This window comes from Papaver somniferum, chromosome 9 (assembly GCF_003573695.1).
Source record: "Papaver somniferum cultivar HN1 chromosome 9, ASM357369v1, whole genome shotgun sequence".
Taxonomy (NCBI): Eukaryota; Viridiplantae; Streptophyta; class Magnoliopsida; order Ranunculales; family Papaveraceae; genus Papaver; species Papaver somniferum.
This window is the reverse complement of record NC_039366.1, coordinates 133,831,882-133,903,970: the sequence shown is the minus strand read 5'-3', so window position 1 is coordinate 133,903,970 and position 72,089 is coordinate 133,831,882. Positions and strand designations below refer to the sequence as shown.

General features: G+C 36.8%; 2 protein-coding genes across 4 annotated transcripts; one reads left to right on the top strand and one right to left on the bottom strand.

Annotated features, from left to right (window-relative positions):
- Nucleotides 1-38,110: 38,110 nt before the first annotated feature.
- LOC113313157 (7-methylguanosine phosphate-specific 5'-nucleotidase A-like) lies at nucleotides 38,111-41,869 on the top strand. The gene is made up of 10 exons (XM_026561888.1): nucleotides 38,111-38,392; nucleotides 38,596-38,743; nucleotides 38,856-38,916; nucleotides 39,004-39,136; nucleotides 39,332-39,458; nucleotides 39,892-39,948; nucleotides 40,062-40,158; nucleotides 40,906-41,113; nucleotides 41,200-41,260; nucleotides 41,542-41,869. The coding sequence occupies exons 1-10, from the start codon at nucleotides 38,142-38,144 to the stop codon at nucleotides 41,605-41,607; spliced, it is 1,209 nt and encodes a 402-aa protein (XP_026417673.1). The 5' UTR covers nucleotides 38,111-38,141; the 3' UTR covers nucleotides 41,608-41,869.
- Nucleotides 41,870-41,941: 72 nt separating this feature from the next.
- On the bottom strand, nucleotides 41,942-44,869 carry LOC113313158 (uncharacterized protein At2g39795, mitochondrial-like). Of its 3 annotated transcripts, none has more exons than XM_026561890.1 (4): nucleotides 44,584-44,869; nucleotides 44,328-44,490; nucleotides 44,150-44,243; nucleotides 41,942-42,515 (listed from the first exon to the last, which is right to left on the bottom strand). In XM_026561890.1, the coding sequence occupies exons 1-4, from the start codon at nucleotides 44,755-44,757 to the stop codon at nucleotides 42,329-42,331; spliced, it is 618 nt and encodes a 205-aa protein (XP_026417675.1). In that variant the 5' UTR covers nucleotides 44,758-44,869; the 3' UTR covers nucleotides 41,942-42,328. The 3 variants fall into 3 exon arrangements, with proteins under 3 accessions (XP_026417675.1, XP_026417676.1, XP_026417674.1); XM_026561891.1 differs by having other exon boundaries at nucleotides 44,412-44,490; XM_026561889.1 differs by having other exon boundaries at nucleotides 44,150-44,490.
- Between the last annotated feature and the right edge of the window lie 27,220 nt (nucleotides 44,870-72,089).

Genomic DNA, 72,089 nt, shown 5'->3' with positions numbered 1-72,089 from the left:
GTTACTAACTGCGATTATTTGTTTTTGCAGCGTTACTTGGTCCTATCAACACTGATGCCACCACAAGTGCTGCTGACATGGATTAGAAGATCAAGATTTAAGACTAATGCAGCACTAGATGCACTGCTAGTTGTTCTTTTTTCATATTTTCTCATTTTCAAGACTTAGTATGTGTGTCTGTGGCTACTGCCTACTGCTACTTGTTCTTTTTTCGGATTTTCAAGACTTTAGTATGTGTGTTTGTCAGTTTGTGTGTTACTGCCTACTGCTACTTCTTTTTTCAGATTTTCAAGACTTTGTTTGTGTGATTTGCTAGTAATATTGCTACTTATTAGTTGGTGCTTTGTTTTTTGATTGAGATATTACTTAATATATTGAAAAACAGGTAAAAAACAGATACTTATGTTGTGAGAGAAAAAGACATATTTATGTCTGGAAAAGTACCGACTGGTACCGGAACCGTACCTGGTACCGGACGTGTACCGAATGGTATCGGAACCGAGGTACAAGGTACAGGTACCGGTCCAAAATTTTGGAACCGAGGCTAGGGAGGTACAGATACTCGGTCTCTTCAACAACCGAGCCGAACCGTACCGTGTGCACCCTTAATCGTACTCAGCCGACCAAGGACTTCTATTAGAAATCTATTTCCTAAACTAAGAGCATTTCCTAAAACAAAACTCTTCCCTAACTAGGAATTATTTCTAAACAAGGGTTCCTGTCTAGAATAGGATTCTTCCCTCAACTTAGCTTGAGGTTAACTAAGTTCCCTAAAGAAGTACAGATACACATGTATCATGGGTCCCCCTTTTAAGAACCTGAACTCCTGTGAGAGTTATAAATGAAGGTTAGGGAACTCGAGAGTCCCTTTTTCCTTGTTAAACCACTTGGCCTTGCTAGGAACTTGACCTTTACATCCAATTAGAAAAGCTTCTTTCTCTCCTTGTCGTGTTTTAGTCACTCTTCACTCCAATATGCAGTCTTCCTTGAGTGGTTCTCTATCAAACATAAGTCTTCTACTCGTGGTAAGATCATAGTGTTGTCGCCGTCATCATCAAGTAATGGTGGTTCAAACAACTTCAAGTATTCAGAATTTATAACCGAGTACATTCCTAGATAAGGTGGCAGATCCATAAGAAAGGCATTGTCACCAATCTGATCGAGAATACGAAATGGTCCATACCTCAATGGCTTAAACTTCTTACCTTCCCCCTTCAATTGTTCCTTACCTAACTTTAACCATACTAAGTCACTAACACCGAAATTACAAGGCACAAGATGCTTGTCATGCTTTGCTTTGTATTTGGCTTGTGAATTATTTAATTGTGATTCAACAGTTGCATGAATCTGAGATATCTTCTCCAAGAACTTTTGTTCCTTTTGCCGTTCACTTCCTTCCTTTCCCCCCATTGAGGTGTCACTAGAAAATACTAGATCGAAAGGACTAGGTGGTAAGTAACCATAGCACGTCTCGAAAAGGAGATTTTACCGAAGAACTATGAACTGCTCTATTGAAAGCAAACTGTAGATATGGAAAACTCTCATCCCAAGTTTTAGGGTGCTTGGAATTTTATCCCCTTAACATGTGAACCATAGTCCTGTTGACCACCTCTGTTTGTCCTTCTGTTTGTGAATGAAAAGTTGTACTCTTCTTCAACCTAGTGTCCATCATCTTCCACAAAGAATCCCAAAAGTGACTGAGGAACCGACTATCCCTATCAGAAATAATCGAAGTAGGTAACCCAAAATGCTTCTGCACATGCTCAAAGAAGAGCTTTGTTACACCGGCTCCCGTTACCGTCTTTGTACATGGAATTAATGCGATCATCTTGCTGAATCGGTCGATCACAAGGTCTTTGGTAACCCACCAATAAAATCCATAGAGATACTCTCCCAAGGTCTTGATGGTACTGGTAATGGTAGATATAATATGCGTTTTCTATTAGAAGGCTTAGAAGTGTTACACAACTTACACCCTCGAACTAACTTAGCCACATCATCTTGCATATTTGGACAAAAGACATAACGCCGGAGGTTAAGTAGAGTTTTATTCATTCCAAAGTGTTCAGCAACTCGGGAAGTGTGTGCCTCTCTCAACTACTATAAACGATCTCCATCTTTTGGTATGCAAAGTAACTGACCTTTGTATAACAATCCATCTCGGAGTTCATACTCGCTTTTCAAACCACTCTTTACACCTTCTAACACCTTCTTGAAGTCTTTGCTGGATGTGTATGACTTTGCATACTCTTGAGGAACAATTGGATGAATTCTCATGGCCACCATTAATGTTCGAACTGGAGGTCGAGATAACATATCTGCCAACTTTTTTTGTCACTCCCTTCTTGTACCTAATGAGGATATTAAAAGTCACCAAGTGAGACATGCACTTCATGTGTCGGGCTTGTTTTAGTTTCGTTTGTACATGTAGATACTCCAAAGGTTTGTGATCTGAATGTACCACTACTTCTTTACCTAAGAGATACACTCTCCAATGCTTGATATATTGATATAAAGCATAAAATTCTTTGTCATAAGGTACGTAGTTCTTAACAGCACCTGAGAAAAATTCTGAATGGTACTCCACTGGTTTACCATCCTGTAACAACACTCCTCCCAATGCATAGTTAGAAGCGTCGGTCTCAATTTCAAAAGTTCGTTGTAAGTTAGGCAATGCTAACACCGGTGCTTCTGAAATCTTCCTTTTTAGTAACTGAAAAGCGTCTTCATGGGTTTGCTGTCATTCAAACTTTGCCTTAGCTCCCGTCAAACCATGTAATGGTCCTGCAATAGTCGAAAAATGCCGGATAAACTTACGCAAGTATGTGCAAGCCCTTAAGAAACTCCTGATTTCAGTTACAGTACTAGGTTTAGGCCACTTAGTGATCACTTCAACCTTCCTTGGATCAATCTTCCGTTGTCCACCACCAACAATGAATCCAAGGTACCCCAACTCTTCTTTTCCAAACTCACACTTCTTTATGTTCAACTTCAGTTGGCCTTCATGTAACAGTTTAAACACCTTCTCAACGTGAACGAGATGCTCTTCCCAAGTTTTGTTGTATATTAGGATATCATCCAAGTAAACAATCACAAAATCTTCTATAAAAGGTCGTAAGAAATCACTTATCAAACACATAAACGTCGCTGGAGCATTACACAAACCAAAAGGCATCACCAACCATTCAAACATGCCTTGTTTGGTTTTGAAAGCAGTCTTCCATGTATCATCTTCTCGGACTTTTACTTTGTGGTATTCAAATGTGAAATCTAACTTTGTAAAGACTCGAGCTTTTTCCAACTGATTCATCATGTCGTCTATCCTAGGTAGAGGGTAACGATTCTTGATTGTGATCTTGTTCAATGCTCTATAATCAATACACAAGTGCCAGCCTCCATCTCTGTTTGGAACCAACAACACCGCTGATCCACAAGGTGAAGTACTTGACACTATCATTCCTAATTCTAGAAGTTCCTTGACTTGTTTCTTGATCTCATTGGATTCCTCTACGGTCGTGCGATAAATACCTACATTAGGAAGAGAATTCTCTCCGGTCAACATAATTTCATGCTCCACACTCCTCTTTGGCAGTAACCCCGTGACATCAGAAAATAAATCCTTGTACTTCAACTTCAACCTTTCTAGGTGATCTTCTTGTTGTTCAGTCAAGGCTTCCAAACAAACTCTACTCGGCTTCTCCTCAAGAGAACGAATCACAAGGAGAATGAACTTCGTGCTAGCATTCACCAACCGCTTATCCTGAGTGGTTGTGATTAAGCTTGCTCCCTCAAGAGGTGAATATATAGCTCGAATCACAAAAATTTCCCCATATTTGGTGAACGACATCGTCTTGGTTAAGGCCGGAGTATAAATTGATCTCTCTAACTCAAAGCACTCCCGTGCAGCGCATCTGTTTGCAAAAGTTTAAGACAATTTGCTCGGTCGAGGAGTCACTTTCCTCAAAAACCAGCAAATCGTTTTCTCCCATTAACACCCGTTCTCATACCAGGTGCGCAAACAAGAGTTCCGGACCTGAATCATCATAATACAGTTCACATACTAGGTATGCATATCGTATTGTATCCAGACATGGGTAATCGTTTTAAACTCTCATTTCAATCATTGAATCATCCTTGGAAGACGATAATGGTTGTCTCACACAAACCACTAGCTTCAAGTAATTTTCAAGTGATCAAATGATCAATACAAAACTTGCCAAGTTAACATCAAATGACAGTTTCACACAAATCATATAAGATGTTCAAGTTAATTTTCACATGATCATCTTTTGATATTATATTTAGTTTCCAACAAATAGATTGTTTCCAACTAAACTCGTCAAGGATATGATGAACATAGCTAAAGCGAAAATCTTCCAACATATATTTCGAGAAATGGATAAGCGAGTTAAACTCACCTCAAAATATCAGATATGTATAACGTAAAAGTATATATAGTTATACGACTTAGTCTCATTATAAGATAAAATAAAATAGACTTCTGAGTAGATAAGTTTTATTCTCCATATACCTTTTGTTGATGAAGTTCCTCCAAGCTCCTCGGTAGATCTTCTTCTTCAATTGGTGAACGCCGTGCTAAAGCTCAAGTATACATTTTATCCTAATACGAGACATAACGATAAGTAGACTAGAAATCAAGTATATAGTTTTGATCAACTAAACTTGACAAACAAACTTGAAATAGTGTTGATGGTGGTTTTTAGTTCAGGGCTAAAATTGTAAAACCCTGTATTTAATGTGTCGTTGTTCTGCAAATAAATAAAGCCGTTTAAAAGTGATGAGTGCCTATGCCTCTTTACTTACATATGTATTGAGCAATTCATTATACTTATGTATGAAATTTATTCAGAATAGTGGTGGTTTCAAAAATTTCAGATATTCTGTAAATCTTATTCGAACTCCCACCTGCATTATTTGAAAATGCGGGGGTCTAACTACCTCACCCAATATTTTGATTATCAATCTGTATGGACTAACTCCAATATACTTTCTAGAGAATCAACTAGACAGTCAAACTCAATCTAGAGAAAAGTATATCAAGGAGTTAATATCTCTCTCACTTGATTTGATCTTTACTCAAGCAAATAGGAATTTGCGAGTCTTTATCAAATACAAGTATGATAAACTTGGACGGTACCAAAGACCAATGTCCAAGGATCAATCAATTTCCAATCGACAACCAAAGGTTGGATTTCACTATTGATCGATACAACGCATAATTTGTGATATTTCAATTTCAATTATATAACAAAATATAATGCGGAATAGAAATAGCACAGACACCAGAAGTTTTGTTAACGAGGAAACCGCAAATGCAGAAAAACCCCGGGACCTAGTCCAGATTGAACACCACACTGTATTAAGCCGCTACAGACACTAGCCTACTACAAACTAACTTCGGTCTGGACTGTAGTTGAACCCTAATCAATCTCACACTGATTCAAGGTACAGTTGTGCTCCTTACGTCTCTGATCCCAGCAGGATACTACGCACTTGATTCCCTTAGCTGCAACCAAGAGTTGCTACGACCCAAAGTCGAAGACTTTAGTAAACAAATCTGTATCACACAAAAAATTCTCAAGGATAGATAAATCTGTCTCCCACAGATAAACCTAAAAGTTTTGTTCTGTCTTTTGATAAAAATCAAGGTGAACAAGAACCAATTGATAAACCGGACTTATATTCCCGAAGAACACCATAGTATTATCAATCACCTCACAATAATATAAATCGTATGATAGCAAAACTAGATATTGCGTAATCACAAACGATGAGACGAAGATGTTTGTGATTTCTTTTTATCTTGCCCTATCGGAGATATAATCTCAAGTCAATTATTCCAATTGAACTCGTACGATAGAAAAATGCAAGATCAGATCGCTCAACTACAAGAGAAGTAGTTTCGTCTGGCTTTACAATCCCAATGAAGTCTTTCAGTCGTTAATCGACAGGGTCTCGAGAAGAAATCTACGATTAAAGGAGAATCGACTCTAGCAAACCAACTAGTATTGATGAGCGTCCTTTACTCAACAAAATAATAAGGTGTTTTCCATTAATTAACAAGTAATAAAGCGGTAGTAAGGATCGTTTCCACGAGGAGTAATGCAATTGATATGTTATCTAAATCAGCGAAATATAAAAGAAGGATAAAAAAGATAATAAGATAAAGAGGATGAAGAAGTCCTTCATCGTTATTAATCGTTAACTCAACATGTACCCGTTTATCTCTTGTTAGAATCAATTGTCACCAACCGTAGAATAGCAGGTACGCTTAGCTATCCCCAAAACTCCTTGTATCACCGGATACGGAAGCGCCTGACTACCGGATTCTATTCAAAAGAACCACCTTGAGGTTCGTTTACAAGATGTAATTCCCCGAACGCATTAAGATTTATGAATTTAGGTTTGATCCCAGCAGTTAAACTCGGTACGCTCGGTCCACTTACTGGTGTTGTCTTTACTCGCAATTACTCCAGAGAATCCCTCCGCAAGATCTTGCGATTTCTACTTGGGTAGGAGATAAGCGACAATTACGGATCGACTCAACTCTCTACTAGCATTAGAATGATTAATAGACTAATCTAGTTGGCCACCCAAACCAATCTAAGAATCAATCATAAACCTTCGATATGGTAAAAACAATCGACAATGATTAACTTTAAAACTTGAAATAAACTTGTAAATAATTGAGCTTCACAAATTAGAACTTTGAATTCATCCTTAACAATAAAAAGAATATAGAAAAGAGATAGTTCTCCCCCTAAAAGGGAGAAAAATGGTGAGTAGAAGATATCTCAGTTGTATCTAGGCTTCTCTATATATAGAATTTTGTAACCTCTTCTTGAAGAAACTAGAAAACCTAGCAAAGATAGGAAAGTGCACCTCCTTAAAAATTGTATCCCGTGCATCACACCCTGTGCGGTAAATTTTATTCCTCTTCTTATCATTCCACGGCCAGTTTCTCTCCCTGGATTCTTGCTTCTCCGGTTAACTCCTCTCAACTCCCATACAAACCCGAGCACACGATTCTTCACTGCCAAGCTCTTTACGTGACCAGAGCTTGTCCTTATCAATCACCATCAGATTCCGTCCAAATCGAGCTCTTGCATTCTCCTCCTTCGTATTCCCGGCTCGGCTTGTTCTTTTTAGCAAATGGCAGCAGCGACACTGTTCACAACTCGAGTCTCAACTGCCATAATCACGTCCATCCCAATCACTAGCCACGGTGCAACCTTGACTCCACCACTGCCAAGCTCTGTCTCATTATCTGTTCACTTTCTCGAGCTACATCCCTGCCACGTTCCAACTCTCAGTCCGTATCACCATTGCCAATCTGCATACACCACGAGCATTCCCTGAACTTCCTGGCCACTGTTAATGGCAGCAGCCCATCATCATCCACCAGACTCAACCCCGATACTCTAGCTTCTCTAGTTCAACTCCTCCTCGTCACTGCCATTCTCTCCATCGCAATCAGTGCGTCCATCTTCATTAGCAGCATCATCACTGAACCATGACCATCGTAATCATCATCAACTCACTGGTAGCAGCATCGTTTCTCATCTTCCCCTCTCGTCATCAACTCGAACTCTACTGCGTTAAACTATGACAAACTGGTAACAGCTCCAACTCCATTCTTCTTCGACAGTCACCAAACATGATCAATATCTTAGCTCCATCGTTCCTCAGACAACAGCATCACTACCATCTTCATCATAAATTCTGTTTCCAACCCATCTCAAAGACTTGTGTCGTTCAGGCCTTTTTACGAACACTTACAGCACCAACTTCAGCTTCCTCTGCTGATTCTTTCTTCACTGAATTCTCGATTGAGATTTCAAATTCAGCAAAACCCATTCATCCTAACCTTTCACAGAAGCATATAAGCTTACTAATCTCCTTCATTCATCTTCAACAATTGACGGCAAAAACTCAAGTCTTCTCCCTGTTTCTTCGATTTGAAAACACCCAGAACTTTACCAATCTTCATTACAAGCTCCGTGTACATCTAGCCATTGTGAACATCGACCCATCGGACCTGAGTTGGTTCGTCTGTAAGAACTTGTGCAGCTCCTGCACTGAGGAAAACTTAAGGTCTGAAGTGAACTCTTCGACCTAGTTTTGTTCTTGCTAGGTATAAAGGATAGACATGTGGCCCTTAGTAAATTGAGCGAGTGCCTATAGCAAACCCGTTTAGAATCAAATGGCTGCCTTCTTTGGCTACCTCCAGTAATTGATAATGGATTTCAGTTAGCTACTTCTTAATACCATAGTGGTTTCTCAGGCAATGATAATTCCGCCTCTCTATTGGAAATTGGAAGATTTCTTGTTCTTTTCGGGAATAAGCTCCAAATTTCTCATAAAATATAATAAAAAGTTAATAATACAATTTCGCAAGAAAACTAGCTAAGAAAGCATAACCAATCGATACTTAGAGAGGTGTTTTTAAACACCTATCAAGTATCACACAGGAGGTGTGGGGATTAGTTTTGCACAGTTGCTAGACGTCTCCTTATATAGTTTTCAAACCAGGGTTTGCAATTCAAGTTACCTTGGTGACAAAGCATTCAATATTCACCGTTAGATGAAAAACCTGATTTATCCAAGCTAATATCTTTCAACTGTTAGATCGAAACTTAGCTTGTCAGACACAAATGAAATGTATTCATTTAGGTTTGAATAACCGTACCTAAATGTGTATATTGGTTGGTTCACAAATGGTTGACCAATGGTTAGCCATATGAGTGCTTTCATATCAACCGTATTCATCTTTCTCATAACTAGTTCAAATGACTCATAAGAACTAGTTCAAGAGTTGTTCAATTGCTTAGGTCTTTATACATAGACACAATTGAAACAAAATCGGTTTGATTCATTTGAATCAATTCATGAACAATATACCCACGGTTTGCAAAGATTGCATCCTTATAATTTATTGTTTTAAGTCCATGAACTACCGATTTGAGAGATAACCATCTTGGGTACGCGTACGGGTATGCGTACCTTAGCTACCGAATTTTGAGTTAGTTTTAGTTTCCAAACTCAGCAGATTTTTTCGGGTGAAAAAGTTCCGCCAGTACGCGTACGGGTACACGTACCTAAGGTGACTGGTTTTTGAGTTCGTAAACTTCAAACCCAGCAGAATTTCACGGACGTGAACTTCCGCCAGTATGTGTACGGGTACGCATACCCAACCTGTCTCTTTAACCAATACCGCATGCACACATATGCACGCACTTGGTTTCCGGCACATGGATTTATACACAAATGTGCGAACACACTCAATGCTTACATCCATAGGTGGTTGCATATTCTCAACTCTATATTTCAATCATTGAAACATTCTTTTATAATGTTATAACAGTCGTTAGACATATAGAATCGACTATCGTCATCAAAGCTATTTTCAAGATTGAAACATCATCATGACTTTCGTCACGGGTGAACATGAAGATGGTTAAAGAAAAAGCTTACCAACATGTATTTCGAGAAAAAGATAGGCGAGTAAACTCGGCTCGAAATAGCAAGTGTGTATGTATGAAAATTATCATACTTATACGACTGTTGTCTCAAGAGTAGGAAATAGAATAAATAGACTTTTAAGTGACAAGATGAGTTCAAGTCTCCTTATACCTTTTAGTCGGATGAAGTTCCACTGGTTCCTTGAGTAGTTCTTCGTCTTTGCAAGATAATCGTCATGGAGTCTGGAGCTCAACTATTCCTAACTATCTTAGACCGATACTTAGTCATTAATATACTAGAAATCAAGACATATAGTTTTGACCACTAATATTGACAAACATGCTTGATATAGCAACGCATGCGAGTTCGACCGAGCAATGCTCTAACAATCTCTCCCTTTGTCAATTTTAGTGACAAAACTATCAATACATATGGATTACAAAATAAATAAAACTTTGTAGCTTCTCGTCCACATGCTTGATCTCCTTGGCGCTTCAACGTTACTCGAAAACTTCGTCTTTTCTAAGTACTCCCATGATTCCAAAGGTTGTAAGTTCAGCATCATAGTTGTTGAAGTTCCGTAGCCATAACAATAAGAAAACAAAGGCTCTCGATCATTGTTATACAGTGTCATAGTATTATTACACAGCATCAAAGTTCTCATATCTCAACTTCGACAACAATACTATGGTGATATGTATCACTCCCCCTTAGTCAATACTTCGTCTCAACATGAAAACCACTCCCCCTTACATAAGGACCCGTAAAGCACGTAAATCATATGTATTTGTAGTGTGAACTACACATTAATTCTCCCCCTTTTTGTAAATAAAAATGGCGAAGGTACGAAAACGGGATCTTAATGAAAATTTTCATGGAGACACTTCAAGACCAAATAAAAGTACATACCAAATTTTTTAGATGCAATCATAAAGCCAAAGCTAAATGCATTCATTACGGAGTTTATAAAGATACAAGATAACTCCTCAAATATTCCACGGCAGCACTCCCCACAAAGATATGGAAATTAAGCGCAAGTTCAAAAGAACTCTCCCCCATTTGATGTCATTCCCAAGAGAACAACAAGAGCAACCTTACTTTTATAAGAAAATAAGGATTTTATTGGACACCAAAAACCCATAAAGAAATGATTTTCTATATCCAAAATTCTCAATTAAACTAACCACAAGAGAACCCCTGATTAATTTAATTGGAATACACAACCAAAATAATCACAGACGAATCTATGATTAATGTAGTTGGAAATGCTCGACATAAGAGAAATTACGGAGCTACAACTAAGTTCACCATAAAAGAATGATTAACTCAATCGTCTTATGCTCAACACAAGAAAAACTTATGGAGCATTGCAGTATACATATAAAATATGGATCAGGGAATGATCAATACTGCGACATATACAAGGATTCATTCTATTTTCCATCACTACTTTCACAATGACATACAATAGACATAATCCTTGCAAACAAAAGATTTTAACCTATCTTCCATCAATAATTGACATAATAGGCTTAACTTTTGTTTGTCAAAAGTTCATTCCTTCTTTTATCAACACATACATATCGACATATAAAGGAGATAATTGTCGACATTATATGGGACAATAATAGTTCACGGACGTAAACACACATATCCCATAACATATTGCAATATATAAAACCATAAGGATTAATACTGCAAAAAATCATTTTCCAAACCAATTTTTAGAATTTTTAGAATTTAACCAATGGACATAGCTATGTGTACTCACAATAATGGCTATTCCAAACTCTAGTTATTCTTCCTAAGACATAAGAAATAAATTCTCATAAGAAGACTTTCTAGATAATATAACTCAGTTTTCTTTGATTATTTTATACCTTTGAAAAGGTCCATCAAAATAGGAGTCACTGATATCCTTGATCTTCTTGACCGTAGAGACGCCATGTTCATGAGTTAGAATATCAGTTTTTCGGTCAACGATGCGAGCAAGATGCCTGGATTTGACGCAATCAAGGATGACCTTCTTCTGGTTTCTGATCAAGATGTTTTGATTTTCAAGGATTTTTTCTTGTCCATCAATGAGTTGGTTCATCTGCAATTGGAGGTTAGCAAGCTCGTTCTTAACCTCAGTCTGGGCGAAGATTAAATCCTTGATAGATTCTCCTATCCAAGAGTTATACTTCTTTCAAGCATCTTTTTTAGAATCAGATCTTGAGCTGAATCACATCCTTTGAAATATTTTTCCATCTCAATGTTACTTCTTTTTGAGGTTCAACAAAGGTTCCTATAGACAACTTTTTATGGGAACATGGTAAACACATACAAGGTATATATATATATGTTGTCAATCAAGGGAGACACTCTTGATAGAAACCCTAGATTTCCTTAGAGAAGACTTGGACGTTCGTGGACCTGGAGAATATATTAGAAACAAGAAGGACCCAAAAGGAAATACAAGTTGTTTCTCAAAATCTCTCTTTTAAACAAGGCTCAATATCTAGAAGGTTAGATAGAGAAAAAGAGATACATTGGAAACATAGAAAGTAGTAGGAAAAAAATTCAATTTGTAAAACAAACATCAACAGAATGGATGATAATCGTCCTTAAGACTTGAGCATCTCATAAACAGACATCCTTGTGACTCTCAAGTTAGACACAAGGATGTGAATACCTATAGTTAGGTAACATGATGAGACATAATCTCACCATGAGTGTTTAGAGATATAGGGATATCACCAGTCAGTCTGTTTTTTGTATTCTTTTTCTCTCTTTGACTATTTTTAACTCCATATGAGTTTCTTGCAGTCCTTTGAGAGAATCCATTAAATGGAACCTTTTGATGACTAAGTCTAGGACCTCTAGAAATTGGTTCTAGGGGATTTACTAAGGTAGGTATCCACCTTCTAGACTTATATATACCAGTCTTATTCTCATAGATACTGGAAAGTGGTGTTTTCGTAGTGTAATTTGCACTATGAGTAAAAACACGATTCCTATAAAGATTTTGAAATGAGAGGTCATTAATAAACCTTTCATGAGAATTCTGGTTTTCTTTGGGGGTAGAATCCATTGTCGATGTCGCCAGATGATTAACATGATTGACGGTAAATCGAAGAAGATTTTGAAGATCGGAGATCTGTTTCTTCCGTGTAAAACAATGTTTAGCACTGTGATTTATTTTCCCACAGAAGGAACAAGTTCGTGGAGGAGAATTGTTGAAAGGCATCTGTTTCAAACCCATGTCCCATTTGGAAGTTTGCTGAATAAATTTTATAGGAACTTCCTTTAGTGAGTTTTTCTTTATGTCAGGTAACTTATGAGACTCAGCACGTGACACAGAAGAATTTCTCATTACAGTGTTTTCCTTAGTCAAGGAGGAAGACTGTTTTTGGGATAGGTGAATAGATGCAGCAATATTCTCTGTTTCAACACGAAGGTTGTTCAAATCAGAGAAGTGTGTCTCAGTTAAACGTTTTTCTCTAATTGTTCCCTCTGTAACAATATTCTCAAGAATACTAATCTTTTCTTGTTGTAGTACATTTTCTTGAGTGAGTCTTTTGATATTGTTTGAGAAGGATTTAATGATCTTATAGAGTTCAAGTTATCGACTAAGAGACTTCTCAAATTCATCCAAGAGTTGAGAATGATTGTGAAGGTCAATCGTCTCAGTTGGATTTTTTTTTGTTCTGGTGGTATTCCTTTCTACCTCTAACATCCTGTCAATTTTCTCATTTCTTTCTACGGATTCGGAAGAATCATCTAAGGAATTATCCTTTGTGGAAAAAGTAAGACACTAGACATAGTCAAAAGTATGGGAAGCCATAGACTATGCGTAGATAAGACATATGACTTTGTCCACAGAATCAGATTGCTGCAAACACAGACTTGTAAGGTATTTTAAACGTGTTTGCCTGCTCTGATACCAATTGAAAATGCGGGGGTCTAACAACCTCACCCAATATTTCGATTAGCAATCTGTATGGACTAACTCCAATATACTTTCTAGAGAATCAACTAGACAGTCAGACTCAATCTAGAGAAAAGTATATCTAGGAGTTAATATCTCTCTCACTTGATTTGATCTTTACTCAAGCAAATAGGAATTTGCGAGTCTTTATCAAATACAAGGATGATAAACTTGGACGGTACCAAAGACCAATGTCCAAGGATCAATCAATTTCCAATCGACAACCAAAGGTTGAATTTCACTATTGATCGATACAACGCACAATTTGTGATATTTCAATTTCAATTATATAACAAAATATAATGCGGGATATAAATAACAAAGACATCAAAAGTTTTGTTAACGAGGAAACCGCAAATGCAGAAAAACCCCGGGACCTAGTCCAGATTGAACACCACATTGTATTAAGCCGCTACAGACACTAGCCTACGACAAACTAACTTCGGTCTGGACTGTAGTTGAACCCTAATCAATCTCACACTGATTTAAGGAGCAGTTGCGCTCCTTACGTCTATGATCCCAGCAGGATACTACGCACTTGATTCTCTTAGCTGATCTCACCCACAACCAAGAGTTGCTACGACCCAAAGTCGAAGACTTTAGTAAACAAATCTATATCTCACAGAAAAGTCTACAAGGATAGATAAATCTGTCTCCCACAGATAAACCTAAAAGTTTTGTTCTGTCTTTTGATAAAAATCAAGGTGAACAAGAACCAATTGATAAACCGGACTTATATTCCCAAAGAACAACCTAGTATTATCAATCACCTCACAATAATCTAAATCGTATGGTAGCGAAACTAGATATTACGGAATCACAAACGATGAGACGAAGATGTTTGTGATTTCTTTTTATCTTGCCCTATCAGAGATATAATCTCAAGTCAACTATTCCAATTGAACTCGTACGATAGAAAACGGCAAGATCAGATCGCTCAACTACAAGAGAAGTAGTTTCGTCTGGCTTCACAATCCCAATGAAGTCTTTCAGTCGTTAATCGACAGGGTCTCGAGAAGACTCTATCAAACCAATTAGTATCACACATGAGGTGTGGGGATTAGTTTTGTATAGTTGCTAGACGCCTCCTTATATAGTTTTCAAATCAGGTTTTGCAATCCAAGTTACCTTGGTAACAACGCATTCAATATTCACCGTTAGATGAAAAACTTGATTTATCCAAGCTAATATCTTTCAACCGTTAGATCGAAACTTTGCTTGTCACACACAAATGAAATGTATTCATTTAGGTTTGAGTAACTATACCTAAACGTGTACATTGGTTGGTTCAGAAATGGTTGACCAATGGTTAGCCATATGAGTGCTTTCATATCAACTGTATTCATCTTTCTCATAACTAGTTCAAATGACTCATAAGAACTAGTTCAAGAGTTGTTCAATTGCTTAGGTCTTTATGCATAGACACAATTGAAACAAAATCGGTTTGATTCATTTGAATCAGTTCATGAACAATATACTCACGGTTTGCAAAGATTGCATTCCTTATAATTTATTGTTTTAAGTCCATGAACTACCTATTTGAGAGATAACCAACTTGGGTATGCGTACGGGTATGCATACCTTAGCTAACGGATTTTGAGTTGGTTTTAGTTTCCAAACTCATCAGACTTTTTCGGGTGCAAAAGTTCCGCCAGTACGCGTACGGGTACACGTACCTAAGGTGAGTGGTTTTTGAGTTCGTAAATTTCAAACCCAGCAGAATTTAATGGGCGTGAACTTCCGCCAGTATGCGTACGGGTACGCATACCCAACCTGTCTCCTTAACCAATACCGCATGCACACATATGCACGCACTTGGTTTTCGGCACATGGATTTATACACAAATGTGCGGACACACTCAATGCTTACATCCATAGGTAGTTACATATTCTAAACTCTACATTTCAATCATTGAAACATTCTTCTATAATGTTATAACAGTCGTTAGACATAAAGAATCGACTATCGTCATCAAAGCTATTTTCAAGATTGAAACATCATCATGACTTTCGTCATGGGTGAAGATGAATATGGTTAAAGCAAAAGATGACCAACACGTGTTTCGAGAAAAAGATAGGCGAGTAAACTCGACTCGAAATAGCAAGTGTGTATGTATGAAAACTATCATACTTATACAACTGTTGTCTCAAGAGTAGGAGATAGAGTAGATACACTTTTGAGTGACAAGATGAGTTCAAGTCTCCACATACCTTTTAGTCGGATGAAGTTCCACTGGTTCCTTAAGTAGTTCTTCGTCTTTGCAAGATAATCTCCATGGAGTCTGGATCTCAACTATTCCTAACTATCCTAGACCGAGACTTAGTCATAAGTATACTAGAAATCAAGACATACAGTTTTGATCACTAATATTGACAAACATGCTTGATATAGCAACGCATGCGAGTTCGACCGAGCAATGCTCTAACATTATTCACTAATGCATGGCTTGATGAGTATTTATTATATGCTATGTTCCCCAACTGAACTCTTGATATTGACATGACATGACATGACAATTAATGTTCGCTCGCAGCTGAGTAGCATGAATTTCCCGAAGTGTCAGGATTAACATGCACATGGAAGTACTCAATCGGAGGCACGCAACTTACGCTGCCCTCTGAAATAAAATTAGGGATTTTTTGTGTCCACACACAGAATTCACCAAATTTTATTAATTTTACGCCAGCTCGCAAAATTCAATTTTTTTAACATAATTTTACCAATTTACAAAAATTAGGTTTTTGCATCCTACGCAATATCTCGATCCCTATTGGTCGAGACTAAACCTAGGCAAACTAGGAAATTTATCCACCATGGACTAGTAGGAGCAAAATCCTACCAAAAGTTGAAAAACAAGAAATAAAAAGGAATTGCGGCAATTAAAGGCAGCAACAAAAGGGGCGTGGCCGCGCCACTTTGCCGACCGGACCGCCCTAGCTTGCGCCGACGTACCATCATCCGGCCACGCCCATATTGCTTCCTGCCAGCTCCTCTTTCCTACCACCAATCAAATCGCTCTAAATGCGCAACCTACACTTTTAATTAAAGGTGGAAGTTGGATGGTCGACACATTTAATTCCTTAAGAAATCGAATCTATACTGTCCATGTCAGTCTTAAAACGATCACGATCGCACGATTTGTCATGCGATTTAACGAGCTTGACCTTCTCCCAGCGCGACCAAACAAGCTCCATAGCATTCACCGGTGGGCTCATTTTTATTCCAACCAATTGGAACTCATAGCATGCCATCAAAAACCATAGCCGCTAGCCAAAATAGGCCAGCCATGCGGATGAAAAAGGTTTCAATCGGATTAAGACCGCACACGGCAGTCTTAAATCAATCGTGGCCATCCAATTTCGCCAGCCGAATTGACCGACCTATATTTGATTTCAAGCGACCGCCAAGGTATGGATATGCTCACCGGAGGCTCAGCTATACCCTCGACCAATCACACTGCTTCAAACCTGCCAGCAATGCTGCAAACCAATCGTCCAAAGAGTGCCGCCCACACGTCTTTAAAAGCCTCAAGTTCGACCAACGACATCGCATAACTGCCGCAAAGCGATCTCGGCCATCCAACTTCGCCAGCCGAATCGACCGACCTATATATGATTCCGGAACCAATGAGATGTCGTCGTGATCGCCGACAGCCCCTCTTCCATGAGAAACGATCGACCAATCCTCAGCCTACATATATGGCTCCGGGCGGCAGCCCAAAATTAGTTGGCCACGCTACTCATAAGAGTCTTAAATAAATTAGCGGCAAGCAGTAACTGCCGCAAATCATCTCAGCCGTCCAACTTGGCTAGCCAATTTAAGGTTTAGATTTAATTTGGGCCAACCAATAGGATGTCAAAATGGCTACCAGCCATCATTCTCCTATAGGGACCGACCACCTCATCTTTAATGTACATGGATAGCTCCTGGCATCTTCCTGAAGATGGCCGGTCATGCTCCTTTTAAGACATTAAGTTCCGCGACTAACCAAAACTGGCTCTATACAATGATGCTTCATATGCACCGATTATTTTGAGTTGCTTGATTAAAAGCGATGCTTCATATGCATCGATTACAAACGATATTTTATAAATATCTATTTCACAAATAACTTAATTATTTAATCTAAGAGCATTACATGTTATTTCTTGCGGAAAGTCTCACAACTTGACTTGTAACATATGACCGCCCGCCGCCTAGATTGCGTGTGATTGGTCAAAATAATTAGGTCTTGCAAGAAATACCCACTCAACAACTTGCTACATATTCTCTATAAAATACCCGAGGCATCAAACATGTCACAAACTGGGGGATGTTCATCATGATATTGGTCTGGCGGTTTACAGCGTGCGGCGTGCAACACGCCCATTATGAGAAAGTGTCAGGAAAGGTGGACAGTTAGTGGCGGTAAAGAAGTAGTGGGAATAAAACCAACCAGTTTTCCCCTCATGGTAGGGATGTGGTTTTTACCATTCTACACGATCTCCACTTCTCCATCACTCAACTACTTACACTTCCTATGACATCAGTCTGTGTTCGACTATGACTTGTATAAATAGATTTTTCAATCTATTTCAACCAACAGTTTTGGTTATCAACACAAGTATCATGAAAACACCAAGAACTTATAACTTACATTCTGCAAGCAAGTTCCACATTCTGATACAAGTCATAAAACAACCACACCTTCATAATGCATCATCCTGATCTCAACACCTTCTTCGCTTCCCTCCCTAAGATTAACCTCCTCTCCTTCATTTTGTGGCCGAAGAAAGACTGGAACGGCCATTTCTTGGTTTGGCCCAGAATTGTAAAGATTGACCTCTCGAATCTAAAGTACTCATGTGCAATACATTTGTTTAGGGTTTAGATTCGTTTCTCAACGGCACACCCAATTTACCATTTTCAACGGAATCAGTTTTTACCCTACTACAGATAGAAACGCTTGCGAGTTCCACCGAGCAGTGCTCTAACATTAACTGTCGGTGAAGGTATTTCACTTTTGGCGAGAGTGGAAACACCCTGGTTTGGGAAGAATCACTAGCTTTGAAAATTTTTACCTCTTTGATAGTACTTGGATCATCTATTCCCTTATATACAAGTCCTCGTGTATCACGATGAGTTTTACTTGCTCCTAGCACTGTGCTTATTTTATTTGAACTAATATTGAACTTTTTCAAGTCCTCTTCCAACATATTGATTTTGTCAAGAGCATTAGTTAAATATTTCTCAAGGCATTTTTCTCTAGCGAGATAAATACATTCTCTCTCTTCGAAACTACTTTGTTGAGAGTTAATCCTTGCTTCAGATTTTGCAAGTTTCTCTTTCAACAAAAAGAAATTTTGACAAAGATTATCACACACAAGTGACTTTCAAAATATGTCTTCCTCAGAATCTTTGAGGATCGATTCGTTAGAGCGATTCGAAACATAAATACCTCTGTATATTCTTTTCAATTTCTTGATTTCTCAACAGAGAGGAGTTAGAAAAGAAGTGAGGCAAGAAGTCGTCACCTTTTTCTTATCAATATGTTTCAGCATCTCGGCATACTTTGAGATATTCTTATCAACATCTCTATCAATATCCGAGTCACCTTCATCAAAAATTTCATCCAACTATTTTGCTATAAGTGTTTCTTAGATATTCACAGTTTCTACATCACTCGAGGTGTTTTCATGCAGGTTTTCAAATCAGATGTGACACTTCCCTCAGGGGGTGTATCCAATCTTTAAACAAAAATATCTAGTTGATTCTGAACTTGTGATACGTCATTATAGATAACACTTTTATCCATAATAATCAGATTGCTTCAAACTCAGACTTATTAGGCCTTAGCGTGTTTGATACCAACTGAAAAACCGGGGGTATAACACCATACCCAACTTTTTCGTTCGGAAACTTGTATGGACTAAACCCTAATAATATTCCGAGAATGAAAACTCGATCAAATAAGAATAATATTAACTAAAGAGTTTTATCTCTTTCTCTACACGGTCAGTAGTTAACGTAAACAAGACTGTGAACCTAATTATGAAGTGAGAGTACTCAGACGATTCCAAAGATCAATATCAAAGATCAATCAAGTCTTATCCAACAAACAAGGATGAATTTATCAACTATGATTGATATATTGCACTACCTGTGATATTTCAATTGTATAAACAAAATATAATGCAGAAAATAAATGAACACAGACACCAGAAATTTTGTTAACAAGGAAACCGAAATTGCAGAAAACCCCGGGACCTAGTCCATACTTGAACACTAAATTGTATTAATCTTCTATACACACTAGCCTACTACGAATGACTTCAAACTGGAATTTAGTTGAGCCCGAACCAACTCTCACATCAATTCAGGTACCGTCACTCTCCTTACACCTCTTGAATATCGCAAGACACTGTACAATCGATTCCCCTGGCTGACGTCCTTTACATCCTAGAAGGTTCTTCAACCTAAAGCAAAGAATTATAAACCAATCTGTCTCCCGTAGATAAGTCTATTATGATTTCCGTTCTGATCAAATATCAAGGTGAAATAGGAAATCGTTTGCAATAAACATAAAGTTCATCAAACCTAAAAATCGGTACTTATACTCCCGAAGAGAAGCCTAGATTATTATCCACCTCATTAGAAATATCAACAACTGGATATCAATGAAGAATTTCCAAGTCGTAAATTTCTTGTGGAATCACAAAGTCTGATACGAAGAACTTTGTGGTTTCTATTATCTTACATATCCGTGATAAACTCAAAAACGATAGTAGTAAGATTAGGATATGCGAACTATCAAAGATAAAATATCCGGACCTGGCTTCACGAATACCAAGCGAAAGATTTAAGTCATTAAACCTAATTATGTTTCTCAGAAGAACTGGAAACCTAGGTTAAAAGAGAATCGGATCTAGTTTGAAACTAGGACACGCATAATTGTTAGGAATGGGTTTCCCATATGCAAGAGTAACTCCTTATATATACTTTCAAGATCAAAGGTTGCTTACGATTTAAGTTGAGATAGCTTTGTAATCAAGCAAACAACATTCACCGTCAGATGAAATTCTGACTTGAGATTCAAGCTAAGATATCTTAGATTATTAGAAATCATATCCACCATTAGATGGTTTAGCTTGATATATGCACAGATAAAATACACAATCTTAGATATGGATGAACCGTAACTAAACCATCTATAATTAGTAGGCTAACAGTTAACCGAAGTTAGTCATATGAATATAATAAGTTTTTCATCATTTTTGTAAAACACTTTAGACTTATCATGATAATTAACCATAACTTAATCGTGATCAAATACGTCTAATATGTATTTTACATAGTTATTCAAATACCAAATATCTCATAGAAATACTTTTAAATGCATCTAAATATGTTCGAATGGGTAAGTACGTGTACTACTTCCAGTTCGTGAGACGTATTGCCAAGGTATGCATACCGAGTATGTGCACCCTTATGGAAATTAAAATTCAGGGGGGGTTCTAGTACGCATACTTCCCTTACATTCATGAGCACAAACATTTTGGTATGCATACTAAGTATGTGTACCAAGCTGTCATTACCAAACTTAGAACCTGACTACTACGTGTACAGAGTATGCATACTAAAGTTTCGAAACAAACCTAGTCTCGCTATTACGTATATTGAGTACGATTACTATAGCTCCGGATCCATCACAATTACGCCAGTACGTGTACTAGGTACGCATACTGAAGTTCCGGACCCAAACTAGTTTCGCCAGTACGTGTACTTGTTAGAGCACTGCTCGGTCGAACTCGCATGCGTTGCTATCTCAAGCATGTTTGTCAATGTTAGTGATCAAAACTATAAGTCTTTATTTCTAGTCTACTATAGCTAAGTCTCGGGCTAGGATAGAGAGTGTAGTTGAGATCAAGAACTCCATGGCGATCATCATACAAGACGAAGAAATACTCAAGGAACTGGTGGAACTTCATCGACTAAAAGGTATGTGGAGACTTGAACTTATCTATCACTCAAAAGTCTATCTACTCTATCTCCTATCTTGAGACAAAAGTTGTTTCGATATATAGACTTTGATTATACACATTTGCTATTTTGAGCAGAGTTTATCTCGCTTATCTATTTCTCGAAATATGTGTTGGTAAGCTTTCGCTTTGGCCAAGTTCATCTTTACCTAGTGAAAAAAGGTATGTTATGTTTCAATCACTTGAAAATGGCTTTAACAAAAAAATTTTAGTGAATAACAACTATATAACGTCCTCTAAGAATGTTTCAATGATTGAAATGAGAGTTTACATTATATAACCATAGTTGGATATAAGCATTGTGTGGAAACACATACATGTATAAGTCCTTATTCCTTGAACCAAAGTATGCATACTTTGCTGCTCAGGAAAATCGGAACAGAGTCCGCGTACTGTCAGAGGTTCTATTCCCGAGAAAATCTACTGGAGTTTGTGAACTATTTACAAACTTATTCCGGGTACTTCAGTCCGCGTACTTAGGTTGGTTATTTTCTAAAAACGATTATTCTTGAACTTATACTTATATTAACTAAGGAATGCAAGTTTTCAAATCGTGTCTATAAAGATCATGAATCGATTCAAGTGAATCAAATCGTTTTTGCTTCGATTGTGTCTTGTATACTTCTATAAGATCTAAGCAATTGAACAACTCTCTAACTAGTTCATTTGAGTCATTTGAACTAGTTATGGTAAAGAAGAATATGGTTGATATGAAAGTGCTCATATGGATAACCATTTAGTTAACTATTGTTGAACCAACAAATGTACATGTTTGGGTACGGTTACAGAAACCTAAAACGCGCATTTCATTTGTGTGTAACAAGCTTAGTTTTCGATCTAACGGTTGAAAGATATTAGCTTGAATATAATCAGGTTTTCATCTAACGGTGAATATTGAATGCTTTGTTACTAAGCTAACATTGATTCCAAACCCTGATTTGAAAGACTATATAAATGAGAACTCTAGCATCTGGGAAACCTAATCCCCACACCTCCCGTGTGATACTAGATGTATAAGCTAGAATCTATTCTCTTTTAACCTTAGGTTTCTATAGAGACCCTGTAGGTTAACGACTTGAAGACTTCATTGGGATTGTGAAGCCAGACTGTTACTACTTTCTTGTAGTTGTGTGATCTGACCTTGTTGTTTCTATCGGATTGAGTACAATCGTAACGATTGGCTTGAGATTGATATCTCCGATAGGAAAGATATAAAAGTAATCACAAACATCTTCGTCTCATCGTTTGTGATTCCGCAATATCTTCTTTCGCCGCGCCGATTAAGATTATTGTGAGGTGATTGATAATTCTAGGCTGTTCTTCGGGAATATAAGTCCGGGTTATCAATTGGTTCCTGTTCACCTTGATTTATCAAAAGACGGAACAAAAACTCTTAGGTATTTCTGTGGGAGACAGATTTATCTATTACCGTAGACTTTTATGCGTGATACAGATTTGTTTATTAAAATCTTCGACTTTGGGTCGTAGCAACTCTTAGTTGTGGGTGAGATCAACTAAGGGAATCAAGTGCGTAGTATCCTGCTGGGATCAAAGACGTAGGAGCATAACTGTACCTTGGGTCAGTGTGAGATTGATTGAGGTTCAACTACAGTCCAGACCGAAGTTAGTTTGTAGTAGGCTAGTGTCTGTAGCGGCTTAATACAGTGTGTGTTCAATCTGGACTAGGTCCTGGGATTTTTCTGCATTTGCGTTTTCCTCGTTAACAAAACTTCTGGTGTCTGTGTTATTTCTTTTCCGCTTATATTGTTTATCTTTATAATTGAAATATCACAGGGTGTGCGTTTGAAACAATCAATTGGGAAATCCGACCTTTGGTTGTTGATTGAAATTGATTGATACTTGAACATTGGTCTTTGGTACCGTTCAAGTGATTTCTCTTGTATTCAATTAGACTCGCATATTTCTATTTGCTTGAGTAAGAATTGAATCGAGAAAGAGAGATATAACTCTTTGATATACTTTGTTAAGATTGAGTCTAGTTGATTCTCTTGAAAGTATATTGGAGTTAGTCCATACAGATTGTTAATCGAAATATTGGGTGTGGTTGTTGTACCCCCGCTTTTTCAGTACTGAGTACGCGTAATGTCATGTATCCAGAATTCAGTAGTTCTAAATAACTCTCGATAATCGATTTGAAACATCCTCGGGAAACGACAATGATAATATTACACATGCCACTTGTTCCAAGTAATTCTCAAATGATTACTTAATCAATACGAAACATCTTAAGTTAACATTAAATGATAATCTTACACATACCATGTAAAATATTTCAAGGTTCTTTTCACATGATTGAATTGAATCAAATTGAAACATTCCTTAGTAATGATAATCTTACCCACATCATTGTTCCAAGTTATTTTCAATTGATTGTCTTGAACAATAAATTGTTTGAATGACATTAAGCTTAGCTCATATTTCGAGAAATAACACGAGATGAACTCGGCTCGAAATTTCTATTGTGTAACAATTTAAAGTCTACATAGCCATACGACTTAGTCTCATTTAGTAGATAAAAGTTTTATCCAACAAACGAGGTCGGATTTTTCAACTGATTGAACTACGTACAACCTGTGATATTTCAATCATATAAAAATATAATGCGAAAAAGAAATAACACAGACACTAGAAATTTTATTAACGAGGAAACCGAAAATGCAGAAAACCTCGGGACCTAGTCCAGATTGAACACCACATTGTATTAAACCGCTACAGATTCTGGCCTACTGTAAGTTAACTTCGGACTGGAATGTAGTTGAGCCCTAACCAAGTCTCACACCTATTAAGGTACAATCACGTTCCTTACGCCTCTAGAAACCACGGCTGATTCTATGCACTTGATTCCCTTAGTTGATCTCACCCACAACTAAGAGTTGCTACGACCCAAGTCGAAGACTTATAAACAAATTTGTCTCCCACAATATGTCTATTATTTATTCTGTTTTTGTTCCGTCTTTTGATAAAATCAAGGTGAACAGGAACCAACTAATAATCCGGTCTTATACTCCCGCAGATCAGCCTATAAAATATTAATCACTTCACAATAACCCAACTGATTAACATGAAAAGTTATTGCGGAATCACAAGAATCTGAGACGAAAAACTTCTGTGATTACTTTTTATATCTTACCTATCGGAGATAAATCTCGAGTAAATCTTAGTGAAGATAAAACTCAATACGATAGAACAAGTAAGATCAGAACACGCAAATACGAAGAAAATAGTTGGATCTGGCTTCACGAATCCCAATGAAGTCTTCAAGTCGTTAACCTAATAATGGTTTTGGAAAAAACTAGGTTAAAGGAGAATCGACTCTAGTTTGCAACTAGTAACACACATAAGTGTGGGGATTAGGTTTTCCAGTTGCTAACGTTCTCCCTTATATAGTCTTTCAAATCACGGTTGCTTACAATCAAAGCTAATATAACTTAGTAACAACGCATTCAATATCCACCGCTAGATGAACTCCTGATTTAAGATTCAAGCTAACTCTGCTTAGAAATAAAGCAATCAATCTCCAACATTAGATGGTCTTAGCTTGTTACACACAAATGAAATATACTTATATTTAGATATGGGTTACCGTACCTAAATGTGTATATTGAGTTGGTTGAATAACAGTTAACCGAAGTTAGCCATATGAACACTTTAGTCTTAACCATATTCATCTAACACTTCAATCAATCATGAAAGATAGTCAAATGAATTTAATTGTGTTTCAAATAGAGTTGTTCAATTGTTCACTATCTCATAGAAAAATATATGAACAATTTGAATCGAAATCGGTTTGATTCGTAATCATACATAGTACTTATACAATAATCAATTCATGAACATTAACCCATGGTTTGCAAAGATTGCATTCCTTAAATGTTTTAGTTCATGAGTATGAGAATCGTAGATGACCAATTCTCATCACTGTGTTCGCAAACTTGGTACGTGAACAACTCCGGACCTTGGCCTTGAGCAGTCATTCGCAAACCCGGTTCGCGAACAACCATTCCGAACCCAACTCAGGTAAACCTGTTCGCATACTAGGTACACAAACAAGAGTTCCAGACCTTCTCGGGTAAATCCATTCGCATATTAGGTACGCAAACAAGAGTTACTGACCTGAATCATCACAATACAGTTCGCATACTAGGTATGCATACCGTGTTGTATCCAGACATAAATAATTGTTCTAAACTCTCATTCCAATCATTGAAACATCCTTAGAAGATGACAATGGTAGTCTCACACGTACCATTAGCTTCGAGTAATTTTCAAGTGATCGGATAATTAATATGAAACTTCTTGAGCTAACATCAAATGACTGTCTCACACAAATCATATAAGATGTTCAAGGTAATTTTCACATGATCATCTTTTGACTTAACATTTAGTTTCCAACAAATAAGTTGTTTCCAACTAAACTCGTCAAGAATATGATGAACATAGCTAAAGCAAAAAGCTTCCAACACATACTTCGAAAAATAGATAAGCGAGATAAACTCAGCTCGAAATATCAAATGTGTATGATGTAAAAGTCTGTAAATCCATACGACTTAGTCTCATTAGAAGATAGAATAAAATAGACCTCTGAGTGATAGATAAGTTTTATTCTACACATACCTTTTGTCGATGAAGTTCCTCCAAGCTCCTCAGTAGATCTTCGTCTTTAATTAGTGAACGCCGTGAAGTCTAAAGCTCAACTATACATTCGATCCTAATCCGAGACATGGCTATAAGTAGACTAGAAATCAAGTATATAGTTTTGATCAACTAAACTTGACAAACAAGCTTGAGATAACAACGCTTGCGAGTTCGACCGAGCAGTGCTCTAACAACTAATTAACTAACCTAGTATTTTTTTTGTCTAAAGGGAAATGTCTAAGTTATTGCCTGAATAATTAGAGTTAGATGGGAGAAATAAAGTTAATTCTGATCTTTATTTTGGTTTTACCGAAATAAGCGATCGTGCATATGCAACCGGTCTAACAAGGGAATTAAGTCTCTCAGTCGATTTCTTAGACTATTAGGGAAAATTGCTTTGGGCAATTGTTTCCTTGATAACATATTAAAACTAAATTACTTGTAGTTTCGGTTTAATATTGGTTATCTAAAGTGGTATGTGAAACCTTCGTGCTTAAATCTTGTAGGTTGTTCACAAGTCTTTTGGATTTGTAAGATCCTTTCGGTTTGTCCTTTATTTGCTCGAACCTTTTTCATTTTGTGACAAAAGGGGGAGAAATATATGGAGTAAAGAAGTGATTTTTAATCACTAAGGAAAGGACAATTGTGCTTAAACGTTATACCTAACGAAAGAGTAAAGCATTGACTAAGGGGGAGAAACATATCATATTGTTGTGTAGTAATACTTACTACAAAAGGGGAATATCAAAGATGTTCGGATTGAATATTTACATTGCTTACCTTTAGGGGGAGTAACAGCTTTTGTTATTCATATGTCAACAACGACATTTATTGACTGAATATATGCAGGTTATTGTGCTGTTGAAACTTGGAATCAAGCGTACGAATAATGAGTTATTTTGTAATTCGTTTAGCTCCATATATAATAAGAGTTTTGCCACTAAAATTGAAAAAGGGGGAGATTGCTAGAGCATAGCTTGGTTGAACTCACCAAGCGTTGGTATGTCAAGTTTGGTTGTCATATTTTTGTATCAAAACTTATATAGAGTCGCTTAAATACTAGAGTCAACTTCGTTTAAGTTAAAATAGAAAGTCTAGGAATGTTGAGACATAAAAGTATTACGCCGAAGACCTGAAGAATGCGAAGAAGTAACCAACTACAACGACGATATTATCATTCCACTTGAGTTTAGTAATACTGACTTGAACTTGTTTCATTGCTAACGCATCTTTCAAGTCGTGCATATTGAAAACATAACTGTGAAGTTGTATATACTGTACATATTGTATAATACTCTAGTGATGTGACATGATCATAATAGTATGATTATAGTATTAGAGAATTAGACTATGAAGTATAACGCTTATTTTTGAACGTAGATATGACATCGACATAATCTTGTATATTGTTATGATTATGTGAATGAGTTATGGTGAAGATTTTATCCTAGGAAACAATGTTTTACATTTTTTTAAAGGAAGTACATTCATGAACTTGTTTCGTGAATCAAAAGGGAAATCATTAGGCTTATTGGTCTGGCTATTCATTACAAACCTTTGGACGACCAATATGTGTGAGATGGTAGAACCAATCTTAACTTAGGTTATGTATCTTGGTATAACTAATCACAATGCCGAACTTATGATTTGGTAACCATGTGATGGTATGATCGATCCTTGTAATTGGTGTGACTGATCCCAGTAATTGGTGTGACCGATCATGAGTGTGTGCGTATAATCGATCCTTGTATTTAGTGTAACCGGTCCTGGTAATTGGTGTGACCGATCACAAGTAATACCATGTGTAGATGGAACCGATCCTAGTGACTGGTGTGACCGATCACAAGTGTTTCCATATTTAGGTATAACCGATCCTAGTGATTGGTAGAACCGATTGAACCTATATATGTGATTTTGTATTTGATCAATCACATAGTAGTATTGGAAAACAGGCGAACCAATTCTAAACTTGTTTGGAAGTGTGGTATAACTGATTCCAAGAATGCAAATCCATATAAATATGAAATAAGGATTTGCAGTGAAAATATGTCAACATACTTTAAACACGAGCAGTAACTCTTATTATTTATTGTTCAAAGATATTCCTTAGTACTCAAGGTGATCATATGCCGAAATAATTAAGAATCTTTTACTTAAAGTTTTTGATTTTATATACATCAATTACCAACAATTAATGTATAGCTCTAGAAAATAAAAATTAGTAATGTGCATTTACTAGTTGGAGATTTTTCATTGAGAGATTTCGGAAATATTGGACAAGCATTTATTGGAATTATGAAAGACGAATTTTTCCATTAATTGCATATCTTGAAAATATTTTTGGTTTTGGAAATTCATTGGTGTCCGAACATCCTTGGTCTATAAATACCTAAGTTTGCATTTCTAGCAAACTATCCTAAGAGCCAGGCAAACTTCATTTCTTGTTGTTTCTGGTGGAGCCGTCTATTCGGCGAGGAAAGTATCCTAATTAGGTTAAATCTCTTACGACCGCTCGTTTAAAGAATTTTGTGGGATCAAGAAGCTCTACGAGTACCGTTGGTGGGAAGCTAGATAATTGCAGTGTTATTAATTTTCGATTGATTTGATTGACTAATGGTTGTTGAAACTTTGATTTCACCTAGTTTGTTTATGCTTGAGAATCTTCTCTTCCGATATAAGATTCACTCAAACTATATCAGAGTATCGACGAGATCTTTGGAACTGATTGTAGATCTAAAGACATCTTGTGATAATCAATTGTTAGCAGACTCCGAATTGCGTGATTGATCACAAGAGATTCAAGTGGTGTTGTGCAGGTTATTGAAGATAAAAGAAGATTTGAAGACGAAGAAGATTTCTTATTAGTTTTCATATCTTGTGAATTGTATACACAAACCTTGGTCGGCTGGGATCTAACTAGAATCGAATTTATTCGATTGATTAGTTGTGTGAGATCGCATTCTCTATATATTTATTTTGATATTTATTTTGACTGAGTGCGAATCTAAACTTGACTACTTTGGTAGTTATTGGATAGAGTGATATAATCAGACAAAGGAGTTTATTAGATTAAACGGAAGAGCTTTGTCAACAACTCATCTAAATCTTGTAGCAAGATTGATTAGAGTGGTTACCAAACAGATTCTTTCTTTGATATTTGGAATACTATCCAAAGGACTTGCTATTCACGTGCGTAACTCTAGAAGTCGAAGGCGCAGAGATACTGAGGGAACTAAGTGGCTCCGGGAGTCTACTTGGTCTCAACTATACAAAGTTGGTATTAGATTTTGTATAAAGGCTTAATTCTGAGAGTATTCAAAACTAAATTAGGTCTCGGGGTTCTTCTGCATTTTCGGTTTCCTCGTGAACAAAATCCTTCTGTGTTTTTTACTTTGATTTTCGAATTATAATTGTTTATTATAATAAAGTAAAATGCATATATACGTTAACTCCGCATTACTTGATAGTGATCCTACAGAGTTTGGTTATCACCGAACCTATTATCAAGTAACACACTTTGTTGTAGTATTATCTCGATCTTGTATCCATAGTCAATCACACAAGTTATCTTGTTGTTATATTGTCTCGATCTCGTATCCATAGACAATAACACGAAGTGTGAACCGAATCGTCGTATTGTCTCGACTATGTCCATAGACGATCACATTCGGTAGAGGACTTATAGGTTGAAACAAAAAGATTGGGATGTATTTGGGTACCCTTGTCTTTTCAATTTTGATCTTGTACATTCGGGTACATACTAGGTTGATATTGGTCTATACATAATGATTCCGCAATAAAAAGAGAAACTTTATATTTAATCATACACTAGGGTCTTTATTGTTGGTTTACTTGTTAATTTTATTAGGTTTTGTCCATATATGATCAATCCTCTGATAATAAAAAATAAAGATTGTTTTTCACGAAAAATGTCGTTGTGTAGGTCATTTAGATCCATCTCATCAATACTACACTAAATCAATTATGATAAGCGGTAAATAAACAAATATATGGTTGAGAATCAAAAGTATTTGCATATATATAATATAATTGTTGGAATTTTTGAATAGAAATACGAATAGGTGTGTCAACTCACTTGAGTCTTTTCAACATTAGTGTCTTATCCCAAGGGATGTGACCTCCACTAAGGGTTGTGACTCTTCATGAAAGGACTTCTCCAAGAGTCACCTCTAAACCTATATAAACCCCACTCTTTTTCCATTGTAAGTAGGTGTTTTTAGAGTTATAAAACTAGTCCTAGAATTTAAGAGTTTGCATGAGTCTTCAAGAGTTAAAGAAGAGTTTGCGCTACATCCATTCGCGTTCGCTGTTCGGTGTTATCGAAGTGCTGCGAAAAACATTGAGGTATTGTTGAATGTTGGAGACATGTGCCTCTAAAACTGTAACAACATTATATACAGGGCATCAATTGTCTTAAGCAAAGAGATTACTCGCCTCAATACACCCAAGTAAGTTTGTTTAAGTTTTGTGATTGATCATCTCTTTTCTATCATTATTTTCTTGTTTTGTTGTTGGTATTACGAGATGTAATACATAAATGAAAACCGTGTTACAAATAGTTGTAACGGATCGGTGAATAATACACGAGTCATATTATTGGAAAATCGGTAACGAAGATCATTATCCAACAATCTTAAGACAATTGATTCTCGGTGATTAATCGTCGTTATTGATTTGGTTATGTTGGGAAATGAATTTCCTGTTGGAAATATAATCTTTCCGCTATAAATAAATTATTCACCCAATAGCGGTTTGTCCAACAATTAACAACGGTTGACTGTATTTGGATACAAGACATCAGATTTGTATCAAATTATGCGTGTGAACAAGAGGCGACTCTGAGCCCTCTTGCGTAACTTGATTGAGGAATGTGGTGAAGGGATCAAATCCTTTTAATATGGAACCCATTAATTAACTACATCTGACATAAGACTTTGATTGCAATGGCAAAGTCTTCATAGAATCATGAGTTAAGATATCGCTGTTGATTATGGTTTCATAAAAAGAAAATCAAGTTTTGATGGCATGAATAAGAGTTAGAAAACCAAGTCTGTGAACAGTCACAATATATTAAGAACCTATAGTAAATGTCGATCATGTATACCGGAAGTCGGACAGGTGCGCCTTTTCGTGAAAAGACTCGTGGTTGTGGGATGTTAAGGCATACAGTACGTGTGTTAAGTAACACACGTTTATTTGTTAAACAAGTCTTTTGTATTTTAGGAAATTGGTTTACGTTAGGAAAGTGCCTATGCTTAGAGTTTGATCTTAGTTAGGAAAGTGTCTTGAGTGGTAGTCAAGTTTGTGAACAATATAAATAGGTTGTTGAGCCATGAATGTTATCACATCGAATTATTATCAATGTAGTCTTTTATGCTTCCGCGTTCGTGCTCTCCTCTCTCTTGTTCGTTCTTTAACTTGGTATCAGAGCAAGTTTCGATCCTCACCTTCTCTCTCTTTCTCTACTTTCTTTTCATACACAGAAAACTTAAACTTCCCATTCATCTTCTTTTTAGCATCTTCTTCTTCAATTCTTTATTATCAAATTCTTTATTCACGTCCGTGTTTAATAATTCTTCTCAATCTTATCAGCATTAATCTCTCATTGTCACTGCCATTAGCTTAGCTCCAACATCAGCTCCATCTTCGCTACCAAGCTCGAGCCAACTTCCAAGTCCGAGCATCACTTCTTCTCTGTTCGTCAATCGCCAATGATGCTCAAACTCCATCGCTACTGCCAACCATTCATGTCTTCACCATCAACCACAACACAAAACCCTTGTTACTGCCTTTATATCCCTTTCATCCCGTACAACACAACTAAACTCGATTATCACCGTGTCTTCCATCAACAACTTCCAGCATCAATGTCATCACAACAATTGAGTTCTTCTCCTCTACTCGTCTTCCATCAATAACCACTGCTATGGATGTCATCATTTCCTGTTTTCATCTCTTCACTGCACCATCGTGATTATCACGAGCTTCTCCATCATCACCATTACTGGCAGCAAGGTCTCTTGTTCTTCCCAGCTCTTCTCAATAGCCATATCCTCGCTGTCCATCTTCACTGATACATCAATGGCATCAATCCAATTTCTCCATCGAAAGCATCTAAGTCCACCAACTTCATCATACACTGCAGCCAAGCCGACGACAACAACAGTTCGAGCTTCCCACTTCTCTTTATCTTCTGTCGATCACCATGACATATTCTAACTCCTTCGTCACTACTGCCAACAACTACCAGCTCTATTCTATGTTTATATCTCCACCATAAACACATTATCTACTTCAGCTTCCACGATCACCAAACTCCAAAGTTCAGAGTCCATATACTCCTTTCCGTCATCGTCCGTGACTCTGTTTACTCGAGCCTTCATCGGCAGCAAGCTAACGTCGAGTCCTCCGTCATCTTCTTTGTATTCTCTTCCATGTACGACTTCGCAGCACGCTACCAAACTTGTAACTTCTTATCACTACCACCTGTTTCCCATTCTTATTCTTTCTATACAACAGTACATCTCGTCCATACCTCTTTCTTATTCTGTCACGACTTCTACCACTTATTCCTTAATCTTGATCACTACCATGTTAATCTTTCATTATCGTATTAATCTTGATCTCCCATCTGTTTGGTATACGTACCTCCACTTAATCTGTTCCCTCTCCACTAGCCCCAACTACCTTATTTACTCGATCCTCTTTTCTTCTCAACTTTGTGTTCTACTACACAGCCTCCCTTATTCTTTAACCTTCTTTACTTAATTAATCACGTTCTCTATCTTTTAATCATCTACTATTCTTTCTTTAATATCATCTATTGTTTCTTCTTCTCAATCTTCTATTATGTCATCTTTTCAATTTTTCTTCAACCTCACTCAATCACATCCGGTTCTATGGTTGCTTTGAAATTTCTTGATGTCAGGTTCAAGCTCACGGTTCAAGATCACCCGTTACGCTTGCGGGAGGGTGTTAAGGCATACAGTACGTGTGTTAAGTAACACACGTTTATTTGTTAAACAAGTCTTTTGTATTTTAGGAAATTGCGTTAGGAAAGTGCCTATGCTTAGAGTTTGATCTTAGTTAGGAAAGTGTCTTGAGTGGTAGTCAAGTTTGTGAACAATATAAATAGGTTGTTGAGCCATGAATGTTATCACATCGAATTATTATCAATGTAGACTTTTATGCTTCCGCGTTTGTGCTCTCCTCTCTCTTGTTCGTTCTTTAACTTGGGACTGTGAAATTTTATCTTTACGGTATTTTGTATCTGTGGAAAAACCTTTTCCATAGACGGTACAATGACTGGATAAAAAGAGAGTTCATCAACGCTTTGGTATCGTTTCTAGAGGAATCACTCTTTTGACAGTCATGAACGTTCTGATTGTTGCTGGCACCAGTATATAATGGTCAATGGATTGAATCCATATATAGTAGTTGGTTCTTATGAAAGGTAGATTCTGCACAAATTCAGTTTGGGCGGAGCCGAGGAGAATCGTTCTTTCACAAAGTGTTTCCTGGCTTGAGGTTTTGACAAGAAAGCCAATTGTGTACATACTTTGGGAATACATTACCGCAACTGTAGTTAAAAGATATGTCTTTTCAATGAGAGACAAGTGATTGGGGAATACCTGTCTCTAAGTAGCCGGTAACAAGCGAAGTTTGATGACTGGTTGATTCAAATTGGGATACTAGTTGTATCCACATTGTGATAGATACATAAATTCCAGTGGTGAATTTATGTCATGGCAATGGAATTTTGGATTAAGTTGAATTTATGTGGTTGATCACAGTGGTGACGGTTAGCATTACCAATGGCTACAACGTAAATAAAGTTGAGTTTTTGTTGTTGATCACAGTGATGACGATTAGCATTACCAAGGGCTGAGACTTCGTGTTAAGATTTCTATCACTTTGTGATCACAATTAAAAATCAATTAGTGAATAGTGATTCACGGATGATCAGAGGGGTATGGTATTGAATTACAGATCCATGACGATGTATATTCTTGATGGACTTTAAACCGATAGATCATTTCTGAAAAGGAAAAAAAAAAATTGATTGAGAACCTCATGACAAGGCATGACAGCATCTCTGGTTTAATTCATGGAATTTGAAAGGTCACTGATCAAATGAAGGCATCTTTTGAAAACAGTGAAACTACAACGACAATCGACCACCGATAAAAGAAGTAAATTTTTTCTGGTGAGTGCATTCTTTTGGTATGCTTTGACATACTTGATTTTCAGTTATAATAATGGTAAGTGTCTTTCCATTAAAACTGTTGCAATATGGGGAGACAGATCAGATCAGATCACTTAACAGAGAGATCTTTGAGCAACCTCTTTGTTTGTCGTGATAATTATAACTGTTAAGTTAACAATTTCATTTTTATTATGATATTGATATGCTCAAGTATGCCCGTCTGGTCATTGGTCAGAACGTTTTGTATATGGTTTACAAATCGGTTTTCTGAGTTTGTCGAACTGTAGGGGCGGCCATTTTCTGCCATTTTCTGTGGACATGAAACTTGGATAGGAGAATGGAAATCCATATTCATTACAGTCTTAGTGGAGACATGGGAATGAATGGTAGTTTTCTAGTCAAAATTTTTGGTTTTCCAAATTAAAAAAGGATACTCAGTAATTGGATGCATTGATTACGAATCCTAAGAGATGAATGGTATAATTGTTCTTTGTACGAATGACTTCTTATGGGATGACGATAATGTAATCTTGGTGCATTTTGTTGTGGCAAATTCCATGTGTAAGAAAACGCTGGTTGATATTCTAATATGGAAGCGTTGGGTTTCGTTTCACTCCTTGTCTGTTGATCTGTAAGGAATGTTAGGATATCCTAATTTTGGTCCATTGGTTATTTGGACGCTTACACAGTAGAAATTTGACTACTCCCCGATTCAATTGGAGATAGTGGTGATTCTATAACATTTGGTATAATGATCAAATGTGGGGGTGTTTCGAACAGATAGCTAGTACAACGGTAGACTTATCTATTCGGGTCGAGCGGATTTTACAGATATGATTACCTGTGGTAAATGATGATTCAAAATCATCAGGGAAATTATGTGTTTGTTGTAATGGAAATGCGGTGTGGGTGGAAATAAATGTTGACGGTGAGATCAACTATGTACCTGGGAGCTTTGGACGCAAAGTCGCAGGGGTACTAAAATTTCTTAAATCTTGAAAAATACTATTGTGGCCATAATACACGCATAATATTAATATACTGTTCTGATCAAATATATATTTGAGATAAGCACATAATTTGTGATATTATGTTATGTCTTGAGGAATATAATGACGACATATATAGTATCGGCAATTGCTCTCAAAGTGCGCACTCTAAAAGAAATAGTGTATCTGAATTGTATCAAGTCGGCAAGTGATACAAATTCTAGAAAGCGTATAATTGCGTCATCGAGGGAAATGGGATAGCATGTATAGAGTAGTATTTATAGCGGACACCCAACCTAGTGATTGGAGATCCCATGGTTATCTAGGTTCAAAAGGGACAACCAAGTTATAAATTTATACTCACCGGAAACACTGTGAGAGTTTACTCTCTTTCCCATTTCTATGATGAAACAGTGTTGCCTGTCAAGTGAGAGGTTGAGAATTTCTCTCAATGATTCATATGGCTTAGTTTTCACTAAGAAAGTATGGCAGGATATTTTTCAAATAGGAGATCACCTATATGAGTGTGAAGTGTGGTCGCTTCTATGATAACTATAAGGCTAAGTTAATCTAGAGCACTCATGACAACCAACATCGTTCAGGGCCGAAATGAACACAACCGAGAACCGGATATGTAAGGAAATAAACTGTGTGATATCTATTGCATCGGTTTACATCATAAAGTTGGGCGGTTCAAGACATCGCGTTCACCGAACAACTAGTAAACCCGGTAGGTATTCACTACGGAAGATTCAAAGCCAAAAGTTATCTCTCCCGATGCAGTGATGTTCCGTGCGTTAACTCTTTCTAGTATCTGCATTAAACATGCATGGATTTCTATTCAATGTGGGGGATTGTTGGAATTTTTGAATAGAAATATGAATAGGTGTGTCAACTCACTTGAGTCTTTTCAACATTAGTGTCTTATCCCAAGGGATGTGACTCTCCACTAAGGGTTGTGACTCTTCATGAAAGGACTTCTCCAAGAGTCACCGCTAAACCTATATAAACCCTACTCTTTCTCCATTGCAAGTAGGTGTTTTTAGAGTTATAAAACTAGTACTAGAATTTAAGAGTTTGCATGAGTCTTCAAGAGTTAAAGAAGAGTTTGTGCTACATCCATTCGCGTTCGCCGTTCGGTGTTATCAAAGTGCTGCGAAAAACATCGAGGTATTGTTGAATGTTGGAGACATGTGCCGCTAAATCTGTAACATCATTATATACAGGGCATCAATTGTCTTAAGCAAAGAGATTACTCGCCTCAATACACCGAAGTAAGTTTGTTTAAGTTTTGTGATTGATCATCTATTTTCTATCATTCTTTTCTTGTTTTGTTGTTGGTATTACGAGATGTAATACATAAGTGAAAACCGTGTTACAAAGAGTTGTAATGGATCGGTGAATAATACACGAGTCGTATTATTGGAGAATCGGTAACGAAGATCATTATCCAACAATAATTTATGAGACAAACTAAAGATTTAGCTCATATAAATTAGATGTAAAAATAAATAAAATTAAACCTAATTAAAAAATAAGGATTTTAGTTTCCACAAAAACAATGGAAAACAATAAATTATTTTCTAGAAAACTAAAAAACTTAAATCGATCATAAAAACCTACTAAGTGATCAAAGCGTGCTGGTAACGTGTTATAAACTAAAAGGAGAAATAAAAGTAGAGAGAAAAGAAGAAGAGAATTTTCATTAGATTTGTCCATTACAAAGGAAATGAGTCTCAATTTATAGACAAACATTCTCATTAGATTTGTCCATTACAAAGGAAATGAGTCTTAATTTATAAACAAACATAAGAGAATGTGGTAGAGCTAACATTAAGAACATAGGAGTAACAGATTGCATGTCCATTACTAAAGGTATTAAACTTATGTTATGACACTAGTTGTGGGAGTTACAAAGTAGCGGAGAATGTAGAAGAATAAAGAAGGAGATGGTGGTGGGTGGGGGTGTGGGGGGAGTGTGGTGTAAATCCACCAAATATTTATTTATAATAATAACATTTTATTTCGCAAAATTTTTGACGCAACGTCATCCTCTAGCTGTAATTCTTACAAAGTTAAAAATGTATGGGCTTTATTGTTTCCTAATAAGAAACTTCATATGGAATCATCTAATGGTGAATCAAATCCAGCTCTAAATCTAACTAACGATATTCGTTGTGGAGATCTGTCATCTCTTCATGATAATCATCTTAAGAATCTTTCTCAAAAAATAGATATGATTTTATGTGAGGTTCGAAACATGGAAAAGGATTTGCGAAGAGAAGTGAAGAAAGTTAATGACAATCTTGTAAGTCTTAAATCAAGATCGGTGATCATTGAAGAAGACTGGAATTCCGTAGGTTCTGTGGAGATTGCTCCGAAATTACTGAAATGTCGCAAAACTAGTTCTTGTTGAATTCACGTCTTGAAATATACAAGTCTTGTGCTTATTGGAATTTTGATCTTGTACAATCAAAATTTGAGATGAAAAAGGGTTGCATACTTGCAACTCAAAATTTAAATCAGGCCTACACTGTTGATCCTCGAAAGTTCTAGTTAATAGACGAGTCAAGTGTATGTTTTTGTCCCTAATTATTTACTGGTTTATTTTGACGAACTTACCTTCAAATTATTTTTACTTTATTTTTCTTTCGGTGCTGATATTCCAATAAAAAAGTGTTGAATTTCCCTATTGCTTTACAATAATAAAGATTTGAGGGAAAACTGAGTTCCCGACATCATACAATCAAGTACCAATATGCTTGCATTTTTTTTCCTGCTTTAAGTATCACCACCCATGGTTCCATTCATAACCCAGGGTGCTCTAAGGTTACTCACCAACCAGACTTCTATTTATAAGCCATCTCGCTGCTCTCGCAATTTCAGCCGTTTGTTTCGAGCACCACAACAAACTCTCCCTCCTCTCTACTTTCACTCCTCTGTAATGAGTCACCGACTCCAAAGCATCACTACATTTAACCTAATAACTTGCCGGAACATTACTAGCTTTTCTAAACTAGGTTTACTTCCGTTTCCCATCAAAACCAGGTTCGCAATATACTTCTCCTTTTCTCTATCTTCTCCATATTCATTGGACAAACAACTACCGTAATAAAAATGTCTGATTTCTTTATGCTCGATAAATCTTTGTTTTACATTATCGCGGCATCAAAACATATATCTAGTTGCATTTGAACATAAGTACTGATATTAATCTATGATTCTTGCTTGGTTTGTGTTTATGTATCTAGGGTTTGGTCTTGTAAGAGTAGCTACAGAACTGGAGTTGAAATGGAAAAACCGAATTCTGTTAAAGCTTTCGATGTTGTAATTAATGAACCCGTTTCTCTAAACAAGAAGAAAGCTGCAATCCGTAATGCCGGTCCAGCAAAACTCCAGGTCCGTACCCATTACTCACTATTGCTTGTTTTCTTTTGTTCTCTTTTGTTGTTCAGTAAATTTTTCACTTTTACTTCTTACATGTGTTGATGCTTATGTGTATGATAAACAGATAATTGCTGATTTTGATGCTACGCTGACGAGGTATTGGGTCGATGGAAGCCGAGGCAATAGTAGGTTTTTCTTTCTCAATGTTTGAAGATAATGTTGGATTATGTATCGCCACAATTTTGTTCAATGGTCACTAATAACATGGTTAGGCAGTCATGGCTTATTGCAGCAGGAGAATCCAGAGTTTGATCTCAAGAGGGAGGAATTATTTAGATATTATCATCCATTGGAGTTCTCTCCTACACTTTCCATTGAAGAAAAAACAAAGCTCATGGAAGAGTGGTATGTAATCGTTAATCCTATTCATTCAACAATGTTTGCCCTCAGTTTAGCTGATCGATAGTTAACTATGAGTTAATGGTATTCCATATTAAGCAAGGTTATCAAACATATATGAAGATGAGTATGAGCTTGAAAGCTTGTTTTAGATATGTCAATTGTAAAGATGCTAATAACATTTGTCATTCATCACCGCAGGTGGGAGAAAACGCACTCACTTCTTATTGAGGGAGGTGTTACTTATGATGCCATAAAGAAGTCTGTGGCTAGTGCAAACAACATAGCTTTTAGGGAGGGGGTAGTTGAACTATTTGAGATTTTAGAGGTAAAGAACTCATCTGCTTAGAACTTTCTGTCATATGATCTGAACTATTAACATAGATTAGTTTAATAACTGGGGTCTACATGTAAGGGTTCGGAGGCATGGATACATATGCATCAAGTTTAATAACTGGCTCATGCTTAAGTTGGCAGAGGTAATTGGTGAATAGACTCAATGTTGATGTGGTTCTCATTTAAACGCTGTGGTCAAGCAGGACTGGTAGGTGTTCAATTGGGAAACAGTATTATGACCTATATGTTGGATATGATCTTTTCATTATCTGTTGAGTGACTTAAGGTTGTATAATTTCTTATCTATGTGATGTTCGCTCAGGGACTTCACCACTTGGGTGTCATATCTTGTATTATACTTGTGAAACCAAAATCACTAGAATTTTTTCACAAGTTTTCATATTCTTTGCTTCATTGATTGGCAGGAGAAAGGAGTGCCAGTTCTTATATTCTCTGCAGGGCTTGCAGACATCATTGAAGAGGTTGGCTTCTTCAAAACGGACTACGGATTTTCTGTTTCTACAAACAATTTCTCATTCCTGCTAGATTTGTAGCCTGTATATTTCATCACATCCTCCTCATTTTATTGTCCCAGGTCTTGCGGCAGAAACTTCATAGGTCTTTTAAAAATGTCAAGGTTGTAGCAAATAGAATGGAATTTGATCAAAGTGGTCGCCTCACGTCTTTCAAAGGTATGTTTTTTATCACTCGTCATTATGTTATAACTCTGTGTTTACAATGAAAGCGTCCTTTATAGTACATCTGAAACATTTGGATTATTTGTGCTTTCTTTGTATATATGTTCGTTGAAACCGTCTAGTGAATTAGTCTGTCGTACTTGGTGTTGGTTGAATGTATTTCCTACTAGTTGATAGAACTTTGAAACAAGACCAAGACAAACCCTGCTGTTGTTTTGCAGCTTCATGAATATGATTGCCTGTCCATTAAAAGGTTAGCTTTAGCTAATTGAGCAATTATAAGACAGGAAGAACACTGGTCTAGTTGCTGGCTTGCATCTACATCCCAACTGAAGTTACATCCCTTTTGATTAATACAGCTGGTGACCAAGAGGTGCCGTTCTTGGCTCACCCAGATTTTAGATTGTGTTTAGACAAATTGTTATAGATGACACTTTATCTAGCTGAATATGGCAGCAATCCCGTCGTTGGTTTCTTGACCATCAGAAGAAGATAATAAATATGATAGAGCATCATTTTCCTTTAAGTAGCGTATTGTGAGAAACTTAATTACTCCTATGTTGGTTACCAGTGGAATTTTGATCCTGAACTTCTCAACGTGACTATTACAGAGTGAATAGGCTTTTCTCTTCCTGATGTGAGCATTTTCTTTGTGGTCATGCACCAATATTTTGTTTCTTTCACTGGAACTACTTGTATTGCCACGCTTAGTCAGTTACTTGGTTTCTTGTGACATGACAGGGAAAACAATCCATGTTATGAACAAGAATGAGCATGCTCTCGATATGGCTGAACCTATTCATGACCATTTGGGTGATACTGATGGACCACCTGAAGACACTGCCGCAGTAAAGAAGAGGACCAATGTCCTCCTTCTTGGGGATCATATTGGAGATCTGAGAATGTCTGACGGTTTAAACTATGAAAACCGAATATCTGTAGGATTCCTGTAAGTTGAAGTTTTCACTTGTTTTTCATCGTATTTTTAAAGAGTTAGTTTAGTATGGGTTATTGACTCCAGAATTGTTTTTGTAGGAATGACAATATTGAAAAGTCACTTGACAGTTACAAGAAAGCATATGATGTTCTGTATCTGGTAAGTTGGCTGCAGAGATAACACATGCACTGATACACAGTATCTGTACTTTCATGCTAGGACATTTGACTTCCCTTTGGGTGTGTTAAATTTTCGCTTTTATTTCTTGCGAACTACAATAGATAGTGTGCATTCAGTGGGGTATAAACACTGTTAGTCTTATCATTATTAAGCATTTGTTTTACTATTATTTGACCAATATTTTTGTAACCAAGAAGCATTTGTTTTACTATTATTTGACCAATATTTCTGTAACCAAGATTAATGGTCTGTTGTTGCAGAATGATGCTTCCATGTTGGGGGTTGTTGAGCTTGCTACTCAGCTCTGTTCATCTGAAGGTGACTGATCTTCATTTCAATGTTAGAGGATTGTTGCAGAACAGTGCTTATTAACTCTAAACGCACACATAGTGATATCTTAAGTTCTTATAATTTTTGAAGCTAAATCAGATGTATTCAAAAAATTAGTTTTGCAAGGCAATATCACAGAGGGGTTATTTTTGAGAATTTTTGAGCTCCCTTGTTGATTCTGAGTTCGATAATGCGGTTTACAGGAGGAATTTGAAGACTTATTCCTGTATTTGCCTCTTTAAATTTCTTTTCATTTCATTTTTTTTTTTTTTGTTCAAAATTCATTATTTTGTTTCCAAGAGCCAATATTCGAATAATATGTCCAAAATATGAGTGTCAAACATAACACAATTTGGCTACATTGATTCAAACCAACAATCTTCGTCACCATGGGGGTACTCTAGAGCAATACAAATAAAACAACTACTAAGAAAGTTGTAGTTCGATGCTCGAGAGGTTTTAACAGGTGATTCTACCTATTCTTAGATTTCTTAGAACCAGTTGCCTTTATTCATCAATACATGAATAAATCAGAATGCGTCTAAGCTTTCTGAGAAAGTGAAGTCACAAAAAGAAAGAAAAAGAAGACCTTCTCAGCGATTAATTGAAGTTGCAACAATCATTAGAAGCAGTATACAATTTCGTCCTATACACTACAGTGTGCACTTAATCAAGGACTGAGGCTGATCATGCACTCTATTTTGAAAATTATATAAATCATTGAGGAACATCTTGAGCTGATTTGGGTTTGGTAATGAAACTTCCAACTGCTTTAAACCATTTCAGTCCATTTCGATGATCCTTGACATAAAGCCATGATTGGAGAAAGCAAAATAGACTCTCGTTTATACCACGCTCTTCTATGTATCCGTGCAGTGTGTTTCTCATCTTTTGGTCAAGATCTCTGCACACAAAACAACACAAAATATAATCAGTCGAAGGACTTACATTCCTAGATAAAACGCAGTTTTGTCGCATAATATGTACAGAACTTATAGAAGAAAATGCGAGATAGCGATATGTTTAACTATAGTTTGATTTATGCAAGTAAATTTCTACCCTCCAAGGTTCGTAATGCAGCCAAGCCAAGAATGATATCTGAGAACACATGGTCTAAATGCTTGCGTGGTCATGTTCATCATGAACGCTGGTATAGCACCTCGCCACTTTGTAACCTATAAAATGCTTGTGTTGTTGCGAACTAAAAGATGTCAACTGAACTGAATGTGATGGCAAGCACAAATTAATAATCAAGTAGGATAGTTGGTAACTGGCGCGCTCCAATTCTACTAACTAATTATTCAGGTCGGTGCCACAATTTTTAAACCATCACACACCCAAACTTACAAATAAAATAAACTACTACTATATTAAATACATCTTACTGATCAATGCATACAAGATTGAACTGCTGAAAAGATCAAGAAAAATGAAACACTACTAGCAGTACTGAATGTCCGCCAAGATACTGTAAACGATTAAAAGTATCAGACACCACATGGTTCAATAGAGAAAGACAAGGACTCAAATTAAAAATCGTCAAAATATCATATTCTAACCAATTTTCATGTAGATGCAACAGCACAAGTCAAGTTTCTGCATACAGTGAAATTACGTGTATCTTCTAAAAGCACCCCATCAAGAGCTAATCCTTACATGACATAATATACCATATTTCTACAACATGGTGTAACACAGTTCTTATACCACCACACACAATTTTCACACACTCCTCAAATTTAAACACCATTTTTTTACTGATCAATGCACACAAGACTGAATTGCTGAATTTCTTTTAAATTAGCGAAACACTACTTGGCAGTAGTCACTATCTGCCAAGTAGTCACTAGCAGTAGTCACTATCTGCCAAGTAGTCACTAGCAGTAGTCACTAAAAACATCAAATATAACATGGCCTCAGCCTAGGTGGTGAAGACACTCTATCAAATTCAATCCAGAAAGACACAGACTACATCGAAAAAGGTCGAGAAATCATATTCCAACAAAAGCATAGGTAGACGCGACAACAAGTTAAAGTTCTTGCATTCAGGTGAAAACTTGTGGGTAGCTTCCAGAATCACGCCATCAAGAGCTAATCCTCACAGAAACAAAATTACCATTCAAAGTTACTTCCACACATGTTGTACCATTCAACATCAAATCAGCATATCCTATAAACTAAAAATTAACCCATTTCGAGAAGAAAATTTTAGCAAAATGGTTAATGCATTGTTTTACTAGCATAAATCTAAAACTGAAACATTCTTCTTTAGGCAGGTAATGTCTTATAAATCATTTAACAAGATCGCATTATGATTGTTCACAAGATAGTGATGATGATGTTTAACTAAATACATTATTTTTAGTAAAGATCTTGCACCTTCTGTTGTTAGGTCTAATATTCATCTCACTTATTTTTCATCCTGATGCGTTTTTTCAATCATTTTATATTCTCCTTCTGAATATGTACAAAGTTGCAGTATATCATGAAGCAAGCAAAGTAAAAGAAAGAAGAACAATAAGGTAAAGAACAACATACTGGAAAGTAGGTCCAGCATATTTATCTGGAGCAGCAAGCAACTGAGAAGCTTGGGTCTTTGGTGCAAGTGATACGGAATGAATTCCTATAGCATCTGGATAAAGTCCACATATAAAATGCATTGATTCTTTTCTATTTGGTTTTGAAACAACAACATGAATTAACAACTGATTAATACCATCTTCCTCGTAATCACCACCACCACCACCACCAGGAATAATATTAGGCAATTTCATTACAGAAACAACAATCTCTTCATTACCATAATCTCTTTTGAAAACAGGGCCAGTTGATTCAAATGCTCCTTTCACAACTGAGAATGAATTTGGTGGATTTATTTTCTACAGAAGCAAATATTTTAAGGGAGGAATAATGAGAAGTTAGGGTTTTTGGAAATAATAAAAATTCAGGGGGTTAGGGTTTTAGTTACTTACTGGTGGTGGTTCAATTTTGGAGATTTCGAGATAGTGTTCTTTGAGGGAACGGAGTAACATAGAATTGACAGCTGAAGATACACTGGTGGTAGTTGATGAACAACGATTTGTTATCGTACGCCAGCGGGTGTGCAGAGAACTACTACCACTTCCTGCTAAGATTTTCTTCAGCATATTTTCCTTCTAGCAACTACGACCTCACTGTTCAGTCTGTTCTATTGGCTCGTCTCTCTGTATCCTTGAGCTCTGAGGAGACAGGAACCAAAGTCTAGCAACTAGTAAAAACCCATGTTTCATGCACATGATTGCATTTTGTATGCTTTCAATTTAAACTGGCCATCTGGTAATTCATTTTAGTTCGCACGGCTGACTTTTTTTTTTTTTTTTTCCAGATGACTTAGATTACTGGCTTCCGTTAATTTGCGGATTCAGTCTCTTCAGATACCAACTCATGTTGAGTAGCTCTTCCAATGACTGAAATTCTAGGATTAACATCGGCTTGTACACTTACAGAGAAATTGTCATTTAAGTTACAAATTTCATAGACTGTGACAATGTCAAAAGCAATTGAAGGAATTAAAAAACTAGGAGATTGGTCATTCCAAAACGTTGCAGTGTTTTTGCTTCTTCCCTTCTTTGCTAACAAGTCTGCCACCTTGTTTGCTCTCCTGTCTACATACTGAAAACCTAAAATGGAAACTAGTTGATCTGCTAATAACTTTACTTCTTCTAGAATGGCTAAGCATTGCCATTGGACTGTTGATTCTTTGCCTTGTAGGTAATTGATTGTTGCCTGGTTGTCCCCTTCAATCGCCAAGTGTTGTATGTTGTTTGTAACAGCCTATTGAGTAGCTCTGAGAAGAGCTAAAGCTTTTGCCTCTTCTGATGAGAAAGTCTTGCAACTTCCCATTGCAGCTGCTTGGAAAGTTCATGTCCAATTACGCAATATAAAACCAAAACCAGCATTAGTAATGTCAGACAACCATGAAGCATCACGATTTATTTTATTTGTAGAAGGTAAAGTCCAGTTGATATTTAGGATCTTTTTCTTACTGCTAATTGCCTTATTCTGATTCCTATTTTCTGGGTGTCAATAAGCAAAATGTCTGGTAATATCTATTGCTAATTGTTCTGGGGTTCTATTTTTGTTTTCAAAAACTCTAAGGCACCTTTCTTTCCATATAAACCAACACTTAGTTGTTGCCAAAAGCCATGGATATAGATTGTAGATTTCCTGTTTTCCATTCATTGTAGTGATCTAAGAAGGATTTATTAACAGAGGTAGAGGTAAGGTGTACTCCCTGTGATGGAATTGGAGATAAATTCCAAACAGCTCTTGCATATGCACATTCGAAAAACAAATGATAAGTAGCTTCCCTCTCTGATTTACAGAAAATACAATTGTTGTCTGCATCTATAGCTGATTTAATCTTTGTTTTAGTTGGTAATGCATCTTGCGAGCATTTCCAGATGAACAATTTTATTCTCTGAGATGTATCCATACTCCATAAGCCTTTCCAAAATTTCTTTGATTCATGAGAAACTAGAATGGAAGGGTTGAGAAGCTTGGCATATAAAGACTTGACAGAAAATTCCCCATTTCTGGTTAATGTTCATCTTAATTTGTCTTGTCTCAGTTGACCAGATCTTGTAGTGAATAGATTGATATTAAGAATTTCCTGCACTACAGAGTTATCAAAGATAAAATGGAGTAACTGAATGTTCCACTTCTTTGTGTCTGAGTTTATTAGCTCAAACACAAGTGTTATGTGGGTATTTGTCCTTTGGACAGTGTTTGCCAAAGTTTTAGTTCTGGCTGGAAGCCATCTGTCTTCCCATATGTTAATGGAGGAGCCATCTCCCACCTCCCATATACTGTATTTCTTGATGTGTGCTATGCCTTGTAGAATACAGTTCCAAATCCTATAAGCATTTGATTTCTTCTTGGATAATAGAGCTCCAATTTTTTTGAAATACTTTCCTTTTAAAATTTGAGCCCATAAATCATTGGGATGACTAACTAATCTCCATGCTATTCTACTGATCATGGTCTGGTTAACTTTATTTTCTTTTTTTAAATCCTAACCCTTCATGTTCTATAGGATTGCATAAGAAGTCAAAAGCTTTTATGTAAATTCCTTTATAATTAGTGTGTTTTCCCCATCAAAAGTCTCTTTGGATATCATTGATCCTTTTAGTTATATTTTTTGGTAATACAAAGCATCCCATACTAAAAATGGGCATGCTAGACAACACAGATTTATTTAGAACTATTTTACTAGGCTGTGATAGTATTTTCCCTAACCAAATCTTTGTTCTTTGTTCCATTTTTTCTATTATGTTATCGAAAGCCTTGAGTTTTGATCTGTCTATAAAAAGAGGGATTCCTAAGTGTGTGTCTTTTATATTGATCTTTTTTATTTTCATTAATCTACAAATTATGCCCTGATGTTTGTTATGGACTTTCTTACTGAAGAAAAGTCTAGATTTTGCGAAGTTAATAACTTGGCCTGAAGCTTTACTAAACATTTGTATAGCTTCCAGTAAGTTATTACAACTGATAAGGTCTGCTTTTGTAAACAAAAGAAAGTCATCCGCAAAGAAAAGATGGGATATTGGTGTTGCTTTAGGTGTTAGTTTGATGCCTTGCACCTTTTTTTGAGATTCTAAATGACTAAGCAATCTAGAGAAAACTTCCATACACAAGATGAAAAGATAAGGGGACAAATGATCCCCTTGTCTTGTTCCCCTAGTGGGATTAAACTCATCACAAGGGTTCCCATTTAGTAAAACCGCTATTGGGGTTGTTAAGATACATTGGTGAATTAATGTGCACCAATCTTCTGAGAAACCAAAAGCTCTTAAGGTTTTTATAACAAAGTTCCAATTTACCCTATCGAAGGCCTTGGACATGTCGATCTTTAAACCTATGTTACCTATTTTCTTTTTGTTTTTCATAGAATGAACAATTTCATGTGCAACAATAATGTTGTCTGAAATCTGCCTAGATGATAGGAAAGCCGATTGTAAAGGTGATATTATTTTTTCTAAGGATATTTTGAATATGTTTGCCATTAGTTTTGCTATTATTTTGTATGGAGTATTACACAGTCCTATAGGTCTGTAATCTGAAGGGGACTTTGGATTTTTTGTTTTTGGAATGAGAAAAGGAAAGTTTTGTTAAGATTGTCATCTAACTTCTTGTTTTTAAAAAAGTCTTGCACTACTTCTACTAGCTGAGGACCTACAATATCCCAAATGTGTTTAAAGAACTTACAGGGAATCCATCTTGTTAGAGCACTGCTCGGTCAAACTCGCATGCGTTTTTATCTCAAGCATGTTTGTCAATGTTGGTGATCAAAATTGTAAGTCTTGATTTCTAGTCTCTTATAACTAAGTCTCGGACTAGGATAGTAAGTGTAGTTGAGCTCAAGGACTTCATGGCGATTCATCATACAAGTAGAAGATATACTCAAGGAACCGGTGGAACTTCTCGACAAAAAGGTATGTGGAAACTTGAACTTATATGTCACTCAAAAGTCTATCTATTCTATCTCCTACTCTTTGAGACAAAAGTTGTATGCTATATATATAGACTAGATTATACACATTTGGTATTTCGAGCCGAGTATACCTCGCCTATCTATATCTCGAAATATGTGTCGGTAAGCTTTTCACTTCGACCAAGTTTATCTTTACCTAGTGACTAAAGTCATGAATGTTTCAATCACTTTGGAAATTGCTTTGACGAGAAATGGTGTAACAACTACATAACGTCCTCTAAGAATGTTTCAAGGATTGGAATGAGAGTTTATATTACATAACCAATGGATTCCTTGAACCGAAGTTCTCGAACTTTGTTGATCAAGAGAACCGGAAGTATGGCAAGTGCCAAGTCCGTGAACTTCCGAAGTTCTCAAACCCGAGAATTTCTGCTGGAGTTGACAAACTACTTGCGTGAGCCAAGTCCGCGAACCGGCGAAGTTCTCATCCCGAGAATTTCTGCCGGATTTTGTAAACTCTGTCTGGTGTCTTAAGTACGCGAATCTAGTCTGCGAACTTGAGAAGGTTATATATCTAAAGATGATTTCTGAATATAATCTTAAAAGACTAAGGAATGCTTTTGCAAACAGTGGCTATTAAAGTTCATGAACCGATTCGAGTGAATCAAATCATCTTTGCTTTAATTGTGTCTTGTATAGTTACATAAGATTTCCTTGCAATTGAACAACTCTCTTAACTAGTTCATTTGAGATAGTTATGGTGAAGAAGAACATGGTTGGTATGAAATTCTCATATGGTTAACCTTTCAGTTAAACTATTGTTGAACTAACAATGCACACATTTGGGTACGGTTCAAAAACCTAGAAGCGTGCAGTTCATTTGTGTATAACAAGCTAAGTTTTCGATCTAACGGTTGAGAAATATTAGCTTGAATCTAAATCAGGTTTTCATCTAACGGTGGATATTGATTGCTTTGTAACTAAGGAAAAACCCTGATTTGAAAGGCCATATAAGGGGACATCTAGCAACTCCGCAAAACTAATCCACACACCTTACGTGTGATACTAGTTTGCGTGCTAGAATCGATTCTCCTTTAACCTTTGGTTTTCTTCTTCTAAAACCAGGTTAACGACTTAAAGACTTCATTGGGATTGTGAAGCCATGCTGATACTACTTTTATCGTAGTTGTGTGATCTGATCTTGCATCTTCTATCGTAACAGTACAATCATATTGATTGGCTTGAGATTGTTTGATTTCTACGATAGGCAAGATATTAAAGTAATCACAAACATCTTCGTCTCATTGTTTGTGATTCCGCAACATCTTGTTTCGCTACCATACGATTAAGATTGTTGTGAGGTGATTGATTAATCTAGGCTGTTCTTCGGGAATATAAAACCGGATTATCAATTGGTTCCTGTTCGCCTTGATTATTATCAAAAGACGGAACAAAAACTTTAGGGTTTTTCTGTGGGAGACAAATTGATCCTTTGATAGACTTGTTTGTGTGAGACAAATTTGTTTATTGTTAAAGCCTGCGATTTTGGGTAGTAGCAACTCTTAGTTGTGGGTGAGATCAGCTAAGGGAATCAAGTGCGCAGTATCCTGCTGGTATTAGAAGCGTAGGAGTACAACTGTACCTTGGATCAGTGGGAGACTGATTGGGGTTCAACTATAGTTCAGTCCGAAGTTAGCTTGGAGTAGGCTAGTGTCTGTAGCGGCTTAATACAGTGTGTATTCAATCTGGACTAGGTCCCGGGGTTTTTCTGCATTTGTGGTTTCCTCGTTAACAAAATTTCTGGTGTCTGTGTTATTTCAGTTTCCGCATTATATTGTTTATCTTTATAATTGAAATAATACAAGTTGTGCGTTTAGATAATCAATTAGATTAATCCAACCTTTGGTTGTTGATTATCATTGATTGATCCTTGGACATTGGTCTTTGGTACCGTCCAAGTTATTCCTTGTGTTTGATTAGGACTCGCTGATTTCTATTAGCTTGAGTAAATCAAAACAAGAGAGAGATATTAACTCCTTAAGATACTTTTACCTAGATTGAGTCTGACTGTCTAGTTGATTCTCTAGAAAGTGTTTCGAAATTAGTCCATACAGATTGCTAAGCGAAATATTGGGTGGTGTTGTTAGACCCCCGCTTTTTCAATTGGTATCAGAGCAGGCAAACACGTTAAGACCTCATAAGTATGTGTTTGTAGCGATCTGACTCTATGGATAAGAGCATTATCTCTGATAAACGCGTTACTGGAAATAAGAATTTTATCTCGTCTAATTCTAAAAAGAAGGGTTCTACTATCTTGTACATAGATAAACCTTCCACACCGACGAGACATACTAACACCGACATGTGTTCTTCCGATAACCCTTCAATTGAACGGGAAACAGCTGAAGAGAGTCAATTGATTCTAAATCTTGCTAGAATCCAAGCTGATAGATTTAATCGGTTAAAACATCATGTCGATGTTCTACTTGGTGTAATAAGAGATTGCAAATCCAAAGGAAATTCTGATGTTCAGTCATTGTGTGCGTCTCTTGAAGCTAGTCTCAGAAGAGATGCCTTGGAAATTGAACATCGCTTAAGTAACCTCTCTATTCAAGGATGCTCAAAGCAATCTAATGTACCAAGTACTTATGACACAAAAGATGGTTCATGCTCATAAGAAAAAACTGAAACCCCTTCTTGTAAAACGAATGTGCCTGAAGTCACCATCAATCAAAAAGGCTGCACATCAAATGAAGGGAGGAAATCTTCTAACGATGTTTTAAGGTTGTACTATCTAATCATTCTGATGATCAAGAAGTATGTATTGTCTGTGAAACAAAGAGTTCGGTGAAACGAAAGGGAACCTCTAAGTTGAAGAAAAAATCCTTGGTTCAACTTCAACACACCTTAGATTTGATTGTTAAAGGTGCAACTGACATTCGTATGTCTAAACCAATTGGTTTTCGTACTTACCCTGTGTATGTTACCAGGAAAGTCAGTTCAATGAGTTCCTCAAACACTCGAGAACAAAACAGACATCTGAATAAAGATCGTCTAAAGGAAGATCGTGTGATGATCTCTGAAAATAACATTGCTCCTGTTGAGAAAGAAAGTTCAGATGGAAGAAGAAAAATTGATGAAATGAGAGATAATCTGAAGAAGATAATTGAAGGGTATAAAGATTTCGTCAACAGGTTGTCTTCCTCATCAAACCTAAGTTCCTCTGGTAAGAACTCAAACCATGTCTCGTATTTTGATGACAATAAATTTTATGATAATTTCTCACATAACAAGGGATCATTTCCTCGTCTCGAAAGGAAAAAGAAACTTGGCCATAAACACAAATCTCTTGATGAGCATATTGCTCATACTTGTGCTAATTAATCACAAGGTTTAAAGAGCTTAACACTAGTACATAAATGACCTTTAGCCACGCTAAATATAAATTTGCATGTCACGCCTTTTTGGTTTTGGCGTGTCTATAGGGTATACTTCTACCCTATAAACACGCAATGTTCAATGGGCGTGTTCATATAAGTGCTTTCAGCCACGCCAGGACTACTAGCATGTCAAAATTTCAACCGTTTAGTCACGTTAACTTCAATTTTTTGATTGGGCGTGTTTATAGACCAGTCTATGGCCACATTAGGTATTGGGCGTGTTTATAGACCAGTTTATGGCCACATTAGGGAGTTGTGGCGTGTCCAAAGGGTTAGTCACGCCACTTAAGGTGTGGTTTTAAAGTTGGTTCATTAGACACGCCAGTATATGCGTGTCCATAGTGTACGATTGATTGACACGCCAAATTCAAAGTGTGGCCAGAAAGTTCTTCTTTGGACACGCCGGTATATTGTGTCCATAGTGTACGATTTATAGACACGCCAGTATATCGTGTCCATAGTGTAGGATATATAGACACACCAAGTTGAAAGTGTGGCCAAAAAGTTCTTCTTTGGACACGCTAATATATGTGTGTCCATAGTGTGCGTTTTAAAGACACACCGGTTTTATAGCGTGGATAAAAAGTTCGTTTTGAAAAAATTAATAAAAATCTTTCGCCCATATTCGAACGCATGACCTCGAAGGATTTAGATAACGTACCAATCCACCAAGCTGGCCATCTTTAGATGTTTTTGATTAGTGTTTTGAAAATACTAGATTGGTTGAACTACTCAACATTTAAATAAACACGCCAAGTTGAAAGTGTGACCAAAAAGTTCTTCTTTGGACACGCTAGTATATGTGTGTCCATAGTGTGCGTTCTATAGACACGCCGATTTTATAGCGTGGCTAAAAAGTTAGTTTTGAAAAAATCAATAAAAATCTTTCGCCCATATTCGAACACATGACCTCGAAGGATTTAGATAACGTACCAATTCACCAAGCTGCCCATCTTTAGATGTTTTTGATTAGTGTTTTGAAAATATTAGATTGGTTGAACTACTCAACATTTAAATAAACACGCCAAGTTGAAAGTGTGGCCAAAAAGTACACCCAAAACCCTCAAGACTAATTCCCTAGCTTTCTATGGAATAGATTCTGACTTGCATGTTCTGCAAGTTATTGGGTTCTCCAAAAATATTTCTGCAAATCTTCTAAACACCTATAATCAAAATTTCTTTGGTAGTCCGTTGCATTGGAATGCTATAAATAACTTGGGAGTCTGCAATTTGGTTTCTAAAAGATCCTACTCCTGGACTATGTGTGCTATCAAAATTTCCTCTCAGCTACCACACTGCATTTCTGGTAAGATTTTTCATTGCTATCTCAAGCATTTCTGTACCAATATGTTATTCTATCTCTATAACTTCAAAGTTGCCTATGCTACCAGTTGGAGTAGTTCATATGAATGCCCAGATAAAACTATTAACCCCATAAAACAATTTCAAACCTTCATGATAACGAGAAAATTTCCAAAGGTGTCTAGTTTTCTTTAGTTATTCCAAAAAATGTTATAAATTACCAAAAATGTTTGAATATGTACCCATTGCTTGATATTGTGTACACAATATCAAGAATCCACACCTATAATGTGTACACATTATACCTTTTTTGGAAATTTTAAAAAACTAGACATTTTTAGTAAATAACTTTCTGTAGAAAACACTTTTGGGCATAACCCCCTTTCAAATTCCCCCTGCTATTTACTATAGTCACCATATCAAGCTCAAAACCAAAATTAAACACAACATCCACTCAACCAAGCATAATACCATAACCCAGAACCACATATACATTCAATTGAACATCATTGTCTTTAAAACCAACACTATCAAATCCAAAATCAGCACCACTAACATTAACTGTTTATCCATGAGAAACATATGCAATATTCACCCAAAAAACTTTTACATGAATACTTACTTTACCATCTGGAAGGGGATGGTTGAATACTGGTCAAGCTCCTGGTGCAACCCCAGAGGTCCCCACACCACTTCCAACAACCTTCTTGTTAGATCCACTCCCTTCTGATGCAACCCTCCTCCTTGGCACATAATAGTTTCCCCTAGGAGGAGGCATAGGCACTACTACATCCTCAGGAATCTCATTAGAATCAGTTATCTCCCCTGGTCCGAAGATTGCAATATCATAAGCATCCTCTTCCAACTGTCGCATCACTGGTGCCAGCATGAAGATATTGGGAAGACTACCACATCATTGGGGAGACCTTGAGTGTCATTCTCCCGAATCTTAGCTTTGCATGCAACTGGAACTGGTGCAGAATAGAACCCCTGTCTAGCACCACCACAAACCACCTGTTGCTCCCCTACAAGCACCACACCTTCATTAATCACAAACTGGCCTTTGTCAGGATGAACGACATACACCACCCACCCTTCATCAGCCCCTTGGAGTTGAGAAAGTCGAGGATCCAACGCATAAGCACTGGAATTATCATGCATAACAACCCTATCCTCTTTGACTTCTCCAACACCTCCAGTACCAACTTGCATGTTTGGATTTGGTTCCTCACTGCTGCTACTGCTTATCTCTACTACCTGTCAAATTGGAGAAATGGGGGAATCCCAATCAATAACACCATCACAGTTACTAATAAAGCCAATTACAACTATGAAATTCACTTTCAACACCTTGAACCCAACAATTCTTCCATGATTATCAAAAATCAATACCTGGTTTTCTTGCATATTCATCTTAGCCTTCTTTTCCTCTGGTCTACCCATGGATTCCTGATTTATAGACATGGCTGGGCGATCATTCAGATTTAGATATGCATTATAACCTCGCTTTGACATAGCTTCAATAATTGGAACACTGAAAGGATTTTGCGGAGATGGAATGTGGAAGTTACAGAGTTACAGAATTGGAAATTAAAACTGATTTCTTCCAAACATGCCTTATGGACAAGAAGACCAACAGTTAACACATCTCACCTATCCTTTTTCAATCCTCAAGATCAATTAGTTGAGATATCGTGGAGGCACATGCCTAAGTGCATGCAAAGACATATTGAACGTCACCGCAACTTATTGGCCGTTAAGAGGCGGCAGCAAACACTTGGCAGCTATTTGGCAAGCGGACTCTCTAAGCGGGCTACCCGTGACCCGAAGTCGAAACCCATAACCACAGCTCCCCTCAACTATTTTCGTCAGAGACGGGCTTGAAGTGGCAAGTGGAAGCCCAATTACCTTAAAACTTCTAGAAGAAGACGCTGTTATCCTTCTGAACAAGCCCATCCTTTTGAAAAAATTAATAAAAAGCTTTCGAACGCAATATTCGAACGCATGACCTCAAAGAAGTTAGGTAACGTATCAATCCACCAATCTGCCCATCTTTAGACGTGTCTATAGGGTGTTTTGAAAAAATTAAACTAGTTCAGCTACTCAGCATTTTAATAAACACGCCAAATCAAAGTGTGGCATGTTATAATATGCATGGGATATGGTGGCTATCCACTTAGCACCATTAGTTAGACCAAGCACCTTTCATAAGCACCTTGTTACACCAAGAACCTTGTATAAGCAACTTGTATAAGCTACTTAAGCAATAGTAAGCTACTTTGTTGAATGAAATTAACACCTAAAGCTAGTGGGTGTTGAATTGCATGGTTTGCAAGCTAGATGTGTTATTGCTACATAACATCCTACATGTAGTGTGACATGTAATATTAGGTGGTGTATACAAGCTAACACCTTAAGACTTGTATAAATAACTCCCTTAGACTATTGTATTTTGTATCCCAATTTCTTAAGTGAATGAGAAATTCTCCCTTCTCCCTTATTACTTCTCTTAATATCCATCTTGAGTTTAGTGGTTAATTGGTATTTGCTTTAGTTATTGTTAATATTACTTTGGAAACGTAATATGGCCAAAATTTTCCTTTTTTGGACACGCTATTATATGAAGGACTGTTCTAGAAGGAAGAGCATTTTTAGCAGGTTGCAATGAAGCCTCCCAACTGGTGTTGCCATCTCCTAGTATGCATAAAACATAAAGAGTTAATTAGACCCCAAAGATAAACATCAAAGTTTGGTGACCCGCCAGATACTCCCTTAGTGGCAGTTCCAAAGAGGGTAAAAGTCTTAATGGTAATTAGGTGTTGAAAATAGGTATTGATAGGGTAATATGGTTATTAGAGTGAAGGGGACACGGATGGCTTTGAATGGGCGTAGTTAACAAAGTGACATGACGGCTAACTAAGCGACATAAATGGAATTGAATTGACACAATGGGGTATTTGAGGGGTTAATTAGCAGAGAGATTACCATTTTTAGATAGATCTTTAACATAAGAGGAAAGGTTTAGGTTTAGCAAACTAAATTGAGAGTATGGATGATCCTGCCCAGAATTCAACCAATTCCATCGGAAATCTTCCAAATGCACCACCAGTAACACCTGAATTTGCACAAGCCAAGTCAATTCTCCCTTCTTTGAGCATAGAGGAATTGCAGCAGTTAAGAGAAGATGCACATTCTGAAATTGATCATCGGATTCAAGAGCAAACTCTTCAGAGAGAGGCAGAAGAGGCTGTTCGGGAGCGGAAGAAAAGGAGATTTGAGGATCTCTACAATGCATGGCTACCCAAGTTCTTAGAATGGCAAGAACGGAAGGATGAGGAAAAGGCTGAGAAGCAGGCCAAGACCCCAAAGTTTGGAAGTTCAACAGAAAGTGATTTCGAGGCCTCAGAAGGGTACGAGTATGAAGTGGAGGAAGTGGATACCAGTGACCTAGATTCGGATGCTGCGGAGGTTAAGCAAAGGATGAATTCTTATCATGATGAGAAGGCGAGAAGGCGATTTGAATATGAACTTTCCAATCCCAAGATTTTTGCTCGCACCATGAGTGAGGGTGAACCTGTTGCAGTGAAGGTGAGCCGTCGAATTGCTGATCTCGATGATGAGTCAAGTGATGAAGAAAAGGAAGAAGGGGATGAGGATAGTGATGATGAATCATCATTCAGTGGGACTTCTCCTGCACCATCTGATAGCGAGGACTATGGTGAAGAGGGTATGGATACTGATGAGAATGAACGGTGGTAAGCTCATCAGAGTTACCAGGAAAGGCTAGATTTTCAGGCATGCATAAATCCTGAAAACGATCAACAAGTTTTTTGCAAAACATCTTTTCTGGTAATTTTCCTTCCTTCTACTCTTCCTGATGTTGGTGCGAAAGATGGCAAGTTTCTTTGTATTTTGAAAGTTGATGCAGACGGTTTTGGATTTCCTTTTATTTTGATTTTGTGGGCAAGTAGTAAGATACAGGGAATTTTTTTGTGTTTGGATTGTAAAGTTGAAAGGGGTAGTCGTTGTTTCAAGTTTGTAGTAATGGTTTGTAATGAAAGGGGTTTGGTTTATGGCCTTTTGGTGAAGGTATTTTGAGAATATGTAATGGTAGTTGTAATGGTAGTTTAAAGCTTTGATCTTTTGAGGGTTTGATAGTTGTGTGAACTTGTGGTGCTGATGCGGAAATTGAAAAACCTTGCTATAATGCTCAATGAGCTGATAAATGTTAAAGGAATGTTTGTAGTATTGGACTTGTTTTTGTTATTGTCTTCTTGTTTTTGTAAATGTACAAACAAGCAATGTTCTTGGTGAATGATTCTAAAATTCCAATGATTGTTAAGTAGAGATGCTAAGGAATGACTGAATTAATGAATCAATAGGGTATATAAAATGTTGTTTAAGATGGTGGGTATTACTCCAGTTTATAAAATGTTGTTGGAGTAATATTAATTCAAAGAATATTTTAGGCCCAATTCCAAAAAAAAAACTATGTGCAAGCCTAGTACTATTACTACTAATCCTAGCATGACAGAATATTAATTCAATAATCAGTATAGCCAAATCCAAACTCATCCAACATTGCTAAAACCCATCTTCATACAAAACCCCACCATGATTTAAGAATCAATTTTTTTTCAACAATCCATACATTCATTCTCTAGTTAACATAAAAATCCAAACAACTACATTCTATCACCTGGCTTGTCGCTTAGTCCTTGGAAATGGTTGCTCAGAAGCAGTCGTTTGAGAAGCAGGGACTGCTGTTGGTGCTGGTGCAGGTGGTTTCCTTGCAGTTCTACCCTTAATGTCGTCCCGATAGTAATCATCCCTGGACGTCCTTTGCAGGTCAAGTTTATCTGCCTTTGGAAATTTATACTAATTCCGAAAAATAACTTTCGTACTGAATTCCTCGTCGACTTCATCACCAGCATATTTCCAGATTTGGGTAGGTGCAGCTAACACAATAGACTTTCTTTTATTTTACTGGTCTGGCACATAAAATACCTTCTTAGCTTGGGAGGCTACAACGAAAGGATCATCCTGGAGTCCCAACTTATCAAGCTCAACCAAAATGTAGCCAAGTTTGTCTTTTGAGACCCCTGCTTTGGTAACCCATTTACACCTGAAAAGTGGCACTTTTAGCGAATGATATGTCAGCACCCATATCTCTTGTAAAACACCATAATAATCCGCCAGATTGAGGGTAATCCCCGCTTGTTTAATGTGCGTGTCAGTTGCCTCTACGTAAACCCCGCTATTCTGGTTAACGGAACCATCATGAGATTTTGTGCGAAACAGGTATCCATTGATGTGATATGCTTCGTATGTCTCTACTTATGCATTCGGTGGGATTGATAGCCACCTTAAGTCCTGATTGAAGTTTTCCCTAGAGTCTGCCCACTCACTGTCAACCTGAAATACATTATAAGGATTAGCCTCCGTCTCAACGCAAAAGTTACATAGCAAGAGTGACATTTTCTGCAAACTCTTACCACTTTTTGTAACCATTTGGAGAACTCTTCACGATGTTTTTGATCTAGCTGTCTATCACTCATACCAAGATATTTAACCTTCAAAAAATTCTGGTGTCGGTTGGACAGTGCAATGATTAATGTTATTATCTTTACAGAAATTCGGACACAGAATCAAAAACTAAATAAAAAATGAGGTTATCTGGTTAGATCTAGTTATACTTACTCAACGTAAGGAGCAACTTCAGGCGAATTCCGCAATACATAGAAATGCGCTTTATCAAACAGATCCTTATCAACACGAGGAAACTTAGGATTTGACATTGGTTTTCCCCTGAAAGAATAAGAATCTTCGCCAGTGTCATATGTGTTGAGTTTGTCTGGTGGAATTCCGAATGTATCATTCATGCGTTGTTGGTGCTCATTGATAACCTCAATTGTCTCTTCCGCAAGGTTCCCTTCAGCAATGCTTCCTCCAGGTATGTTTCTGTTTCGCACATGCACTTTTATGACCTTCATGCACCTTTCAAACGGATACATCCATCGAAAGAATACAGGACCACAAATTTGCACTTCCCTGGTAAGATGCACAGTTAAATGAACCATGATGTCGAAAAAGGATGGAGGAAAGTATTTCTCAAGCAAGCACAACGTCACAATGAGATCCGACTGTAATTTTTCTAGCTCTGCCACCTTGATTTCTTTGCTAGATATTTCCCTGAAAAAGAAACAAAACCTGATAATAACATATCTTGTTGGCTGCGACATAATTGATTTAATCGCAATGGGAAAAAAATGTTGCATTAGTATGTGATAATCATGCGATTTTAGTACGATAAGCTTTCGATCTCTTCGATTCACTAGTGTTGAAAAGTTTGAACAATACCCTTGTGGAACCTTTATCTCGGATAATGTTGCACATAACTTATCCTTTTCCTCCGGGCTTAATGAGTGGCATGCTGCCTTTAGTATATATCCCCCTTTGCCATTTTCCCGAGGTTACAACTCGTCTCTAAAACCCATCTCCTTCAGGTCCATTCGAGCAGCAAGGTAGTCTTTCGACTTAAATTCATTGTTCAACAATGTTCCAACGATACTCTCGCATACATTCTTTTTGACGTGCATGAAATCTATGCAATGGTGGACAACATGATACCTCCAGTAGGGGAGGAGACGGAACCATATATTGAACTTTTTCCAGTAGCGCCTTTCGATCTCCTTCTCCTTCCCCTTCCCCTTTTTTGGGTCGATGGTCTTTTCGATTCTCTTCATCTTTCCACCTCTTCCAGGGTTATCCTGCACGAATTCCACCACAATGTTCTTCCGTCCTTTTCCCCATTTATTCTTTATAATATTTACCTCATTGTATATTTTTGACGGGGTCATAAGTTCCGGAGCCTTTCAGTTTCTTCTTTTCCGTTGAACCCCTTCTGACGTCTGGATGGATGATCGTATGGTAGGTATCTTCTATGCCCGGTATAAACCTCTTTTCTACAATGTTTTAGCCTGACATAGTAAGTATTTCTCCCACACACCTTACATGCGTCTCGTCCCTGGTAGGGGCAACCACGCAGTGTACCGAGAGCATGGTAATCATTTATTGTCCATAAAACAACCGCACGTTGAGTAAACATCTCCTGTTTCAGCGCATCAAAACATTGGAATCCCTCAAACAATTCCTTGAGATCCTCGACAAACGGTTGTAACATAACATTAATGTCCATACAAGGCCCCCATCGATAATTAATGACAGCATGGTGAACTTTCTCTTCATACACAACTATGGCGGAAGGTTGTAAATCACTGTCAGAATTGGTCACACACTGTGCTGTTTTTGCATGCTTTTGTTTACGTCAACCCCGTCAGCCGAAATGCCTAGCCGCAAATTTCAAGGATCATCACGAATTACGGGATATCTTTCATCTATATTTTTCCATGCTGGTGAATCCGCCGGATGCCGTAAAACACCCTCTTCTTTCTTTCTGGTGTCGTGCCACAATAAATATTCGATAATTCTCTTTGATTGAAATAGACGTTTCAGTCTTGGGATAATTGGAAATACCACAAGACTTTTGCCGGAATTTTTTCATGCACCTCTTTGGTGGTGTCGTCAACTTTCCATATTGATTCCCCACAGGTGGGACACTTGATATCATCCTTGTATTTCTTCCTATAGAGAATGCAGTCATTGATGCATACATGTATCTTTTCGTAACCTGAACCCAAATGTCTCATCACCTTCTTAGCTTCATATGTACTTTTCATCATCTCATTTCCTGGAAGGAGCATGGATTGTAACAGTGGTAGAAGTTCATTAAAGAACTTGTCGGAAGATCCGTGCTTCCTCTTCAAGTTAAACAGTTCACACATTGTTGATATCTTTGTAAAATCCTTACATCCTTCGTATAGGGGTTTCCCAGCATCATTGAGTATCCGTTGCATCTTCTCAGATTCCTTTGAAAAATTTTCTTCTAATAAAGAATTAACCGTTTCTATAGTCTTTGCATCATGTGCTGGTTCATCAGAGTTCGGACCGTAGCTGCCATTACCATCCAGAAGTGTCCACCATGATGACTCATCTCCTTCTCCGTGCTTAGTCCATACGACATAATTTTGAATGAATCCAGAAGTATATAAGTGATACTTAACTTCACTTGCCTTGTGCACGTATACGTTGAGATATTTCACACATGGACATAAAAACTTAACTTTGCCCTTGTTGTATGGTTTCCGTTTCCCAGTCGCAATATCCTGTTGGTATTTATGCATAGCAAACTTTATAAATGCATCAACTCCGTCTTGATAATGCGGTTTGGTTCTATCGGTATACATCCAAGATTTATCCATTACTCTAGGATCCACTCTAGGATCCATTATGAATTCTCAGATACCTGGACGGAGAAAAAACTTGTCAACATCTTGTGAAAATGTTATTGTGGTCCGAATAAAACTACGAAATAATAAAACTTGTCACAAAGAGTAATCACAAATCACAATGTGAGTTCAGTTATCATATATGAATCATACAAATAGTCAGAGGTTATCTACCTACATACAGTTGCATGTGAAGACGATATTTACCCTACTATGACCATTAGAGTTACAATTCCAGTTAACAAAGCAGTACTGAAAATAATTACTTACACGGTCGATCCGATTAATCCGCAAAGAAAAACTGACAGGGAATATATGGTTTATTCAGGAGATGAGTCAGATGAGTCAAAGTAAACAACTTGTTTTGTTTTCTAGGGGGGGTTAGAAGATTTAAGAGCAGAAACATGAAATGATTTAAGACGAGAGAGATGAACACGTAGGGTAAATGGAGATTTGGTAATATCTTTACTAATAAATAATTTGGAAAAATATTTAAGTGTATATCGTAAATAATTTGGTAAAATAGGTAGGTAAAGATCCTTCAATTTGCATGTTGCACGTTCTATGTTTAGAATTTTCTCAGTCAAATCTTGTTATCCTGCTGCATAATTTTCTGCTTTGACGGCTCTAAATGACCGGAGTTAGATGCGATGCAATTAATATTCATTCCATACTGAAGATTTTTTTGTTCGTACCCGAATTCAGAAAGAAAATCAAAATGAATCAAAAATAAATACTTCTATGCGAGATCGATTAAACTTAAATCTAGGCCTGAATCGATCTTTCACAGAAGAATCAATTGATTCATTGTTGTTGATGAAGTTTTCTGCAGATGAATCTCCAAGAAACCCCAAATGAATATTACATGAAGATAATCATCGTGGAATTAATTCAATGAATTCACCCAGTCTTCGATTAGAAAACAGAGGACGAACTTGGTGATGGTGGTGGTGGTTCGTTCAATTCACCCAACTTTAAATTTAGCTTTACAGGTTAGAGAAGATTGAATATTCAATCAACCAAATCCAAACTCTGTAATCTAAGTCGAAATTGAGTAAAGATTGATGGAGATTTTAGGGTGTGAAATTGATGAAGATGAAACTGGATTTCGATTTCGACGAAAAAGAAAGGATTCGAGAGAGATTTCTGTTGCTGATCATTTGGTAGAAAGAATAGACTATGTCTCAGGCGCTGTTGACATAGTGTTGGTAGTTTCCCATGCTAGCTACAGTTCAAGATATGGCCCCTGTTAACTAATTAAAAATAAATATACACAATTTGTGCAAGGACCTTATGTTTGACCATATTTTTATTTTAATTGTTGGTAAAGCAGTTAAAGACATGGATAGGGTTTATGGGTTGTCTGCAAGCCGGGCATGTTCAGGATTTCTTACTTGTTATTCCAATTATGGGGAACATTCAGTTCATTGTAAGGTAGACCCTGGTTTTAAACATAGACATGATCATGTGAGGAACATTTTATATGATATACTATGGAGAGCCGACATTTTATATGATATACTATGGAGAGCCGGTATTTCTGCAAAGAAAGAAGCGGTTGTCAATTTTTTGGCTGATCCACTCGAAGGGAAATCGACGCTCAGACCAACATATGTTTTAATTTTTGGGCGGGCTAACGGAAAACATGCATGTGTTAATCTTACTGGGGTTTCTCCATTAGAAGGAATTGGACATGGTACGTTTATAGTCGGGCAAGCGGCGTTGAGGGCTGCCTCAGGTAAGATAGCGAAACATGAGAAAGCGTGTCTTGATAATAGGCATAACTTTATTCCTTTTGCTTTTGATACTTTTGGTTTTTTAGCTCCGGAGGCGGTTGGACTCCTCAGAAGAGTCCAGAAAGTCATGCACAGTAATGTCATGACTCCTGGTTTGAGGGAGTTTGTTTTCCATAGGTTAGGTTGCAATTCAAAAAGGGCTCGCGGCGCAGCTTGTTGCGCGTTTGCCTATTTCGTCTAGGGATGGCCAGTTGCCCCACCCAAACCCATCCCCGTGGGTACCCGCCCCATTCGGATAGGGTTTTACCCGCACAAATGGAGATGGGATCAGGTATGGGTAATACCCGAAAACTAAGCTACGGGGATGGGGTGGGGATGGGATTCAAGGTCCCCGCCCCATACCCTCCCCGTATCTTTCACAAGTTAGGGGTTTAGACTTTTATGCAACAATGTGTATAATTTTTATACTTCCACCACTTAGTCGAGCTTTCTTTCATTTATCATATTCTCGATCGTTCTTGTACATTCATCACTTTCGTTCTTTTTTTTTGTGATAAAACACATTCTCTAAAAGTTAAAATAGAGAAAATGAAGCAGATAATGAAATGGTTAACGTGGACGAAGATAGAACGGAACAGGAAAAACAGAAAAACTAATAAGTCATTAACTGATTTTTTTGTTCACTTTAAGATAAATTACTGAATTTAAGATTCCAGAATGCGTCGTTCTTACGTTATTATTTTTGTTTGAATCATATTTAAGTTTTGATTATAATCAAATTTATGTATTAACTCAGTGTTACGGGTAACCCATGGGAAACCCGTCCCATATGGGTATTCCCCATACCAGCCCGCCCCAATTCATATGGGTAACGGGGCGGGGATGGGTACTTTTTTTACGAACGGGGCAGTGACTGGAATTGACACTACCTGCCCCATACCTGCCCCATGACCATCCCTAATTTCGTCGATGTAAAATATAATTATTTTATTTTATTATTAATTAGATCTTATTGTTGGTCACTTGGTCAGGTACTTATATGGCTTGATACATGAGCCAAACATGTGAACCCTGGTGAACCATAATGCTAGAGTTATGGCCTTCAAATTAGGCTATACCTCGTTTTACTCTTAAAGATAACGCTGTGTGCAATTAAGAGATGGGACGGGTCAGGAGAGGATAATAATGATGTATTTTGACAAATCAAGATATGGCAATACACCAGCGTCACATAATGCCTGTAAACCCTGGTAAACCGTGCATGATCAATAAGTGCTGGTCTATGAATTTTACAAAAAATCAATTATGATAGTAGTAATAATGTAGTAGGAAAAATTGCTTAAAAAAACAATAAGGAAGGATTATTTTGTTAAATAAGGAAGTTAAACTTTTAATTTTAACAAGTGTACTATCTCATTGACATGAATGCTTAACGTGTCAGGATATTTAGAGATTTCTTTAGGGTTTCATCAAGAATATAGGCGTCTAATTAGAACTGACAATCAGTAGTCTAATCCTAGAATCCTAATGCAATATTTTTCTGTTGGGTCTCGCAAAATCCGCAAAATCGCACTTTCCATATATCACCTTGATTTTCGTTTGTTATATTCATGGTAAACATAACCTACCCACTATATTTAGATTTGCATACTAGATATTTATAGGAAAAAATAATATATTTAGCTAGATTTGGATCCTAGATACCTCGTTCATAAGTAAAAGAACGAAGGAATTGAGAGGATGAGTTCTAATGAGAAATGTGTTGTTCCTGCCAATGGTCTTGTTAATAATGATCCTCCTCCTCCGAAGGGCTTTTCTTCATGGGATGACTTTGTGGAAAGCATTGGTGATATACTAGAAGAGTATGTCGATGAAGAATGGGAATTAGTTCATATTAAGAAAATGATCCATGTTGAAGATGATCCTCCTCCTAAGGGTTTTGCTTCTTGGGATGCATTTGAGAAAATCTATGGTGAACATTTGGATAATGATTATAATGAATAAGAACATGGGAAGCCACCAAGACCAGCAAATTTATGTCTGAGCACTCGGCATAGACTAAATTCAAGTTTTTTACATTATTTTTAGTATGCTAATTTTGTTAATTGTGTAAGCAAAATTATGTAGCATTCAAAGGCCTAATGTTCAATTGTGCTCTCAATTCTGATTTTTTTTTGGTTAAGTTTGTCAGATTTGGCATTGCAATTTATGAAAAATTCGGCTATGTTTTTCAACTCTAATACAAGACTCAGTATATAGTCCCTATCATATTCATGATCCTATCACTTTAACAGCAAAGCCACAACAAAATCATGGTTAACCCTAACTCTTCAGATCCAAATCTCTAAGCCAAGCCCCCTTAAACACATTACTAGTTCATTCTGTTTCATCAAGAGATTGATACTCCAACAGATGAACAATGGACAAAAATTAAACAACATATGCATGATCTCTAAACAAAATATTGCATCCTTAAATATTAAACATTCACAAAAATTAAACTTACAAGCAGCTTTACAAACAGACTAATTAAACATTTAAAACAAACAAACATAAGATACACTAATAACACACACACACACACACAAAAAGACATAACTAAACAAAAGATGATGGATCGAGATGTGATTCAATACCATTCTTGCATAGCAGAACCATGAAAACAGAGGACTAGATCATTTTGAATCCCCTTCTTCTTCACTACTGCTGTCGACAATCGTAACCACATCTTTGTATGGCCAATCATCATCAACATCATCGTCTTCATCTTCATCCTCAAGCGCTGGCCCAAACCAAAAGAAGTGTTCTGGATCATCTTAATCATCATCATCATCATCCTCAGAATCATACTCATCATCATCATCATCCTCAGAATCATACTCATCATCCTCTTCGTCGTCCTCCTCTTCTTCATCATCATAATCATCATCCTCTTCATCTCCAAAACAAGGAACAACCTTGCAACCAAAATAACCAACAATCTCGTTGTCTTCATCATCAAGAAGAAGAAATCAGAAGGAAGTTACTACCATAAAAGTCATTTTCTCTGGTTTGATACTAAAACTTTCAGTTTTTGATATTGAAACCCTAGGTTCAGTTTAAAGAGAGACTTGGAAAAGAAAAGGCCGAGTAGTAGTACTCTCCTAGTATCCCTTGCTCGTGTTTTATACCGTGACATACATTTTCACTTTACGATTCAACCTCTAGCTTAGCCACGTACAAGCATGATAACTTGGCTAGTAAACAAGTATAGCTTTGGAAAATAAATAAATACAGTATAATATAAAATAAAAAAATTGGGTGGAAAATTAACATCAAGGAATTTAACTTGGAAGAAATATAAATTGGTTTACAAGCTCGTCCAAGAGTGACATCGGTAAAAATGGAAAATTAACATTAAGCAATTAGTCTCGGTGGAAATACTCCCCGAAAACTTAGATTTGGACGAAAAATTCTTGCTAAGGTCGTGACATCGAAATAAATAAAAATTGGTTTAGAAGCTCGTCCAAGAGTGACATCGGTAAAAATTGAAAATTACCATAGATCGTGACATCGAAATATAAATTGGTTTACAAGCTCGTCCATGAGTGAAATCGGTAAAAAATAGAAAATTAAATCAATTTATCTCGGTGATCTCCGGAAACTTAGATTTGGATAAAATATAATGGCTAAGATATCTTGACATCGAAATAAAAATCCGGGGTTTATAAGCTTGTCCAAGAGTAACATCGGTAAAAATTGAAAATTACCATCAATCAATTTATCTTGGTGGAGATATTCCCCGGTAAACTTAGATTTGGGCGATAAATTGTACTTGCTAAGATTGTGACATCGAAATATAAATTGGTTTATAAGCTCGTCCATGACATCAGTAAATATAGAAAATTAATTCAATTTATCTCGGTGATCTCCGGAAACTTAGATTTTGGATGAAACTTAGATTTTACAAGCTCGTTCAAGAGTGACATCGGAAAAAATGAAAAATTACCATCAATCAATTTATCTTGGTGGAAATACTCTCGGAAACTTAATTTTGGATGAACTATACTCTTTATGATCGTGACATCGAAATAAAAAATGGTTTAGCTGAATAAGCCATGTCCAAGAGTGACATTGGTAAAAAAAACTTGGATATCGAGTCTTGTCGACGAAGCCAATCATAGTCATTCGTGAATTCATAATGCCGACCAATCAAATAAACTAGTTACACCTGACAACCTAAGATCCCCAAACATCCTTGCCAATATTATCGGCTGATCGGTCCGATACGACCAATAATGCGATATTATCGGATATTCATATTTATGTATCACTGATATTTCATGTTTCGTCCAGAATAAAGGCATAAACATGATAAAATCCTATATTATCGGCCAGTATTTTAAAAAATAAATACTGATCGATTCTTTTAATACAAATTTAATTGTAAGAGCTAGCTAGAATTGCTTCTAAGAATATGAATTGGGATTTTAATCAAAAAAATTGCACAAAAAAGCATTTATGATCTTCCAATGCACTATCTAGTACTATATTACTCCGTAATAATTTATTAGTTTGCTTTTAAGAATATGTGAATTGGGAGTAAAATAGTGCAATGTAGTTGACTAAAGTAGTAAAGAAAAGATACTAATATATATCCAAGGCACTAGTAACAAAGGAATTAGCTAGTGCAATAATAAGTACTCCAGTTTAGATGTTAAGTGGTAACAACAACAACAACAACAAAAATAGAAAATATCTTGAAGGGAAATCAAATTTCAAAAACGTTAGTGAGGCACAGTGGTTCACTTTAGTTATTTTAAGTTTGAGGTTGGAGGTTCGAAACTCTTTAGACCTTTTTTATTTTTCTTTAAAATTTAGGCATTATGTGGCACAGTGCTGATTTGATTTTGCTTGACCTATTTTGTTTTTGGTCAGGACTCAGGGACCAGGGTATTGAGATATGGCATGATGCCTGAACCAAACCATGCTGCAGTTCAAGATATGGCCCATCTGTTAACTAATTATCAAATCAAATAATTATGCCAAATATACACAAGTGTGCTGATTTTATTTGGTATTTGACCTTATGTTTGACCATTGTGCTGATTTTATTTGGTATTTGACCTTATGTTTGACCATTTTTTGTACACCTAACTATGTTTGACCATTTTTTGTACACCTAACAAATCTCATCAATGTTAAGCCATTTCAGGTGTGAACATTGCCATTATAGATGCAGTACACCAGCGACACATCATGTCCCTCAACAGGTGTTGGCGCTGCAGTATCTAACAAATAATCAAATATGATAATAGTGCTTGGTTGAACTGTCTATCAACCCCTTAATGACAAATTTATTAGATATTGACCATTGGAAGAGTCTGCAATTATGCTAATGGGGGTGTACCAAATTAGTGGGGGACATACCAGCCCCAAGACAAAACCAGTTTTCTCTTATGATTTTTAAACCCACCACCCGCTAATTTGGTACACTCCCATTAGCAATGTTGGTGTGCAGGAGTTATTATGATGGGTTTAGGACTTGTTGCGCATGCCTTTGAATAGGCATGAATTGCCAAGTGACTAGACGTTCCACCGAATGCCTTAAATGACTAATGTCATATGCTCTACAAAAGGAAATTAAACAGAGAATTTCCAAAACACACAAAATCATCCTAAATTAGGCAAGGAAATTAAGAAAAGAAAACATAGATTAGAGATAATGGGTGATCTAGGAGGAAACAATGCTAACGGAGATAATCAGCCTTCTGCACCTTTTAAGTTCGCCAAGACTCTCTCTACTAGAGAGTTGGAGAATTTGATGGATTTTGTGCAGCAAGAGATTGACGAGAGAAATCGTCTGATTGAGTTCGAAATAATTCGTCAGGAAAATGCTCCACTGTATGAACAATGGAAGAGGAAGAGAATTGAGATGTGAGGAAAGCCAGAGAAAGAGAGGAGAGAGATGAGGGGAGAAGGAGCAGATTTGTTTGGAGAAAGACCCGCATTGCAACCTCAAGTGATTCTGAAGAGAAAGAGAATGATTTTGAGAGAAGTGGTGATCATGAGAGAAATTCTGAGACAGAGAAACAAAGGAGGAAGAGAGAAAAGAAGATTGAGGATGCATGGTATGAAAGGTTCTTAGCAGAAAAAGCAATCCCTAGGCTTTTTGCAAGAACCATGAATGAGAGATTGAATGTTGATTCTGATGGAGAAACAATTGATGGTGTTGATGAGAATGGTGAACCAGTTGAGGTTGGAGATTTGGAGGAAGAGAATGAAGATGATGAAGGAAGTGAAGATGCAGGTGATGAAGGTTATGGAAGTGCAACTGAAACAGGCAGTCAGTATAGCAATGATTACAACGATCATGAGATGGGCATCGACAACGACGACGATAGCAGTTAGCAGAGAAATGAGAAAAACGGTGATGATTCTGAATAATCATCCCTGGAACATCAGCAAGATTTCGATGGGAAAGCTTCGATTTTGTGAAATCGGACTAAGAGCTTCTTCGTGAAAATTCAAAGAAATCTTGTAGGTGTTTGCTGATCATTTTGCTCATTGCTGATTTTCCTCATATTGTTGAATCTGCTGACAGATGTTTTCTTGTGGTTATGTTGCTATTCGGATATTTTTCTTTTTTTGGAACAGGTGGGCTTTTTTTGATATTGTTATGCAGATGGTAACTGCTAACATTTTTTAGGTGTTAAGGTGTTAAAATTTTGAAGGTTTAATGGTTTTAAGGTATTTTGCAGGGGGTAACAGTTTTAGTTTGTTTGTAATTAAGGTGTGTGTTTGCAGGGGGGGGTAACAGTCTAGTTTTTCCTGGTATGAATAGTTAATCTATCAGAAGTTTGAGGGAATTATAGACTAGGTTTTTGGGTCATGTTTTGATGTGAATCTTGTGAATGGGTTTGATTGTAATGGAGATACTTAGGAATTAGGGTATTTTTGTAAATATAGTGGGTTTGACTAGTATTTGTAAATCTGGTTAATGGAATTGCAATTATGGTTTCTTTTTGTGTTGATTTGAATATAGTGGGTTACATTTGGTATGCTGGAGATGTCTTTGTGATTTCTAATGGAAGGAACAATGGTATGTTAAACTGTGGTATGTTGAAATGTATTATATGATCTATGAATTTACTAAAGCATTATCTGAATTCTATCCAGAACTAGAATCCTGGTACAAGGTAAGGTACTAATCCTAATTCTAGACGCTTTTCATCTAAAGTGCAGAAACTGCTTCTCAAAACATACTACAATCATGATTCACTAATGGTAACAATATCCTACACCCAAACACTATAACTGAGTCTAAGTTTATTAACAAAAGGTATAACAAGCAGTAGATCATCTGTCAAAGCCGTAATAACTTGAATCAAGATTGAGTCCGGTGAAACCTACATGATTCCACTGACCCACAAAACTACTTGGTGTTGGTGGAGGCATATACACATCTAATTCTAATCTAGAATGTATTCTGACCACTGAATTGTGTTGACTCAACGAGTTAATTACAAATGACTGATTAACAAACAAATATCAAGCAAAGAATTTAAAGAACCAATATTTTTATAAAATTAAACCAAGCAAAATAATCCCAGCATCCTCAATATTTTAAAAAATAATTAATCAAAATAAACAATTTCTAAAAACAAAAACCACATTATTCAAAAGTTTCTTTGATTATCTACTCAACTAAAATCATCGCATCTAGATCTGGTACTCGTGTTGCAGCATTAGCAGGCTGTGCTGGAACTTCAAGTACCTTTTGCTCTAGAGGTGTCTCCCTGGGTATTTCTGGTGCGCCAGACACAGTTTCACCAACATGCACATTCAAAGGAATGGAAGCATGGACACCATCCATTTCAACAAGAAGCAGAAGCAGGAAGAGTAAGATTGTCAACGTGAGCTTGAACTTCAGCTAACAGGGGCATGCCAGGAACCTTACACACGACGTCAATAGTTATGGTGATCCTTAGCTTTGTAGGTACAGCCATTACTATCCTTGGAGTTGTTTTAATCCTCTTATTGGAACTCATTTTCTTCCTCTAATATATCAATCTATCTTTTAAGCTGGTGTGGTATATATACATATATATATATATATATTGAAAAAAACCCTAATTTTTTCTAGGTTAGGAGCATTATCTCCAATTACCTAATTTAGTTGTATTCCGCATATCACTCTCAAATAAACAAAATATAACAGTTTCCATATTGATAAATATATTCTCATATACGCGTACAACACCACATTGATTTTAGTATATAGTATGATTTATCTATATACAGAAAAATAGCACGAAAAAATTGCGTAAACACAACCATGTTGATTGAGTACATATATGCTTTATCTTACAGTAGATCATAATCATGTACTCTTCGCTAATGTGCATGCCTTGGCTAAACTCTTGCCAAATCTGTAGGTATCTGAAGTATCTCTCTCCATGATTCGCCATGCCTAATCTTCTCTGAACAAATTTCTATTTTTGGTGTAATTCCCTCGGTAATTTACACCTACTCAAAGCCATGCGCAACAATTCCGTCCAGCCAAGCGCTATAACCATGCCTAAATTCTCTTTTGGCTTTCGTATATTGGTCAACACCATAAATTACAACTATATATGATTGGAAATAGCAATATATATTGGGATCGTTTTTTTCTTCAAAAGATTAATATACTATGGTCATAACCCTAATTTCTTGTCTTCAAAAGATTAATATACTATGGTCATGACCCTAATTTTTAAATTTGCAATGGACACATAAATAGAATGTTGATAAACTGGAATAAATCTCACACAAACACGTGAAAATATATGTTTCTTGTTTGGATCATGGATTTTTAAATAAGGCATGCTGATTAAGGATGCGACCATTGGCCAAACGGTGTAACGGTTCACACCCCTTCGTATTACGCTTCACATTAACCGAATAGATTTTGAAACACCAAAAGACGTGAAAATTCCAACAGGTGTGTTGTGTGGGGACACATATTGCATCCATTGGATGTCTATATAAGCATTCAACAAAAACGAAATCCTAAATACTTCTACATTAAAAAAAAAAATTTCACCAGTAATAGTAATGGAAATGTTGTCGGATTTAACTTCCGAGATACTACACCTCCTCCCAAGTACAGAAGGTATTTTGGCAAGCAAATGTGTATGCAAAGAGTGGAATTAT

Excerpts from the sequence above, each read along its gene's own strand:
- LOC113313157 (XM_026561888.1), top strand. The coding sequence starts at position 38,142 with ATGGTTCCATTCATAACCCAGGGTGCTCTAAGGTTACTCACCAACCAG. Across the intron at positions 39,459-39,891 it reads AACTATTTGAGATTTTAGAG|GAGAAAGGAGTGCCAGTTCT; the intron begins GTAAAGAACTCA and ends ATTGATTGGCAG. Across the intron at positions 41,261-41,541 it reads CATATGATGTTCTGTATCTG|AATGATGCTTCCATGTTGGG; the intron begins GTAAGTTGGCTG and ends CTGTTGTTGCAG.
- LOC113313158 (XM_026561889.1), bottom strand. The coding sequence starts at position 44,757 with ATGCTGAAGAAAATCTTAGCAGGAAGTGGTAGTAGTTCTCTGCACACC. Across the intron at positions 44,491-44,583 it reads CCAAAATTGAACCACCACCA|AAAATAAATCCACCAAATTC; the intron begins GTAAGTAACTAA and ends TTGCTTCTGTAG. Across the intron at positions 42,516-44,149 it reads TATGCTGGACCTACTTTCCA|AGATCTTGACCAAAAGATGA; the intron begins GTATGTTGTTCT and ends TTTTGTGTGCAG.